General features: G+C 43.6%; 4 protein-coding genes and 4 non-coding genes across 9 annotated transcripts; 1 reads left to right on the top strand and 7 right to left on the bottom strand.

Moving 5' to 3' along the window:
* Positions 1-27,108: 27,108 nt before the first annotated feature.
* LOC105889787 (doublecortin domain-containing protein 2) lies at positions 27,109-34,971 on the bottom strand. Of its 2 annotated transcripts, XM_031582040.2 has the most exons (11): positions 33,884-34,971; positions 33,735-33,783; positions 33,463-33,539; positions 32,993-33,124; positions 32,612-32,761; positions 32,315-32,363; positions 30,266-30,386; positions 29,543-29,643; positions 29,063-29,149; positions 28,343-28,511; positions 27,109-27,300 (listed from the first exon to the last, which is right to left on the bottom strand). In XM_031582040.2, exons 1-10 carry the CDS (start codon positions 34,222-34,224, stop codon positions 28,371-28,373), a joined length of 1,248 nt encoding a protein of 415 aa, XP_031437900.1. In that variant the 5' UTR covers positions 34,225-34,971; the 3' UTR covers positions 27,109-27,300; positions 28,343-28,370. The 2 variants fall into 2 exon arrangements, 1 of the variants encoding a protein (XP_031437900.1); XR_006152845.1 differs by lacking the exon at positions 27,109-27,300 and having other exon boundaries at positions 28,374-28,511; positions 29,533-29,643.
* A 142-nt stretch (positions 34,972-35,113) lies between these two features.
* Positions 35,114-38,944, bottom strand: allc (allantoicase). The gene is made up of 11 exons (XM_012815735.3): positions 38,723-38,944; positions 38,531-38,581; positions 38,325-38,412; positions 38,077-38,196; positions 37,721-37,800; positions 37,084-37,216; positions 36,745-36,900; positions 36,386-36,459; positions 35,898-36,006; positions 35,546-35,673; positions 35,114-35,384 (listed from the first exon to the last, which is right to left on the bottom strand). The coding sequence occupies exons 1-11, from the start codon at positions 38,810-38,812 to the stop codon at positions 35,202-35,204; spliced, it is 1,212 nt and encodes a 403-aa protein (XP_012671189.1). The 5' UTR covers positions 38,813-38,944; the 3' UTR covers positions 35,114-35,201.
* Positions 38,945-40,311: 1,367 nt separating this feature from the next.
* Positions 40,312-44,467, bottom strand: rps7 (ribosomal protein S7). The gene is made up of 7 exons (XM_012815751.3): positions 44,368-44,467; positions 43,544-43,627; positions 43,368-43,439; positions 42,691-42,834; positions 41,960-42,024; positions 41,388-41,538; positions 40,312-40,423 (listed from the first exon to the last, which is right to left on the bottom strand). The coding sequence occupies exons 2-7, from the start codon at positions 43,616-43,618 to the stop codon at positions 40,346-40,348; spliced, it is 585 nt and encodes a 194-aa protein (XP_012671205.1). The 5' UTR covers positions 43,619-43,627; positions 44,368-44,467; the 3' UTR covers positions 40,312-40,345.
* LOC116223920 lies at positions 41,124-41,344 on the bottom strand. Its single transcript, XR_004165328.1, has one exon. It is a non-coding gene; the product is annotated as a small nucleolar RNA SNORA73 family (small nucleolar RNA).
* On the bottom strand, positions 41,636-41,856 carry LOC116223921. The gene has a single exon (XR_004165329.1). It is a non-coding gene; the product is annotated as a small nucleolar RNA SNORA73 family (small nucleolar RNA).
* On the bottom strand, positions 42,099-42,320 carry LOC116223923. The gene has a single exon (XR_004165331.1). It is a non-coding gene; the product is annotated as a small nucleolar RNA SNORA73 family (small nucleolar RNA).
* LOC116223922 lies at positions 42,955-43,177 on the bottom strand. The gene has a single exon (XR_004165330.1). It is a non-coding gene; the product is annotated as a small nucleolar RNA SNORA73 family (small nucleolar RNA).
* An 84-nt stretch (positions 44,468-44,551) lies between the features above and the next one.
* Positions 44,552-48,146, top strand: rnaseh1 (ribonuclease H1). Its single transcript, XM_012815768.3, has 8 exons — positions 44,552-45,040; positions 45,154-45,275; positions 45,501-45,737; positions 45,896-45,995; positions 46,210-46,264; positions 46,632-46,716; positions 46,838-46,962; positions 47,369-48,146. The coding sequence occupies exons 1-8, from the start codon at positions 44,907-44,909 to the stop codon at positions 47,453-47,455; spliced, it is 945 nt and encodes a 314-aa protein (XP_012671222.1). The 5' UTR covers positions 44,552-44,906; the 3' UTR covers positions 47,456-48,146.
* Positions 48,147-64,442: the final 16,296 nt, after the last annotated feature.

The following is a 64,442-nucleotide window of genomic DNA, read 5'->3' on the forward strand; positions in this document are numbered from 1 at the left end:
GAGGTACGACCAAAACGATTTATCTTCCTTGGCTGAAGTAGCTAGCATAGCATTGGCCATTGAAATGAATAGCGTAGCTAGCATAGCATTGGCCATTGAAATGAATAGCGTAGCTAGCATAGCATTGTTCATTGAAATGAATAGCGTAGCTAGCATAGCATTGGCCATTGAAATGAATGGGAGATTGGCTTATGCTATGCAGGCTTTGGCCAATGACAGGCTGTCATTGTTCTGACAGATCAAATGCAGGTCAGTGAGTGAGAGTTTTGCGTAGCATTGCGTAGCAATTTAATGGAGAGACAAACGCTTGTGAACCGGTTCATAACTTTTAAATCGGGCAAAGACCGGTTTATGTCATTTTAATACTGATACGGGACTTCACGCATCGATGTAGTCGTATCTTACACGCTAAAAACGGATATCGATACGTATCAGTTATTTTTTACACCCCTAATATACATACATGCATACATACATGTTTTCACTTTTGTCACTCATGTAATCTTTATATTTAGGAAGATAGACCTCACAAAACTACTCATACTCTCCCGCAAAACAACCAAAAACTCCTGAGCCCCTGACTCAGACGTGGCTCTTGACTCTTAAGAAACACCCCTGATGCAGGCTAGAAACGCCCCTGATGCCGGCTAGAAACGCCCCTGATGCAGGCTAGAAACGCCCCTGATGCAGGCTAGAAACACCCCTGATGCAGGCTAGGAACACCCCTGATGCAGGCTAGAAACACCCCTGATGCAGGCTAGAAACGCCCCTGATGCAGGCTAGAAACACCCCTGATGCAGGCTATAGACATGTAATATTTCTCTTATAAAGAGGTGTGAAGTGGTGGTAGGAGTGCTGCAGAGATATGCTGTATTTCAAGGTTCAAAAACAAACTTAAGAAATGGATAAAAAATAACCAAACCTGCAACCATAATTAGGCCACTGCATTACTCACACCGTAACTTCTTTTTATGTCTGTCTGTCTGGTTTTTACAATTTGTTATCTTAACTGCATTGTTTTGTCACACTGTTGTTTACCTTGTATGTCTGTCTGGTTTTTACAATTTGTTATCTTAACTGCACTGTTTTGTCAAACTGTTGCTTATCTTTTTTTTTATTATTATTATTATTATTTCTTTTAATTATATAATTTTTTATTATTATTTTTTACTTTTATTTCTGTCTCTCTCTGTCATGTCCTGCCAAGGGACAACGGATGAAAGCTAGCTAACCTAGCTAATTCCGGGCCATTTACATTTTTTGGGGGAAATGTTTATCAATGTACACTGTCCCTTTTCAAATAAATGCATAAACAAACATAAACATTATCATGCTAAATATTACTCCATTGAAGTGTTAGAATGTGAATGCATCAGAGCTTGTGACTGTTTCTTCTCAGATTGGATACTTTGATCAAGACTGAGCTCCTTCAGGCTTCAGGCACACACACACATACACACACACACACACACACACACACACACACAGACACACACAAGGTGAGAGCAGCTTCTGTCTGTTGCCTGTAATCCGGAATATTCCGGCTGCCATCTCAGGCCTGGCAGCGCTGAGCGGGTGCCTGAGCCAGGAACATGGGAGCCTGATGAGCACACAAAGAGGAGTGAAAAAATGAAACATAACTTTGGTGTCTATGTGATTACTTGATTGGGTGTCTGAGTAAATAATGACTGAGGGTGGGAGTTGCTTTTTCCAGGAAAAAAAGAATATTTTTTCAAAAGGCTTTTTTCTGAGGATTGACGTTTAGTCCTTGGTGATATAGGAAACTTGATACAGATCTTACCATCTGAAAAACATTTCACTCTCAATTCAACAAAGTGGTTTGTTTGTTTGTTTCCCTCACTGTGGTGAACCACCTTCAACAAGTCCTGAGTAAATCTCTGTGCTGGTTTATTGTTTTCTAATTCAGAAAAAGAATGAGTTCATTATCCAGAGAACCACCGAATGGCATAACAGGACATAGATACACACACACACGCACACACACACACGGGCACACACACATGCACACACACATGCACGCACGCACACGCACACACACAGACACACACACACCCCAATCCCATCTGACAAACACATTACAGACCCAAACTGGGTGAGTTGTGTGTAATTCCTGGTGCCTTGAATATGAAAGAAGGACCATTCAAGATCACAATCACCTTGTTACCACAAGGTCATAATAATGTCATAAGATTACCACAAGGTCATAATAATGTTTTTATGAGTGCGCAACTAATATCTGACATTTTTGTGGCATGTGGGCCAACATATCCTGCCAAAATAATTCATTATGTTGTAAAGGGCTGTTGAGTAGATAATTGATTTTGTACTTAAGGGGTACATAAGGCAGAAGTAATTTACATGTGCTTTAAGCTTGACTGAACTGGTGGATATTTGTGGAGGGTGTCTGTGGTCGTAACTCAACACCATTGCTTCTGGAAAAATCCAGAGTTGTGGGTGCTGATGGAGGGCTCTCTGTGTTCATAAAGACCGGAACAGAGTTCCTCACTGCCTCAAAGCTCACAGGAAACGTTGCATTGAGGAGCGCTGAGTCCACACATGGTGCTCCAGGACTCCCCTCCAGGCAGAGCTGCGACGCGCTGAAGGTCATGGAGGTCGCAGCTCGCAGCTCGCAGCGCGCAGCTTGATGCAACAGCAGCAGCCAACGCGCAGCAACAAGCCCTGCTGATGATGTCATGAACATGCAACCTGACTCGCAGCACTGGATGTGGCGTGATGTAGATTATATTGTTCAACCTTGCTGGTCTTGTTACAGCATCACCCTGCTTAAAAGACTGGTGTGTAATTCTGGCATGCTGTTTGCAACAATTCAGAAACGTGTGAGACATTGAAATGAACATTTTATCGCTTCTGTACATGAGTCAATCTGTTGGATGACAGGACCAAGACACTTCTGATAATTTGTGTGATGTTAGTCCAGTGGTAGCAATCTCTCAATCGATCTTTTCTTTCACATGTCAGTGTGGGGCGGGTACGAAGCCTTTTGAGTTCAAACATCACATTTCCTTCTCTTCTGTCATGCTACGCTCCACACGTTCACACTTCATGAATATCAGATATCAGAGCGTGTCCTTGTGGTGAGAGCTTTTGAAGTCAACATCGCACTTCACCTCCCTCTCTCCCTCTTTCTCTCACTCTTCATTCCCCTTTCATTTTCACCTCCCTCCCTCCCTCCCTCCCTCAGACCTCCATCAGTAGATGCTCTTCTGGTGAGTGTTCTCTGGGTCTCGCCATCACACCTCCCCTCGTGCCTCCCTCGCGCCTCCCTCAGGGCTTTGCTCCAGTGCTCCTCCATGATTCCAGCCGGTCACATATCATTGAGTGGCGCTGAGAATCCTGAAGTATAAATACTTCATTTTTTAAGTATTCATCCTTTATTTTGAGTATTTGTATTTGTATTTGTATTTGTATTTCCCCCCCCCGGGAACCCATTTGACAATGTAAAATATCGTGTGCTCTTCCCTCCAGTTAAAGTTTACTAGGCAAACCACTCCTCTACCGCCTCAGTGTCCTTCTCCGTTGGTGCTCCAGTATCCCAGCATCCTCCCGCTCCTTTCACACATCTCATATGCTGGATGGAGTGGGAGCTGCGGTAATGGTGATATCATCCTCTAGCATGAGCCAATGAATCACCCAGCAGGGGACCCAGCGAGGAGAGGGGGGGGGGGGGGTAAATGTAGCAGGACTTATGTGTCAGAGTGGAAGCACTGGCTGATGTACGCTTGCATTCAGTGCAATGATGTAGTGTATGCAGGTCAGGGAACTGGAGAAATTAGAGAAAGAGAGGGATGAAAATGAGAAAATGAGAGAGAGGAAGATATTCATGAATAGGGAGACAGTGAGAGAGAGAGAGAGAGAGAGAGGGAGGGAGATATAGAAATAAGAAAATGAGATAGAGATGAAAGATGAATATGAAAGAAAAAGATAGGCAATTTACACATGGCCGTCCTGACACCTCCTCTGCCTGGGTGCCGCACCCTGCTCCTCTCTTGCTAATTGCTGTGGTGTTCTCCGGCCGGCTGGTTAATTGTTCCACGAGTGCGGGGGTGACGCCTGACCAGCCGTAAATTTGGACATGATTTATGGGGATGATCTCCGCACTGTGCTCCGCTCCTTCTGGGGGGGGGGGGGATTCACATCCATGATAGCACACCCTCACTACAGCCAGACACACACATACACCCACATAATCACACATACACACACACACACACAGACACACAGACACACACACACACACACACAAGCACACACATAATCACACATACCCACTCACACACACAGCGAGAGAGAGACACACACACACACACACAGGCATGAATATTTTAAAGGTCCAATTAGAGTGCAGCTGACCCAGTATACAGCTGGGATCCCGCAGCATAGAGACAGTGTGACAAGAAAGAGACACACACACACACACACACACACATACACACACACACACACACACACACACAGACAGTGTGACAAGAAAGAGAGACGTGAGAATGAGGAGGGGAGAGGGAGAAGAAGCGAGACAGATGAAGATAGAGAGTGATAGAGAGAAAGGAAAGAGAGAAGAGAAGGAAAGATGAGATTGATAACAGGTGACAGGAGGAGAAATAGGGTATAAGTGGACCCCATATATTTGATTCTTTCACTCTCTGCTTCATGTGTGGTTTCTGAGTGTAATACATATTTCAAGCATATGCCGCAATGGCTTATATTAAATTGAATCCTTTCGGACTTTAAGGATTATTAGTATAGTGCTAAATCATAACCCAGATTGCAGGTCAATCTGGAGTGATCTGACAAAGACCCATTGCAGAGTCAGCTCAGCTGTGAGCGGCAGACACACATAATGGTAAGCTCTGAACACAGCCTCGAGCTGTTCACTATTAAAAAAGACTAAACCAGAATGCATGGGGTTCTTAATGGGTTTTGTAATGAAGGTCATGCACTTCAGAACCGAAAAAACTTCTTGGTAGAGGTGGGACATTCAGTACAATTCATATTCAAATGGTTCTGCAAAGAACCTCAACTGAGGTTTCAGTATATCTCTATCTTAAAAACAGGTTTATTTCTCCACTTGACTGTGAAAGCGCACCAGTTAGCTCCCTCTGTGAATGTAATCTTGTAGTGCTTCTGCTGGTGTCCTTGCTTGAATTCTTATCATTCTTACCTCACTGGGTTATAAATCATCTTAATCCAATTTTTTCTCCCTCTCTCTCTCTGTGAGATCAGTCTGGAGTCTCTCTCTCTCTCTCTCTCTCTCTCTCTCTGTGAGATCAGTCTGGAGTCTCTCTCTCTCTCTCTCCCTCTCTCTCTCTCTCTCTCTCTCTCTCTGTGAGATCAGTCTGGAGTCTCTCTCTCTCTCTCTCTCTCTCTCTGTGAGATCAGTCTGGAGTCTCTCTCTCTCTCTCTCTCCCTCTCTCTCTCTCTCTCTGTCAGATCAGTCTGGAGTCTCTCTCTCTCTCTCTCTCTCTCTCTCAGTCTGGAGTCGGAGCCGGCTGGGATACGGTTTGATCCTCGTGCCTCGGCACTCCAGAGCAGGCGGTGTCCTTGGTCGCCTTTGTGCTTCCCGACAGGCCGCGCGTCGCCACGGAGACGGCTTCGGTTTGCGCACCGGTCCAGCATCGTGGCGACCGCCACAGCAGGGTGCATGGACACATACATCCAGTCAGGAGCCCCGTCTGAGTCACGTCCGATAAAAAAAGACGGACACGTGCCTCTCATGCTAACTCCTGCCTCTCATGTTATCTCCAGCCTCTCATGCTAACTCCTGCTAACTCCTGCCTCTCATGTTAACTCCAGCTCAGTTTCACTCCTTCAGACTCCGGCCTCTCATGCTAACTCCAGCTCAGTTTCACTCCTTCAGACTCCGGCCTCTGATTCTAACTCTTGCCTCTCATGTTAACTCCAGCCTCTCATGCTAACTCCTGCCTCTCATGCTAACTCCAGCCTCTCATGCTAACTCCTGCCTCTCATGTTAACTCCAGCCTCTCATGCTAACTCCTGCCTCTCATGCTAAGTGCTGCCTCTTATTTTAACTCCAGCCCAGTTTCACTCTGGCCTCTCATGTTAACTCCAGCCTCTCATGCTAACTCCAGCCTCTCATGCTAACTCCTGCCTCTCATGTTAACTCCAGCCTCTCATGCTAACTCCTGCCTCTCATGTTATCTCCAGCCTCTCATGCTAACTCCTGCATCTCATGTTAACTCCAGCCTCTCATGCTAACTGCTGCCTCTCCTGCTAACTCCTGCCTCTCATGCTAACTCCTGCCTCTCATGTTAACTCCAGCCTCTCATGCTAACTCCTGCCTCTAATACTAACTCCAGCTCAGTTTCACTCCCTCTGACTACTTTCTCGCTCTCCTTCTGGGGCGTTTGTGACCTGCAATTATGATCACGGTGCAAAGATCAATTTCATTTGTCAGTGGAAACAAAAACACTTTAAGTTCAGCATACCAATACAATAACAAATAAATCTGAGTCATTTTCTGCCAGAAGAACTGCAATGGTGTGGACAAGTTTGTAAATGAAGACTTCTGAGATGTAATCCGCATGGGAGAATCTTTTTCCCTTAAATCTATCCACAGCTGGTTCAAACCTGCTTGCCTTACACCGAAAGCCATCAAGAACAGAAGCATGTGATGAAATGCAGGTCGAGGTGAAGCTGTGAGACAGCCAAGTGAATGACTTGAGTCGCACACAATATCACACATCTCTGATGGGTGTCTGGCTCGTGTCTTGAACCGGATTCCCGCTGAGCTGTAAGGGATGTGTATTAGTGTCTGTAGGTGCTGCCTCCATGCTCATGGCCCGAGTCATGCAGGTCATTAGTGGGGCCACAGGCAGCGTGTGGGGGTGTCAGGCCTGCGGAGCAAAGCGTATTATCTGAGGCCCCCAGGCTGCAGGGGGGTCAGATCATCAAGATCATTGACATTCGCATCTAGATGAGGCCCAGTCCCCCACAGACACACACACACACACAGACACACACACACACACACACACACCTTCGCATCTAGATGAGGCCCAGTCCCCCACAGACACACACAGACACACACACACACACACCTTCGCATCTAGATGAGGCCCAGTCCCCCGAGAGACTGTGGACAGGAGAGAGGCTCCCATGCAGCTACTGCAGATGCAGTTCACACACACTCACACACACACACACACACAACACACACACACTCACACAGACACACTCACACACAACACACATCCACACACACTCACACACACACGCACTCACACAGACACACACACAACACACATACACACACGCACACACACACACACACACACCTTCGCATCTAGATGAGGCCCAGTCCCCCGAGAGACTGTGGACAGGAGAGAGGCTCCCATGCAGCTACTGCAGATGCAGTTCACACACACTCACACACACACACACACACAACACACATACACTCACACAGACACACTCACACACAACACACATCCACACACACTCACACACACGCACTCACACAGACACACACACAACACACATACACACACGCACACACACACACACACACACAGAAACATGCAAACATCCACACATCCATTAATACACACACATGCACATACACAGTTACAATACATGCATGTGGGGAAATATATTTTGCATCTTTATTTCATTTATTTGGTAGAGATTTTCAGCGTTTGTTGAGATAATTAGATGCATTTACTGAATTCTTGAAGGCATGCATGCTCACATACACACACATACACATCTCGTGTTCACATGTATGCACACACAATAACCTACACACGACACACACAAAAGTATGCACATACATGCACATCCTTACCATCATACCACACACACACAAACACGCACGCGAACACACACACACACACACACACACACACACAACTAACACAATCACACATATTTTATTTGCATGGGGCTATGCTGATGAAGAAAGCCCCTGGGAGTCTCCACCCCCTCATCGCTTTCGTCAAATTTCTCTGATGGGTCATTGGAAATTTGATTCAGGAGTCCCAGGGGAAATAAGAAGGGGTAGAGAAAGAGAGAGAGAGAGGGCGAGATAGAGAGAGAGGGAGAGTTCTATCACGTCAGGCCAAAGCAATATCCTCAACCAGTTAGGTGAGGCAATAACTCCGCCGGCACCGCCTAAAATAAACCCTTTGAACAAGAAACACTCATCACTCACCGGGGTAACCACACCACATCCCTGTATGCGCTGATGCGGGGAAGAAAGGGAAAAAAGAGAATCCTTTCTTCAGCCGGCCTCCGGTGAAGACCCCTGATGTAAAATGCAGGATGGGTCGAGCCTCCACACACACACACACACACACACACCTCTCAAACCCCCTGATATCAAATGCAGGATGGGGCGGCCAGACAAATAGCCCCGGGCTCCCAGCTGAGAGGATAAATAAATTCAGCAATTCATGCAGGAGACCTGAGAGGACTCAAAACAAACACAACACACAAACACACATCCAGATGCACACACACACACACACACACACACAACACACACACACACACACACACACACAAGCACACACACACACAAACACACACACAAACACACCAACACAAGCACACACACACACACACACACACACACACACACACACACACACACACATACACACAAGCATAGCCAGGCAGCTGACTCAGTCACAGCGGGCAGTTGAATCTAACAAGTGGAGCCCTGTCAGTCATCTCTGACTCAGTTCTGAGATCTGTAGCTCACGTGAGCCTGTAAGATTAGCTCCCAGGTCCACACGTCTAGCTCATGGTGATATCACAGGTCCGTAACTAGGGTGACCAGACGTCCTCTTTTACCCGGTCCTGAGGATCGCTGAACAGTAGAAAAGGCTCTCTCCCTCTCATGCTCTTACTTTGATTACTTTAATGGTGACAGGGGAAAAAATGGCGGAGAAGAGAGAGAGAGAGACATGCATGGGCTAAGGCAGCTCTGACCTAAAATCATCCTCAACTCAGTAACTTCAGAACTATTATGCTCCAAATGATGAGAAGTTGTGGTAAGATCTAACCAATTTGTTTGTTCCGCAAAAAATTCCGAAATCCCGAGTGAATGGACTACAAACGAAATATAGCCTAGGTTACTCTCCTGAGTGCTTTGGTCGGGCCTTGTTTGCGGCGGTAGACTACTATTGTTGGCACTTGCTTTAATCTTAAAATTTCTCGCATACAAACATTTAAACCGAATAACCGCATGTCCAGTAAACCTACACCGGAGTCCAAACGGTCCAGAGACGACATGGGCTCGACTGGTTCAGAGGACGACAATGGTATGCCTACAGCATTCACTCCCGCAGACCGGGAGATGTTGCAAACAATCTTCACTCAACTACAGAAATTAGACATTCTAGAAGAATTAAAAACTGATGTCGTGGGTTTAAAACAATCTGTTGAGCACAACAACGCTCTTATTGAAGATTTAAAGATAGAAAATAAATCGCTAAAGAAAGAGGTTAAAGTCTTAACATCTGTTACAAGTACCTTGACCAATGACAACGTCAAACTTAAAGCGAACCTACTCGACCTGCAATGTAGGGGAATGCGAAACAATCTCCTGTTTATGGGAATCGAGGAAAAAGAGAAGGAAACTTATGAAACATCGGAGGCGATCGTGAAGAACTTTATGCATCAGCATCTCAAAATCCCCGTGGAAGAGGTTAGGAAAATCCAACTAGAACGAGTGCACAGACTTGGTCCCCGAAAAGAAAACAGTAAATTCCCAAGGCCGTTGGTTGCTATATTCGCGAACTGCAAATGTAAGGACCAAGTCCTTGGCCTCAGTAAGAATTTGAAGGGCACACGGTTCTACCTGAGCAATCAATATCCAGCGGAAATAGTGGAAAGACGACGAAACCTCATTCCAATCATGAACTCGTTCAGACAAAAGGGAAAGAAGGCACGCTTAGTTGTTGACAAGCTGTATGTAGACGGAGAATTGTACAGGGGGGACTATCAACAAAGTGGGAAATGATATGGAGAAGAAGACATGCCGTTAAGGCATTTTTCTCCGGTTTTCCTAATAACACAATGACGTCGGAGAGGAGTGATGAGGGTTCATTCATTCAAGAATACTTGGATTGGATATATTAAGGTTCTCAAATGGAGCTACTTTCTACTTAGTAGGTGGGACTGAGGTTGGATGATTTTTGTGTTTTTCTCTCTTTGTTTTTTTTGGTACACCAGACGGCCATGGTTTGTGGGAGGGAAGGGTGGGTTTTTGTTTTATGTTATGTGTTCTGTGATTTATGTTATGTGTCATGTGTTGATGTTAAGAAGGCAATTCAGATCCTATCTGGTTACATTCAGCGTAAAGATGCCATTTATGTGCCTAACTGGAGGAAGGTTTTATCAGCTGCAGATATGAATAAAGAGATAGCTTTCTGGTTACTTATGTTACTTATGTGTGGGCATACATGTATGGACATACATGTTTTATTTGTATTTATTGTTTTGTGTTTACACACTTTTGTTTTTTTTCTGACGTTTGTATTAGGATCAAATGTATTAACCTTTGTTCACGACCCTTCTACTTTAATCATTGTCCTTTTCAGAAATATTAAAGCTACTTTGATATTAACCAGTAGATCCAATAAGGTTCATGGGGCCCTGCTGTTAATTTGCCTAGTCTTGATGGGAAATGAATACGTGACAATGGTGGCTAGTAACCAGGATTTAGAACATAGGACTGTTATCGCTTTAACTTGTAATGCATAACAACCTGATATCAATTGCTAGTTACAACTGCAACGGACTAGCTGACTCCTGTAAGAGGAAAGAGGTTTGGACTTGGCTTCATGACAAAAAATCCTACGGTATCATATGTTTACAAGAGACTCATTCTGTGTTGGAAAATGAAAAAATATGGGAAAAGGAATGGGGTGGCCCCATGTTCTTTAGTCATGGTTCAAAAAGCAAAAAAGGGGTTATTATCTTAATTGAAAGCCATATTCAATATATGCTCCATTCAGTCAGAAAGGACACGGAAGGAAGATGGATTCTGATTGATATATCTATTGATGAATTAAGATGTAGTATTTTAAACATATATGCTCCAAATAACGATGATGCTTTTTTTTTTGAAGAGATTACCTCCACTTTGAATGATTGTCCGGAAAATGTACTGATTGTTGGCGATTTCAATCTGGTACTAAATGCTGATATGGATAGACAAGGAGCTAGTCAATACAATTACCACCCCAAAGCATTTAAAGTCTTATCCGAATGCATAGCCTCATTGGATCTGGTAGATATTTGGAGACTAAGAAACCCAGGACTGAGGAGATACACATGGCGCAGGAATAAACAGGCAAGTAGGATTGATTTCTTCCTTATCTCTTTTGCTTTAGTTGGCACTGTATCACAAACTAAGATTTTGGATCGCTTTAGATCTGATCATGCTCTTATTACATTACAACTGACCACTAGTGAGTCTCCAAGAGGTAGAGGATATTGGAAACTCAATCAACAACTGTTAAATGATTGTAAATTTATCGAAAATACTAAGAGTTTTATTTCCATGTTCTTTGAAAATAATGTAGGCACTGCTGATCCACATATGGTCTGGGACGCCTTTAAATGTGTTATTAGGGGGCATATTATAAAATGGTCGTCATGGACAAAAAAGAAGCGTCTTGAGAAGGAAAATAGACTTGGTGATGAGATAGATAAACTGAATCAAGAATTAGACAAGGCATTAGATCCTCCCATAGATATGCTCATTTTATTAAAAGATAAACAATATGAACTAGAAAGGCTATATTCTGAGAAGGTTAATGGTGTTATACAGAGATCTAAGGCTATTTGGATGGAAAAAGGGGAAAAATGCACCGCCTTTTTTCTTAGATTAAATAATAGAAATAATCATAGAAAAAATATAACTAAATTATTATCAGAGATGACCTGTATAACATCCCCTGAACAGATCTTAGCAGAACAAGTTAACTATTTTAGAGAAATGTATTCCTTTAATCAACAACCAGTATCCCTTACAGAATTAAATTGCAGCAACTTCTTTCCAGAGAATGCTGTGAAATTGAATGTAACTCAGAGAGCTAGCTGTGAGGGGCTAATAACTGAAGAAGAACTGCTTTTAGCCATAAATTCATTTCAGACGGGGAAATCGCCTGGATTGGATGGCATTTGCATGGAGTTTTATAAGGTCTTTTATGAAGAAATTAGAGGTCCTCTTCTTACGTGCTTTAATTATTCTTATGAGACAGGTGAACTGTCTCCTACACAACGAGAAGGCCTGATCTCATTGCTTCTTAAACAAGACGGTAACGGAAAAGATAAGGATCCTCTATATTTAAAAAATTGGAGGCCATTAACATTGTTGTGCTGTGATGCACGTATTTTATCAAAATGTCTCGCTCTCAGAATAAAAAAGGTGATCAGTTACATTATAAAAACGGAGCAATCCGGCTTCATTGCTGGTAGATATATTGGTGATAATATTAGACACGTTTTAGAAATTATTGAATACTATGAAAAGGAATGTCGGGAAGGCCTATTGTTTGTTGCCGACTTTGAGAAGGCTTTTGATAAAATAAGGTGGGATTACATCCGCGAATGTCTTCAAAAAGTCAATTTTGGTCATTCCTTTCTTAAATGGTTTAACGTCCTATATAATAATCCTCGAAGCAAAGTCACCAACTATGGATACCTATCGGATAGTTTTGAATTATTGCGTGGCGTTCGCCAAGGCTGTCCTCTTTCACCATATCTGTTCATCATTGTAATAGAAACACTAGCTAATCGAATTAGGAATAATAACAACATACTAGGATTAACCATCAATGGATTTGATACAAAAATCTCATTGTATGCTGACGACGCTACCTTCTTTATACAACCAAAACAGACAGTACTGGCAGCCCTTATGGAAGACCTTAACTCTTTTTCTCTAATCTCCGGTTTAAAACCAAACTATGAAAAATGTACAATCTTAAAAATTGGTGCCATCAAATATTCAAATATGAAGCTACACTGCTCCGATCAAGTCAAATGGAGCAATGGTCCTGTCAATATGCTTGGGATTACTATACCAGAAAATATGGCTGAACTGACCAAAGTCAACTTCAATAAAAAAATTATAAAGATGGACAAGATACTCATGCCTTGGTATGGGAAATCATTGTCCCTTTATGGAAAAGTGACTTTAATAAACACACTCGTAGTTTCTCAATTTGTTTATTTATTTCAATCACTACCTTCACCAGATCAAGGATTCTATAAGATATATGAAACAAAAATCTTTAAATTTTTATGGAATGGCAAACCAGAACGAATAAAGCGGAAATACATTTATAATTCTCATGATAGAGGCGGATTTGGTCTAACTAATATATATACCCTGAATCAATCACTAAAAGCTTCTTGGATCCAGAAGGCATATCAAAATAGGGGCTGGGCATACTGTAAGATATTAGAAAACCGTCACCCCCTCTTCAAAACAAATCTGTTTCCATTTATTCAGCTGGAAGCTGCTTTTTTCTCTTGGTTTTTAAAAGAGTATTTAAAAAATGTTTCGATTTTTACTAATGAAGCAATAATGGCTTGGTTACACTTTCAATACCATCCTCCTGAGGGACCAAACGATATCTTAAGCCAGATACTATGGTTGAATTCAAACATACTGATAGAGGGTAAACCTCTATTTTTCCCAACTCTCATCAAAAACGGGATTATATTTGTTAATGACCTGATTGATCCAAAAGGAAGTTTATATGATTTCAATACTTTCTGTAAGATCTTTGGGAAATTATGTACGCTGTTTGAATACAATCAGCTGTGTGCAGCAGTTCCAGTGAAGTGGAAAAAAGGAATTCATAATACAGACCGACTTTTGGTTTGCAGACCTTGCATTAGAGAATATAAATGGCTTAACAAATGTAAAATAAACAAAGCAGTATATACACATGTTTTACATAGTAGAAAGTTGACAGCCTTTCCACACAAGTTTTGCAATTTTTGGGAAAATCAATTTGATACTCCTATTGACTGGAATAAAGTATTTAATCTGATTTATATTACAACTGTTGATTCCAAACTACGTATGCTGCAGATAAAAATTATTTATAAATATCTCCCGACTAAGAAAATGTTAAACATCTGGGGTATTGAGGAGTCGGGTTCCTGTCGCTTTTGTAGTGCAGAAAAAGAAGATCTGTTACACCTATTCTGGTATTGTCCTGTAGTAGCACATTTTTGGGAGACTGTACATAGATGGATAGGTCCCAGCACTAAGAACTTTAGAACATCTCCTGATATAGTTCTGTTGGGTGATTTGAAGATGGGTGGCAATGGGTTGAATAACATAGTAATACTTCTAGCCAAGGCATTCATTTTTAGATCTCAAAATATGAATGAGCTTAATCCAACTTTATTTAAGAAATATGTCAAACAATATTATATGTTGGAAGCCATAATTGCTGGGGATGAGAGTGATAGGGTTACACAAAAATGGGAAAATCTTATTCTCCGGGAAAACTGGAATTGACTAAGGAGTAAAAAAAATATATATATATATAATTATAAAAGATGGGCGTGATAATTCTTGTTTTTCTTTTGGGTTCATACACACACATTTTCTTTAGTATTGTTACTACTTTTGTTTGTTGTGTTTTTGTCACTATTTATATATGTATGTTTGTCTAGTTTGGTTTAGTTTTCTTGTTTTCTCCTTGTTGATATGTTTTTTGTTTGGGTTTTGCCACCCTCAGTCGCATCCTCGTATGCTTACACCTGTGCGAGTACGGTGACTCTGCTGATAATGCATCCATCCCACTCTTTATTTTTGTCATTGTTAATGTTGTTATTATTATTATTGATATTGTTATTCGGCCTTATTTTTATATAGTTTTTGTATATGGGAATGTATGGCTTTGTCTGTACATGTGTATGTGTAAAGACTGTTGCCCAACTGTAGATAGGGTCTATATATGTATGTGTGTATATGTATGTGTATATATACGTACATATGTATATTGTGTTATTATATATACAGTATGTGTAGAAAGAAATAGGAATAAAATATAAATGATAATAGTGATAAAAAAAAAAAATGTAAAAAAATAATAATAATAATAGCAGAGTCCCCCAATTGAGGGGGGGTGGTGGCGGGATTAATAATTATAAAAAAAAATGGTGACAGTAAGTAGCGCAAAAGAAAGAAAGACAGATAGTGTGCGTGTGTGTGTATGTGTGTGTGTGTGAGAGAGAGAGAGAGCTATCCCAAAAAGGCTGTGTGTTCTTGTGAACTACCACTCTGCTATCACAGCTTGACAATGGAGATCCCGTCTGAAGTTAGATGCTACTCGGGAGGAGATGGAAGTGCAGAGGGAAAACAGTGTGGTTGGAGAGCATTACGAGATCATGGATGCATCTGGAGCTGCCTTCAATCGGCTCACTGTCAGCAGCCTTTGTGAGACAGAGATGAGCTAATTTTTATCTCTCCCAAGCCTCTCAAAAGAGGGGGGGGGGGGGGGGGGGGGGGGGGGGGGGGGGGGTAGACATATACAGAAGGAGAAAGTGAGACACGATGAAGCCAATTTCAGCCAGGGTTCTGAGAGAGTAATGGCTTCTTTTCATCTAGCACCTAGTTCCTGATAAAAGACCCTCCATCCAACCCCCCCCCCCCCCCCCCCCACCTCTAATGCCTCGGACGGCACATCTACTTTTTTTCCTGTGCTGTATGGAGCAGGAGGATATATAGAAGTTCAGCAGCAGGCTGAGCTCAAAGGTCGAATACACAGCACCAGGCTATCTATAATATAGCTGTTGCTTTCCCCCTCTTTCTCTCTCTCTCTCTCTCTTTCACCCTCTTTCTCTCTCTCTCTCGGTTCTAGCAATGGAAATAACCCTTCAGATGCCGGACCCTTGGCTGGTTGGTGCTACTGGTGGACTGTAGAGACACTGCCCCCTACTGGTGAACTGTAGAGACACTGCCCCCTAGTGATGGCGTCACTGAGTGGACCTAAGTAAGTTTGAGTCTCAGGAGCTATCAGGCAAAAATGGAGACCTATGCAATCAGATACAGACATACACACACATACAGATATGCATGCATGCACAACCGTGTCCTTACATACCTGGCACACACACACACACACAATCACACAGTACATTAACAACACACATGTACGGACAGAAATTCAGGTCAATGGCATTCCTTCGTGAGAGATCTAGACAGAGGGCAGAGAACCGGTCACTCTAGGGATGTATGAGTCCCTAAGACACCAGGAGGAAAACATATTTATAAATAATGCAGCTGTGATCAGAAACCATATCCTGAAGTCTTCAAGGAAATGTATGGATGAAATGTGTGTTTGTGTGTGTGTGTTTGTGGGGGGCGGGGGCTACTTGGGATTGGTTGTGGCTCCAGGATATATCAAACTACTAAACGGTTATTTTTCTCAAGATAAACACATTTCAACTGAATTAAAGCCTGTCAACAGCCCAGACGCTGAGTCTATATGCTATTGTGAGTGAGACAAGACAGAGATAAAGAAAGATGGCCCCCACCACAGGGACTGATTTGACTACGTATGTCTGATCTTGCCAGAGGTTAAAAGGACTGATGGTGATGGATACCAGCTCATTATCCTTAGAAAGTTAGGCTCTAATTTCCTGCAGGCTCTCTATCTTTATTAATGTCACCCACAGCTGGGAGTCCATCGCACTCCGGGCGTCTGTCTGTCCTGCTACAGCTGCTGGAGCTGGTGACAGCAAACACAAAAGCTCCACCGGCCCTTTCAGAAAAGAAGACGATGGTGATCTCTCAGAGGAAAAGGCACATGCACAGGCACCACATGGACAGGAAGTGAGGCAATAATAGGAAGCTGACAGGGTACACAAGAATAAAGGGTCAAAGGACAGATTCTAGAATGTCCAGGTGTACGCCTTTCCTTATTACGAGGTTCTTCAGTGTTTTGTTAATGTGTCTGAGGCATTAATGTGTAAAGGGCTCTATGAGTGCTCTATGAGTAGAAAAACACTGTATAAATGCAGTCCGTTTGCTCTGTAAATCTAATGACCCACAAAGGTGCACCATAATAAGGGAATTAAGAAGAATCAATTGTGGTTTTCTGATGGGGAAAAATGAAAATCCCATTCCCAAATGTATGTCATGAAGGATTTACCCCTGTAGGGTCCGAAACGGGGCAGGGCATGGCAGATGTCTCCCCGTGTCCGCCAGAAATCTAATAAACAGAGCAACATTTGTGAGAATTCGATTCCCATGTCGTATTATTTGTATCTCAATTATAGCCAATGGGCCTCTGAATTAAGACAAATCAATGATAAAACCTGTGTTTCTATTCTTAACCTATTTCTGTCTGATGATGTGCTGTGACCCCAAGGACCCTGAGGTCTGTTGTCTGTGGTGCCCTCGACGGCTTGTGTTTGTGCCTGAAGCTAAATCGCCAACGGAGAATCCCGAGGAAAAATCCATAACGGGTTATCCACATGGGTCATCTTCTGAGAGAAGAGACAGCAATTAATGTATGTGTGTGTGTGTGTGTGTGTGTGTGTGTGTTTGTCTGAATCTTAAGGACATGTGCTGATAACACAGGAGAAGATAAAATTGTCTCCCAAACTCCCAAAGAGCTCCAATAAAGGTCACACTTTCTTTATGAAAGCCATTGCTTTTAAAGCTGAATATTTAACTGCAATATTTAAAGTAGAGCATTATAGTAGAGAAAGTAGGTTTATGGAAGAGAATTCCACATATGTGTATAAAAAAAAAAGAATTTGACTGCATCAGAGGCAATCTCACTGTGAAATATGGAATGCTACCAAATTATAGATCACCTTGGAGTCGAGAAGACTCTATGACAACGCATGACTTATGTGTTTGTGAGTGCGTGTGAGAGGGGCTCACTGAAATAACAGCTTGACTGCATCTCTCCGCCACAGGGGGAAACCAGAACCAATCCCCTCTGCTTACTGTTGCCTTGCATAATCCATCACGGACCTGAACCGCACATCTTTTATTGCACGCACCCTCCGTCACCTTGATGTCACCACTCGTTACCATAACACGTGGGTATGAGGGTATGAGCATGGCTATGTGGGCACGTGGGTATGAGGGTATGAGCATGGCTCTGTGGGCACGTGGGTATGAGGGTATGAGGGTATGAGCATGGCTCTGTGGGCACGTGGGTATGAGTGTATGAGCATGGCTCTGTGGGAGCCTTTTTGTCCTTGCACAGTGTGGGTCGTGTTGTGTAGCATAGCTGGCTCTTAACACTGGATACTGTGATGTTTTACCCAGTATTTGCCAAATGATGAAATGTGTGTGTGTGTGTGTGAGAGAGAGAGTGAGTGTATTTGTTTGTATTTGGCAAATGATGAAATGTGTGTGTGTGTGTGTGTGTGTGTGAGAGAGAGAGAGAGAGTGTGTGTGTCTGTGTGTGTATGTGTGAGCGTGCTAGAGCACATTGGCTTTATTTTGTTGTGTTGTCCCCGTCGCTGTTAAATCTGTGTGCTTTATGGCAGCTGTCAGTTTCATTGATGGCTTGAGGTGGTGCGTGTGCGTGAGGTTATGGGAGTCGGACATCAACAGGATGAATATGACGCCCCTCACTCATCACACAGGCGGATCCCCACCACCGTGCTGCTTACCAGTAGAACATAGAGAGTGCTATACAGCTACTGGAAACACACAGAAAGAGACACACTCACACACCTGCAAACACACACATACACACACACACACACACACACACACCTTCTCTCTCTCTCTCTCACTCAGACACACACACAGTTGCCCACACCTGCTCTCTCTCTCTCTTACTCAGACACACACACACGCACACACACACCTACTCTCTCAGACACACACTCAAACGCACACACACACACTCTCTCAGACACACGCACGCACACACACACACTCTCTCAGACACACGCACGCACACACACACAGACCTACACTCTCAGACACGCACGCACGCACGCACGCACTCTCAGACACACACACACACACACACAGAACTACACTCTCAGACACGCACGCACGCACACACACACTCTCTTACACACACACACACACACACACACACACACACACACACACTGAGACCACCCTCCTCAGGGGTGTGAATCATTCACAGGCTCATTCATCAGACACACATGACAGACACCGATGCCCTTTTCATCTGTTAGGTGCACAACCCCATGAAGCATGAAATAAATAACGTTGCCGTCCCACACTCCTGCTGGTGGCGGTGCGGTGCGGTGCGGTGCGGTGGGGGAGGCGTAGTGTACATCTCCGGGAGCTGCTTGAGACCAGATCAATCCATAAGGAAGTTACTAGTGCGACACTGAACTAGACTACACTGCACTGTACTGCACAGCACTGCAAATTACATGACTTCGTTTCTCAAGAAGACTAACGCTTCTGTCACAGACCTACATCAGAGTCACAGCCCAGATCGATAGCTCCCTGAGATCAATATGTGATCAGTCACAGCGCACTGCTAGAATTCAGTTCAATTCAACGTGAATTCAGTTCAATTCAACGTGATTTATATAGCGCCAGATAACAACTGAGACCCTCTCTCTTTCACTCTATTTCTCTCTCACTCCCTCTCTCTCTCTCACCCTCTCCCTCTCTTTCTCTCTCACTCCCTCTCTCTCTGCCTCTCTTTCTCTCTCACTCCCTCTCTTTCTTTTCCTTCCTCCCTCTCTCTCTCTCTCTCTCCCTCCCTCTCTCTCTCTCTCCCCCTCTCTCTATCTCTCCTTCCCTCCCTCTCTCTCTCTCTCTCTCTGGTGCTTTACCCCAGAGCCTGAACTCCCTACAGCAAGCACTAAAGCCACTGGAACAAGGGAAACAGGAAGAAACAGGAAGAAACCTTGAGCAGAACCCCAACTCAAATGGGGAGACCCATCTGCTTGGAGCCGGCCAGGTAGAGAGATAGAAAAGGAAACGGGGTGGGCGGGAAGGAAGGAGAGAATGCACTGCCAACTATTTAAACATCCAAGTCATTATACTACGCCTACGGCATGCCCCAGGCTGCCCAGAGTAAGGGGTGGTTTGGGTTAAGATTGGAGACTGCGTTCCAATCACTCCTGAACTTGACTGCTGAATTTGTGAAGACGGTGAGAGGGTGTAAGATCATTTGTAAATCATGACTAGATCCATGCACACAGAAGGGCTCAACAGTGGTGTCTATAGGATGCACTAAAGAGGGATGCTTTTAGTTTAGACTTAAAGATGGAAAGGGTGTTCACTTCTCTTCTTATTTTTACATTTCTAAATATCTAATTTTCCTAATATCCATGCTCAGTTAAAGCAAATTTATGTAACAATTTTACCTTAAAATAACAGCTTCAAAATCCTTTTGGTGGTGCACTGACTTAATACGGAGAATGGCGTCTGTGTCACAGCCACAGCACGTCTGGTACACCTGGTATTGCACTCTGTAACTTTGGAGGACAGGGCGCGACACCTCCCGCGAGAACTACGTAATGCTTTATGGCGCCACCTCACACAACAACAACTAGACCCTTCTGCTAGCTATAAGAAGCAGATAGCGCAGTATTGTCTGTGTGGACGGTCACGGCACGGGAGGAAGTGAGGAAGATAAAAAAGAGTGAGAACATCGTTAGGCCAGGGTGTCGGTTGTTTATGATTGAAATTTATTTGACAAAAAAAATAAAAAAATTTAAACTCCCAGATCTTTTCAACTGTCATTCTGATCATGTATTAAAGCCGTCAAGAAATATGATACGATATAGATGATTCAAACACACATTTTTAAGCAGTAGATCTACTTTACACTACTTGCCACGCGTGCATTTTCTGTGAGTACGAGAGCGAGAGAGAGAGAGAGAGAGAGAGAGAGAAAGAAAGAGAGAGAGAGAGAGAGAGAGCACCAGTTACAGGGCCTGCCATTGTTGTCATCTGGGGGTATATCTAGCTAGCTAAGACACTGAGTCCCCCCCTGACTGACTGTTGCCATATACTGTGACTAGCCAAGTAAAAAGTGGAAGAAACACAAGAGGTTTCACTGGAGAGTTGGATCACTTGGCAATGGCACAGGCATGCATGTCACTTCCTTCCTTTAAAGCAATGAGGTCAAAACGACCTTGATATACACATAGTGTTCAAGGTAGATCACGTGATCAGGCAGGGACCCTTTACTGGAGAGCTTCTGTGACAGGCTGGTAAGGTGTGTGTGTGTGAGTCTGTATATATGTCTATGTGTCGCAGGAACTGTGTGTGTGTGTGTGTGTGTGTGTGTGTGTGTGTGTGTGTGTGTGTGTGTGTGAGTACGAGCGAGAGTGAGTTGGGGGGGGGGGGGGGGTTGACACCTCCTCCCATGGGAGTTCCTGTCCAGTCTTCTTCCTCTGCCTCGCTGGCCCCACTCAGCCCAACTCAGACTGCATCTCATATGGACTTATGGGTTCCAGTGGATTCCTTCCTTAATGTCTTTTTCATGAGGGACTCTTTCACTCCGACCAAAGTATATTTCTGAGACTTCAGAGTAGAAAGACTCAGCTCAGAAAGACACACACACACACACACACACACACACACACACACACACACACACACACAGTTCCTGAGACACAGACATATATACAGACTCTCACACACACACACACACATATTCAATCCTTACCAGCCTGTCACAGAAGCTGTCCAGTAAAGGGTCCCTGCCTGATGATCATGTGATCTACCTTGAACCTTATGCGCAGAGTAGAAAGAATAGTGAGTTTCTGTGCACGATACTACTGAGCAAGGCACGGCCATCTTTTTTTTCTCCCAGCCATAAAGGGGGAGAAGGAAGAGAGTGGGGTGTTTAGTTGTCTTACCCTTACACAGTGCTTGGGGCCAAGATGGTTTTTGCTTCCTGTCCATTTCCACCCTGAGTCATCCTTTAGAGTGTTGCCAACACCCCTGAAATGGATCCTCACCAGCTGTGCGAGCCCACATGCATCGCGCCTACTTCCTCTCTCGAATGCTGATCCTGCCTGCTAAAAATAAGAAAGGAGTGGAGTAGAGCAGCTCTGTAGGTGACTGGCGGAGGTGATGGATGAGGGTAATGCAGTATCCTAAGCCCCTTGACCACCCATTCAAAAATCCTCTGCAGAAAGAGAGAGGAGAGAGAGAGGAGATATAACACAGCCAGTAATAACACAAGCAGGGTCTTTGCTTTATGACACTACCGCTGTTTTGACAGCAAGCTGTCATCAGTAAAGCCTATGTACACGTCAGCTGTGGCTCAGTTTAAATTGGCTAATTCTGTTCACCATTGCAGGTACTTTGTTGATGGCATTGTGTGAATGCAAGCACATTCAGTGGAAGGCTGTTTTAACCTGGGAGGGGGTGGAATTTGTGCGGAGATCAGTGTGTGTGTGTGTGTGTGTGTGTGTGTGTGTGTGTGTGTGTGTGTGTGTGTGTGTGTGTGTGTGTGTGTGTGTGTGTGTGTGGCATGGGGGCCGTGAAGGTACTTAATTGCTGTAATTTAGTGCTTGAATGGCTTGGGACAGACCACCTGACAAACGTGTTCTCTCAACCACCATCACCACCACCATCCCCCTGCCTGACCCCGACACTGTGCAGATGCCTCGCCTTGAGGGTCAGAGGTCATGTCCAAGAGCGAGGTCTCTGATTGGAAGGGCTGACCGGGGCACAGGGGTGCACCGGTTTGGGTTTGAGCTTGTCCAGCTGGTCGCAGCCCCCCCCTAGACTCTGGTCTATTATCAGCTGTTTTCTTTTGCCTCTTGTTCTTGTTTCTGAAAGAGGTCACTGTGGCCATACCACCCATCACGAGAACCCCACTGCCTCTGCTTGCACTAGTTTAGTCTACAGGGGAGAGGAAGCAGGAAGCTCTCAGGGTCTGACTGGGTTACTTTTCCCTGAAGATTTCTGATGTTGTTCCCAGGTGGAATCATATTGCTAGTCCAAGTATGTCCTTGGTTCTTGAAGAACTTGGACTAAGAACATAGCTAAGAACCTATTACAATTCACGACATTACCTCATCGTTTTTTGGCCACCTGCATTACACATACATTTTGGAATTTGTTGCATTACATAAATAATTGCCTAATTTAATTTGTACCACAATTTAAACAATACAAGGTTCACGAAAGGGGCTGATTGAACTAATACATTAAGAAAATACCTGAATGTTTCTGTAATTTCTTGAAGATGTACTTAGATTACCTTCAACATTTATTTTCCCCATTAAACCCCCCTGAGGACTGGCTGGACTGTGCATTAAGGGTGCACGTGTTTCTGTTCAAGTCCTGGAGGCTTGTGGAGCATACCTGACGCCTGATTACTAGCCAATCAAAGGAGTCATCCATACTTCAGCCACCGTAAGAGGCCATGCTTCAGCTTCCTGCTCTGGGGAGTCCCCAGAGAGAGTCATTGACATCAGAACAATACCTCATGGCGGCAGTGCCTTCTCCTCACACAATTAAATGGAGCTGTGCTTAAGAGGCTTGTGTGTGTGAGTATGTGTGTGTGTGAGATCAGTGTGTGTGTGTGTGTGTGTGTGTGTGTGTGTGTGTGTGTGTGTGTGTGTGTGTGTGTGTGTGTGTGTGTGTGTGTGTGTGTGTGTGTGTGTGTGTGTGTGTGTGTGTGTGTGTGTGTGTGTGTGTAGTATGTCAGAGGCTACGGCCACTCCGAGGCCCTGTATGTTTGGACACCTGTTGGCCTTTGCCTCCTCCAACAGAGAGGGCTTTATGAAGCATTGTGAGAGACTGGCCACCCACAGGGCAGAGAGGGGTGGCAGCTTAAGGAAGCCAAGCCTCTCAAGGACGTCTGGAACACGGAAGAACAAGCCCCCCCCCCCCCCAGAACCCCCGGTGTTCATCCAGAAAACCTTCTAGTGTGCTTCTCCTCCAACTAATTCTAATCTTATCCCCCAAAAAGAAGAGTTTGCAGGGGATCTGTTTGAATTGGCATGCAACAGAGTCCTGTCAATCAGAATTAAAATCCTGATGGAAAGGCAAATTCGGATGGAGAGAAGGAGAGTGAGAGAAAGAAGGAGAGACTGATAGAGAGAGAGAGAGAGAGAGAGAGAGAGAGAGAAAACAGAGGAGATTTGAGAGTCTTTGTGTGTATGTGTGTTTCTAGAGAGGGGGTTGCCTTAATACTAAATTAAGTTAACCAAATGAAGCCTGTCTGGGTGCAGAGGAATAACAAATAAGTTGTGAGGCTCATTTTGATGTGCAAGTGTGTGTCTGAGTGTGTGTGTATGGGTGAGAAATATGTGAGTGTGTTCGTGTGTGTGTGTGTGTGAATGAGCATTTTTTCAAGCTAAGTAACACCAAAAAAAGCACACACGATTTTCATAAACATTTACTCACACACACATACACCAACACTATCCAACACACACACGCAAAGACACACACACACACATACACCAGTCTAAGCACCTCCCCCAGTCCTGTCCTCTCCGTTCCACAAACAAGGTGAACTTTAACGAGAGGAGTGAGGAGGGGAGTGAGTGTGTGTGTGAGTGTGAGTCAGAGATTTGAGAAAGTGTGAGAAAGTACTTGAGTAGGTGTGTGAGAGATTTGGCAACGTTTGAGTTGGAATGGGACTGGATTGCTTGAGCAATTCTAACACTTTTTTATTTAGCATCAAATCTCATGACACAAAGCAACACTAATGAGTGTCCTCACTGAAGATTAGGTTTACATTTATACTTTTATTTATTTATTTTACATTTATATTTTAAAGAGAAAAGGCCATTACGCCGCGTTAAAAGTAAAATGTGAATGAAGTGAATGTCATATTTAACATCACAAATAACCGTATCTCACTTTCTCTTCCTCTTATACACACAAACACACACACACACACAAACACACCAAATGGGTAAACAGTGCTGTGTAGGAAGAGAGAGAGAGAGAGAGAGAGAGAGAGAGAGAGAGAGAGTGAGTCAGAAAGTTAATGACAGCAGAACAGAAAGAGTTCAAAGGAAAGGGAGTTATGACATGGCTGCACATATCTCCTCTCCTGTGTCATGAGACGGTTTTATGAGAGATAAGTGATGAGATGTCAGCAGAGTGCCACACACACACACACACACACACACACACACACACACACACACACACACACACAGAGAGAAACTATGCTGGTGGGTCAGTGTGGTCATTTTTGGCCCCTCTGGCTACCTTGGTGGCCAAGTAGGATCAGATAACTCTTACACACACAAACACACACACAGGCAGTGGGAAAGGGTCATGCTTTTACACACACACACACACACACACTATAGAACTGCAATGACGTTATACAACACATATCCACAAAAACATGTACTGCGAGGATCATATAACGCACATCCAAGCACACAGAGGAGACACACACACACACACACACACTAGTTCCCCAGACTGGGGCAGGGATCTTATAAATCAGATCATAAAAATATATCTTCTCATAAACCAGCAGAATGAGAGGGCCTGAGATGGAATGATGTAATTCACTCAAGGCTTTTCCTGACCACCACCATGAGCAGCCATCATAAATTTAGGTTTTCTTATGGAATTATCTGTGTGTGTGTGTGTGTGTGTGCGTGTTCCTGACAGTTTCATTGGCATATGCTTTATACCGGCTGTCTGCTGTTGTTATATCTCTTCTGTTGTTTGTGAGATGGGGGACAGCGTGTGATGGCTGGACGGGTTTCCACTCACACTACAAAGACATAGGACAGTGTACACGGCCAGCATAAGAATCAAAATAATAATAATTTAAAATAAAAAAAACACATGCTTTTATACTAACCAGAAAGCCTACTTCATTCTCATGCAAGTTAGTGTCGGCCTGCTTGACCAAGCTTAACCTCAGTCTACTCACTCTCGTGTCACATGTTGTGGATGTGTGTGGGGGTGTGTATGAGACTAAATATGTTGGTGCGATGGGGTGGGAGATGGAGAGTGAGCGATCATGAGTGTATGTATGTGGGAGAGAGGGGTGAGCGATCGTGAGTGTGTGTATGTGGGAGAGAGGGGTGAGCGATCATGAGTGTGTGTATGTGGGAGAGAGGGGTGAGCGATCGTGAGTGTGTGTATGTGGGAGAGAGGGGTGAGCGATCGTGAGTGTGTGTATGTGGGAGAGAGGGGTGAGCGATCGTGAGTGTGTGTATGTGGGAGAGAGGGGTGAGCGATCATGAGTGTGTGTATGTGGGAGAGAGGGGTGAGCGATCGTGAGTGTGTGTATGTGGGAGAGAGGGGTGAGCGATCGTGAGTGTGTGTATGTGGGAGAGAGGGGTGAGCGATCATGAGTGTGTGTATGTGGGAGAGAGGGGGTGTGATCAGATTATGTGGTTGTTTACAGAGCCCTGCAAAGGTGATGCCCTTGACTCTATTTCATTAGGTGACGCCTCACCCAGGAACCACCCTGTTTATGGAGATTAGGCTATTGATCTCCATACTATTTCCATTTGAGTTTATTATCATAGTATTACAGGGTAGTTTATGGTGCGTCGTCATTGGAGTGTACAGTAATTTATAGCATAATGTCATGGTTTATATACTCTAGATTAACAAAGAGCAACTTCTGTCATTCACAGTATAACTGGCATGTTGATGACATCGCTTCCTCCATATAACACACCAAGGACAAATGAATAAACAAACAAACAAAAAATGCTGCATAGAATTTACTTACTTCTTCCATTTCAGGTGGAGCTCAGTTTTCTCCCCAGTAGTTAAACTGCAAGTGTGGAAATGCTAACCAGTGCAGTTCATGAGTGTCAAGGCAGGACTAGGAATAGAACTAAACGCAGCAAGTTCACTAAGGGCCGCTGCCTCTGCCACACGGTCATGTCTTACTAACGCCATCTCTTCCAAACAAACAAACAAACAAAACAAACAAACGTGTATCCAAGTCAATTTATCACCAGTGCTGAGATGTGGACTATTGCCTGGACTGTTCCGTCCGTCTCATCTCGGGCATTAGTGTATATCAGCATTTCCATGTCTTTTTAGAACAATAAAAAAAACACTGGAGAGCTCTATAAAGAAATGATCAACAAAGCATTCTAAATGTAGTTCCTCCACGGAAATAACAAAACACACCCTGACGGAATGCCCTTTTATTGATGACACGAGTTCCTGTTTTCTTCTGCAAGTTGCTCTGGAAGTGGGTGGACGTGACACACACTTTGGAGAACAAATGGTGAAAGAGCTGATGTTTTTATTTACAGTCCATGCTAAAATACACACATGGTCTGACACTGCATGCTCAGACACCGAGTCTGGAAACCCAGTCCCTGTGAAAGATGAAGCACGATTAGCATTAAATATCTGCGCTGTTTGAAGCAAGCACTCAGTTCCAAACTGTAGTATCCTGGCACAATGTAGAGGCAAGCTCCAGCAGGCAAGCCTACTTTAAGTAGTTAGCATGTGTCTACAAACAGGCAAGCCTACTTTAAGTAGTTAGCATGTGTCTACAAACAGGTAAGCCTACTTTAAGTAGTTAGCATGTGTCTACAAACAGGTAAGCCTACTTTAAGTAGTTAGCATGTGTCTACAAACAGGTAAGCCTACTTTAAGCAGTTAGCATGTGTCTACAAACAGGCAAGCCTACTTTAAGTAGTTAGCATGTGTCTACAAACAGGCAAGCCTACTTTAAGTAGTTAGCATGTATCTACAAACCAACCTACTGTTTGCACTAGGAGTAATACCTTATCAGAAAATTGCATTACCTGTAACTCCCTCACTGGGTTGTATGTAGGTTAGTATAGGTCAATAGGTTAGCATAGTTTATTATATGTGTATTATATGTTATATGTATATATGTTAGTATTATATGTATAGGCTGCTATATGTATATTTAGTATTATATGTATAGGTTGTTATATGTTTAACACACAGTATTGTATATTTATCTTGTATATTTAGTAAGGTTATTTAGGTTATTATATGTTTATATGTTTATTATGTGTAAATTATGTTCATAGTACTTGTGCAGAGTGTACGTCATGGTTTGTTATGTTATATTATGTGATGTTATGTTATGGTAGGTTTGGGCGGCGCCTTGTCGTAAGAATTTCAGTGCCCAGTCTGACCCTGTGTCATTCTGTGCACCTGACAAATAAAAGACTTGTAACTTGTAACTTGTAACAAACAGGTAAGCCTACTTTAAGTAGTTAGCATGTGTCTACAAACAGGCAAGCCTACTTTAAGTAGTTAGCATGTGTCTACAAACAGGTTGTTCAGTGCATTGAAGCCCCTGTAATCTCTGTCATTTTGCAATTTATTTCCCCAATGGGTGGAACTGACAAACTCCTAACATGGGTAAAGACATGTCACCTGTGAGATGGGCTGCACTGTTCTCAGGTCAGTCTGACGGTGCTGAAGGAGAGGAATCTATCCTGGGAACTGAGGTCAGGTAGGTGGAGTCTATGCTTGGGAGTGACAGGTGTTCATTGGGCGCTCGGATACGCGTGAGGCGTCCGCTTGAGGCCGTCTCCCCAGACACCTGTGTGCAGGGTGACAAGAGAGCGTGGAGAATGTCAGAGAGCATCCTGGGAAATATGTGTTCAGTGGTGCTCAGGTGAGACTGTGTGCTGGATGAAGAGACAGTTCTGTCAGGCAGACATCGCAGTGCATCATTACATTTACATTTACATTTAGTCATTTAGCAGACGCTTTTATCCAAAGCGACTTACATAGTATACACATTTTACATTTACACTGATGGCACACTGCACATCAGGAGCAATTAGGGGTTCAGTGTCTTGCTCAAGGACACTTCGACAGGGAATCGTACTAGCAACCTTCTGATTACTAACCGACTTCTCTACCTCCTGTACTACTGCCGCCCCCTAATCACACTAATAAACAAATGAAGAATGTGATAGATGTTTGCACACAGAAACACAGGCACTTTCAACATGACAGACACACAAATCCCTAATGTGTAAACACAATTATACACATCTCGTCACTCCTGATCTATTGACAACATCTGAAAATTGGGCCCAGATACAGGTGTGTAAGGATGTGTGTGTTTTGTAGGGATGGGCTGACCTTTGACCTGGGTAGGTAGGATCTTCTGTGACGCTGTGTTTGCTCAGTCATCTCACATTGCTCCTCCTCAACCACTCTGGCTTCCATCTGAGAAAACATCACACACACACGCACAAACACATACACTTATCACCCACACATAACACACATAAACACTTCACAAAAGTAAACTTACAAAGATAGCCTTACACACACACACACACACACACACACAAACACTTCACAAAAGTAAACTTACAAAGGTAGCCTTACACACACCCACACACACACACACAGAAACCAATACTCACTTCACACTCATCTAAAAACCACATCTCTCATCATCACATTAAGTCATGAACATACACAGCTTTCACATATCCATTCACACATATGAAATAACAAACGTTAGAGACAAAATTGAATAAAACACACACACACACACACACACACACACACACACACACACACACACACACAGCTGGCCTCACCTGGCCTCACCTGATCAATGGGCAGCTCCATCTGTACGTGTCTGTCGTCCTGCACCTCCGCGGCTCCTGACGTCTCTCTGCGCGAGTCTTTCGCTCTGAACACACTGCTGCCTGTGGAAGATTCCAGACACTGAGACCCTCCGCCACTAACGGACCACCCAGACAACCAACAAGCCCAGCCCGGTCCTGGAACCAGATGCGGCCCAGCGTCCGCTCCCACCTCAGCTTCTCCTGCAGCTACGTGCCCAACCCCCAGCCTGACCGCCACCTCTGCTCTTACACTAATCAATCAGCCCAATCACATCAGTCACTAATCAATCAGCCCGCTCACATCAGTCAGATTCTAACCCCAGAACCACTCACGGCCCACAGAGGTCCCCCAGGTGCAGAGTGAACAAGGCCCAGGGAGGCCTCCACATTACTGATGGCCGGAGTCGGAGGAGCCTCATTCTCTGGTGCATAAAGTCAATAAGGTGTCAATGAACGTTTAGGCAGCAATTACATGTGCAGAGACAGCAGCTGTCTGCAGTGGTTTAGGCTGTGAGGGGTCCTGTTGCCATGTGTGCACCTAGGCTTGACTCTGTTGATCGTATAGTTATGGATGATGCTGAACTCAGTAGACGTAAATAGCCTGGGGCTAATCTGGAATGAATGAATGTAGGCATGCATTCACTAGACGCAAGTGTGTGTACTTGTTGGTTTGTGTGTGTGCGCGTGTGTGGGTGTGTGTCACCTCTTGTGGAAAGCTGGGGCTGTGTTTTAGAGCATCCTGTCTTCAGCTTAGAGACTTCTTGAGTCCTCTTGTCTGGCTTGGCATAGAACAGAGAGTTTCCATAGAGTTTGGGGTCTGCAAACTACACACACACACACACACAGACACAACACACACAGACACAACACACACACGCACACACACACAGGCACACACAAAGGACCGATCACACAGGCAGTCTCACTAGAATACCTATGTTGAATGTTATTGACTATATGGAACATTTCTAAAACCAATCATTCAATCTCATTGCTCTTCACTCTTCTCATGAATTGAATTACAAAACATATTTGTACTGATGTACAAGTGTTTGGTATCAGTTCATCAGATTCATCATTATCACATTTATTAGACAACGCATCCACTAGATTACTAAGCTGATGTGTATGATTATAAACATAATTCAACATACATCCACGTATAACCTAAATGACAGCAAACACTAAGGAAGTGTTTGTGAAAGTCTATGTGTGTGCTTGTCATAGTGTGTGTGTGTGTGTGTGTGTGTGTGCGTGTGTGTGTGTGTGTGTGTGTGTGTGTGCTTGTAATAGTGTGTGTGTGTGTGTATTTTTGTGAACTTTTGTGAACTCAGTTGTTCGCCATGTTCCTCTGAGACTCCACCATTGAGCGAGACAAGACCTGGCCATCAGAGAATCAATCTGTAGGCCAGCAAACTAATCACATAATGCTGCTGCAGGGAAGCCATGAGCCTCCAGCAGCCGCACAATCACACATGAACAAGCACCCACTGTCAAGGGAGAGGACAGGCAACCAGCTATCTGCCAAGGATCTGAATAAATGTGTATTGATGTAGAAGGAAAAAGTGTTGTGTTGTGTGTATTCAAACCAGTGGTCAAAGCAGCTCTCCTTTAAACTGACGTACAATAGTGACTTTAGTCTGTGCCAAAGAGCAGAACAGTGCTCTACAAGAGCTAGAAAAGTATTTCGGAACATAAATGTAACAATCTGAAATTCCGAGGGGTATTCAGGGAGCACAGGCGCTAGATGGCAAGCGGCAGCTATCAGGAGGCAACAGCACACTCTGGCCCAATGGGTTTACCTGGTGTAGGGCAAATGGAGAGATTGTACAATCCATGTCGCCCCCCTCTGGTGAAGACTGGGAAAGCAACTTCAAAAGTCAGTGTACAGTAATCAAACAGCAGCGGGACACTCAACACAGCGGGCAGGGCTCTCCACGTGGTGCACACTATTACTAACCAGTGCTTAGCAACCCCAGTACCACAGGAGCAAGTTACCTGTACCTGCACGCGTGTCAATGGGCCTATAATGAATACTGACAATGTTATTAACTACAATCACCAGGAAAATGCAACACTAGAACAGCCTCTATGTTGTATAGGAGACATAATAATGGGTATCTAGATAAAACTATGCCAATCAGATGTCAATCCAATGGTGACACAATCCTAATCTGTGCCAGGCATTAAGTGTGTGGGGACAACTCCATGGGTCAGAAGTTGTTGCTGGAGAGAAATGATTTGTATGATGTTCTCTTTTACAGCCATACCCAGCGATCACACCCGGCACGACTAGCTCTACACCGCACACACATATTTAATCATTTCACAATTTAACACTTTAGATATTTTCACAACATGCACTTATGTCTGTTGGACTTGAACCAAACAAATGATAAGTGGCTTGTCATCACAGCATATGTCAAAATTCCTGTTAATACGATTGGCTCAAAAGACACAAATTCAATGGCACACCCACAAATGAATATGCGGTTTCACCCCTGTCCCACAAAGGCTTCCCAACTCTAGCGGCCTTTGAGTGCGTACATGCCAACAACAATTCCTCTCGACTCCTCCCTTTGATGTTGTGCCATTTGCAGAATATCATTACATCATACACGTAACACACAGCCCTTTAAAATTAGGGCCCAAAGTGTCCCTCTGATATATTTGCATGAGAAATCTGACTCATGACCGATATATCTGCTAAGAAATATGACTTATCTCTTACATGCTGTTTGAGAGAACTTACCAAATCTCGATTGGTCTTGCCCTTCCTAGGCGCAGGAGGAAGCAAATCACTGTGGTCCCAGACAAACAGACAGAAAAAGAGGGAGGGAGACAGAGAGGGGATAAGGAAGAGACTTTGGCAACCGGAATGAGGAGGAAACTTGAAAAACAACAATAACAATCACAACAAAAAACACTGGTGTGAAGTAATGTTCAAGGGTCTATGCATTACCTCCTTCTGTAATGACCATGCTACCTGGCTATGCTGTCTGACCACTCTAGCTGGTCTGAGAGGAAAAGGCCTGCTGAGGAAACTCACCCCAAACTGCCCCCTTGCACGGTGTTCTTCCAGGGCACCCAGTGGAAGTAGGGTAGCAGACGGAACCGTTCCGTGCCCACAGCCACATAGTACTGGTTATTCACTAGCTGCCTAGAACTGGTTATGGGAGTGCCGTCCAGCCTGCACAGTCTTAGGAATAGTACACAATCCAGCATGTCCTCATAATAACCTAATATCATTCTGAACTAGCTAATCCATGAGTTGTCACTTTAGATTAACTTCATTAACCTAGACCAACCCAAAGGTGCCATTTATTAATGAATTGTATTTATAGATCCACCTCAATCCAGTTTTAATGAAAAATAGCTCTGTTATTCATCACTTGTTGTCAAGACTTGACCATCTGTGCAACATCCTTACTTGTGCACAGCTCCTGTGTGAAAATGCACTTTCTCTGTTACCATGGCGAGCACCTGCTCCCAGCTCATGATGGTGTACTTTGGGAAGAGAATGCGAGCAGCAGGAACCAAGATGTCTCCGTTGGTAAACACACTATAGAGCACAACACACAAACAACCAGGGCCAGCATGAGAGCACTGCTATCAGTCAAACTACACTCACTAAACACTAGCACATGTAGGCCTAACTGATTAAAAACAAGGAAATGTATAAGGGTTGAACCTTATCTATTACAAAATTTACAATGGGTCAACTAATCTGTTCCTAACCTACTTTGAGGAATTTCTTAGGTAAGTATATAATATTATAATACATAACATATATGAATATCGTAATTATATTATACAAGCCCTTCAGATAAACCGTATAGCTATACGTTGTGGTCTATACAGTGTGACTGAGTGTTTATGAGAGAGATTATTTGTGCTCACTTGATGGTGCAAGACTCATACACGATTCTCTTCCAGCGAGCAGGGACATTGATTCTGCTATGGACCACTGGTTGAATCTGATCCAAACAATGAGGAACTCAGAGACATTCAGCAATGTAGCAACTCAACTGAACAAGACAATTATATTAAAGGCTCTTTTGGTGATCTTGTAATAACAAAAACATGGGACATCCGATATCAAGAACTGCAATGCCAACGTTTTCATACTAACACATCTGTCTCACATTTGAAGTAAAATTGACTGAACTCACCATTGCCCTCGTTTTGCGCTGCGGTTTCTTCGTGGCTATGTTATAGTAACTTAATACATAGAAGAGTACAAAAAAAGGCTAATTAGTAAGGTCATCAGAAGTGATTGGTCACAGTTCATGACAGATCCCAAAAACTGTAAGGGACTTACTCAAGTCTTTTAAAGCGCTCAGTTCCACCCGCAACGTATTTCTCTCCATGCTGTAGAGTACTCAAATTCAACACACGGTGACCCTCACACGGGGTGTACAGGTTCCTAACAGCACCAAAAGAGGCAGCGACCCCGCAGGTCGCCGCGTTGAGGAAGCTATCAAATGTTGCCAGCTGACGGGGATTGATCACAAACCTCTTTCCAGGGAAATAAGCGTCGCCGTTTCTATACACCAACACTGTCTTAATTGACAGTCGAGGATGGGAGGGCTTTCTTGCGAGTCCTGCCATTTTTGAAGAAGCTAATAACTCTGCTTGACGAGCAAACTGATCACCCGTCATGGATTATGAAATTGGTTAATTGACAGTTGATACCCGAAGGTGTGTAGGGTAAACAAGTGGTGTTCTTGTGCAGCATGATATCCGATGTCGGTACACGCGCATCACCCAGGGCTCACCTGTTATAGGGAACGTTTGATGCATCACCATGGAATCTAGTTAGAGCATGGGGTGGGTGAGGTCACAATCATCTTCACGGATAGATCGGAAATCCATGATGACTGTCTTGATAAGACTAGCCTACAATATTTGAAAATATTCATTGAGTCAAATTTAGCATGAACTGTATGTTAATCCTGTGTATTACACACGTTGTCGACCTATGTTCTGTACACCACAAATCTGATACCTCTTCCCGAATTTAACCATTAGAATTAAAAAGTGTGTTTTTTGATGATTTGCACGTCTTTAGTCATAACTGGTTACACAAGACTATGGTAGTTAATAAAAATACTATTAAAAAGAAACTATACTGTACTATAAAAATACTACAGGAAATACTATTTGAGTAAATAGAGTATATATACTAAATATTAAATAGATTGCTAATATTAGATCAGTAGCCTATATTATGCCTATATTATTATACCAACTCTTACAACAGCAGTTTCTTTCTGTTTCTTTCACTGGATTAATTTCAGTCATTTCAATGGACAATATGTGACTCTTTCATCAACAGTTACTCACACACACTTCACCATGTCTCTCATGTACTTACATGAGAGCACTCTTTCTCCAAATATCTCTCTCACCTCTCATCTCCACAACTCTTTCATTTCTTTAATGGGCCATCTGTGTACCGCAAAAGTGGTTGAACTAGTAGAAAATGTTCCATCTTACAGGATGCAAAGTTCAGTTAAGATACAACTAGTAGATCAGACACAACAGTGGGTACTTCAAAGGCCTGTATTTGTGAATATGAGGCGTTATTAGCTATTACAAACATCTGTAGCACACAGACAAATATGCACACTCTGGAATCACAGTTTGGAGATGGGTTTTGGGGGCGTCACAGAGTGGGAAGAGAGGTCAGAGGTGATTCGTCCCCACAGCCTAAGCCTGCTGACCCCGCCGTCTGGGGCCATGACCAGGCGCACATGACTGACTGTCCCACAGCGCGCCATGTTTTCCCCAGAGTACACGTGTCTGTGATGGGCCTGGAGCTACAGGAGAGAAGACAGTGGTTACCGTGGAGACAGAGTGTCTGCGTCTGAAGTGGAACTGAACACAAAGACCGAATGCATTGTAAAGTGCTACTTAGCAATTTGGTGGCAAGACACTGAGCATTTAGTGGGTTATGGTCTCTGCTGGTTGCCTTCCTCACCTTCTGTGGAGGCAGGAGCACTCTCCATCCACTAGGGGGCTCCCTCCTCCACCTGCTGCTGACACACCGCTCCTCCTCATCTTGTGTCAAACTGCACACCTCCAACCTGCAGGAGTCTGGGAAATTACCTGTGGCCAATCACAATGCAGGCATAGGATGATTTAATTAGTTAGTTAAGCTTTAGGATGAAACTGGATCTGATACAGTGGTAGGGCCTTATGTGTTTGTGTGTGTGGATGTGTCAACACTGGCCATCAATCAATGTCAAATGGAAGGTCAGGGTGATCTGTCAGTGCATGGCAGGCGGTGATGTCTCTTCTTACCACTGAGACTGTAACTGAATGCTCATTACCTTTGAAGTGGTTGGTGTCGATCTCCATGCTGTGGATGGCTCCAGGATGGCCCAGCCTAAAGATGGCCCACTCAGAGCCAGGCACCTGTAGGATGCCCTGCCCATCCATCTGTGGACATGCCACCTCAACGTTAACAGATCACTTTCCTCAATCAACAGACCATGCACGTTAGTCAACAGACTTTAGAGTTTCAGAGACACAATGATCCAAACTTTATTGATTTGTAGGTACCGCTATCATTTAGTGTACATCAAAAGACAGACCAGATGCTAATCAACAGAATAGTTAGTCACCCCTGATTTGTAGGTATATGTGTGTGAGTGAGAGAGAGAAAGAGAGACAGCGGGAGAGTGAATAAGTGCAGGGTAGAGAGAGAGAGATAAAGGGTGAATTAGTGCAGGACAGAGAGAGAGAGAGGGAATGAGTGCAGGAGAGAGAGAGATAGTGTGTTCCACAGTAATATTAAGAAGATGAAGAGCCTGCTCACCTTCAGCACGGCGGGTCGGTCCAGCCTCCTGGCCGTCTCCCATCCATCCCCCATGTTGGGTGCTCGGCCCAAACCTGTAAGGCACCAACATTCCCCTTTGCTCTCAATCCTGCCAGTTGTTTTTTCATAAGGGCAGAGTTCATTTTTACCCCCCTGCTAGTGAAGTTACAAAGGTTGAGATTTTTTCATAAACACTGTGATCCCATCCCAGATCCCACCTGTAACACCTTCATGGGATCTGGAACTAGGTAAAGCAGATCAAGGCTGGTTGAGCAGAGAGCTACTGATAGATGGTTAGGGGGGGATAGCGGGGTTAACAGTTAGCCCTTTGCTTGAAACACTTCCAGAGCATAATATACCAATCATGTTGCGTGGGTGGCCAAAGTGGGCATCACTGTAGCCAAGACACACCCCTCCGTTGACCAGTGCCACCAGGTCCACCTCGTCTTGAGACGACACAGACGACCAGTTCCTCTGTCCCACGCCATACACTCTCAATCTGGCGATGCCCCCATCTTCAGACACAAACACAAACGCAAACATGAAGTGGGTGAATAAAAGTAAGAATTGTTCTGGAGACCACCATGGTCTTGAACTCTTTTGCACTTTCAGTATCACCAAACTACGTAATGATGGTAAATAACTGCTGAGTTAGAGTATTATAATATTAATTGAAATCACACGAGACAACCTGGTACCTGGGTACATGTTGAGTCTGACGTGCGTGACCCTTCGTGAAGAATTTAGAGGGAAGTAGTTGTGACAGGAGTCGGCATATCCTGGTTTCAGCTTTGTCACTGGAACAAGCTCCTCCCAATTCTCAGAGTGCAGCTGTCAATCACAAATGGGTGATCACTGTCTGTGCTGTCAAACAACACCAGGGCTTGGCCAGTGCACCACAGTATTTGCCTATTTTATTCCATGTTGGAAACCAAACCCTTGATTTAAAGGTCAGATCCTATGAATTACTCTTAATTCTTTTCAGGTGAAGATCAGTGTTTGAAGAGCTGTACTTGCAAGACAGCATCACAGGAACAGTATTAGGTCAGGGTGCTAGAGGGTAAATTGACTGCATTTATATAGCGCTTTTCTACTCATAGAGCTCTCAAATTGCTTTACAGATGAATGCCTCAGACATCTACCCATTCACACACTGATGGCAGCGGCTACTATCCAAGTCGCCAAGGTTGGGCGTTCAGTGTCTTGCTCAAGGACATCTTGACACTTGGTGAGGATGAGTCGGGATCGAACTAGCAACCCTCCGATTGCTCAATGACTCCTCTACCTCCTGAACCACTGTCGCCCACAAGGGCCACTGCTCTTCCTCACACTAACCTCAGCAGCAAGTCTCAACTGCTCCTCAGAAGCAGCCATGCCAGTGCGGTCTCCATCCAGACTCAGAGCAGGCGGCTTCTCTGCATAGACAGGGAAACAGGAAAATGAGACTACCACGCTATAATGACCACCATCAGTCACGCATATTAGAGTGGTAGTGTGATTGATGTAAAAACGTATTAAACTATTAACTATAAATGTGGATAAAGCAGATGTGAATATATTGAATATTTTTGAATATGAATTTCGACAGAGGACTACCAGAACACAAACATGTGCAAACAGTGAGGCAAGAGTCATGAGAGCAGGCAGAGAGGCAGAGTCATGAGAGCAGGCACTGGGGCCTCAGCGCTTACCCAAACAAGCAGCCTGCAGGGAGGCGGAGGGGGCGTAGTTCCCTGTGAAGAACGACGTGTCCATGTCAAGGCCATGCACTACCCCCGGCACCCCGAGCTCTATGATGCACCAATCATGCCCTGTCAGAGGTGGACAACAAATAAATGAGATCTCGGGAGAGTCTGTAAAAACTCAAAACATTTCAACATTCAACATGAGATACACTGAATATTTATGGCCATTTTGTCAGGGTAATGAATAACTCTACCTGGAATTCTCTTTCTCCGCGATTCCCAACCATCCATCCATTTTCCAAACTCAGTAAATGCAGATAGTACAAACTCAGGGGTCTCTCTCTGCCAAATACAGCCATGTCATGGTGAAATTTTAAATCAGTAAAGTAAATCAGACAAGTAGTGCCAGCTACCTGGACCTGATTTAGTGAAAAACGAATTGATAAACTTCATACTCCACCTTCAAGAGGTTTCGAGCTGGGGCAAACCATTCATCTGTGGCAAATATCACCTAAGATAACAGACTGCACTTGAGCCAGACATTTATTACAACCACCCATAAACAGTGCAGTATACTAATGAAACTAACATTTCAATACTGTACTGTTCATCCATCCTGTTCGATTTAAAATGAGCACTGTTCATTTCTCACCTTTCCACCAGCAGCTTCGCTGGCCAGGTCGTTGAACTGCAAAAAGTCTGGGAGACCTGAGGATGTCTGTTGTGCTATCCTGGTTGCCATGACAAGCCGTATATCACATGAATATGAAATAGCCCAGTGCAAAAATCTAAGGATCAGTACTCCACGACCCCCGAAACATAAAATCCAGCCTCAGAGAAATCGGTTACTTACTCTGTCCGTACTGAACAACAGTGCAGGTCTAGATAGTCTTGTTTACAAACTCAAAGTTCTGAAAGGGGACCCAGACCAAAGTTCACTTCAGAGACATTAGCACGTTAAAGTGACAAGGTGCAATACGAAGCCTCACTATTTATTGTGTGAATTGAGTCGTGGAGCTACTCCAATCCAAAACATACCAACACAAATCAACGAAAGCAGTTTAAGTATGTACATAACTTCTGCCTAAGAATGTGCAGGCCATAAACAATATGTAAGGAAATCAGTGTTTGCTAGTCTGTGTTGACTTGGTTATTGCAAACACATCTCAGTCTATACACATTGTGCATTGCAAAAAAAAGCTAACGTACAAGACCAGGTGTGCAAAATGGTGTCAGTCCCCACCATGAGCTCATCCTTAGGCTGCCTAGGTTTCTACACTTACATTAGCATGTTTTTTGGACCCCATTTGAAGGTGTGGTGGTCCCTGAGCTCACCAGCCAATCAAATACAGCCCTCAATTTGGTGTTCGAGCGCTGAAGCAACATTAGAGCTTGAGCGCCCCTTGTTTATTGGCTAGAACAGTCCACCGCTGTGCCTCTTCATCATTTCCCATTGATAGAGCCAGGCCTTAGCCCTTACTCTGGATGTTTAAAGACTCAGCCCTAACTCTGGATGTTTAAAGAGGACCTTACACTCATTTTCAATATTCATCATTTTATTTTGGGGGTCTGCTTGAATAGATTTGCATGCTTCATTGAGCCAGACACGCATTTTTCTGACAACGGACATGGCGAATTCCCTCTCGATCGACAGCTCGTCTTATAAGCCCCAAATTGTATTGTGTTAATATCAGCATCAACAGCAGTTACATTTGATCTGTGAGCTTTCAGTGGCTGGCTCATGAGGCACGAGCTGGAACGATGTGTCTCATTAACACCTTCTTCCCTTCTGCTATCAGACTCCTGATCTCCCAAAGCTGACCTGGGGGGTATTCCACATACGTACGACAAACCTGGATAAGTTAACTTAGAGTAAGTGGTTAACCTCCTAATAGAAGAGCCCTCTGAAGTTGTTTTGCTAGGCGAATTAACCAATGGGGGTATTTTTATTAGGAGGTTTACCACTTACTCCGAGTTAACTTATCCAGGTTTGTCATCAAACCACGTATGTGGAATACCCCCCTAGACTTTTATTTACTATGATTTATTTTTTTCTACCCGCCACCTCGCCCCTCCTTACTGGACTGAGCTACCCATGACAAAAGAATACCACCAACATTGTGGTGTGGCAATTAGGTTCTCATCTTATTTTACCTCTTATTTCCACCCACCAAGATGAGCAGTGGAAGGTAGAACTCCCACCCGGGGGGAGACGACAAAAAAAACAACCAGAATGCCATGTGACAGTAAACAAATTTATTTTGTCATCTGTGCATTACAGCTGGAACTCAGGGAATTCAAATACAACGTCTTTGCCTGTGAGCTTCTTGTAGACACCAGAGAAAGTCTCCACCTGGTACAGGAGAGAGAAGGGAAGCAGTGTTAATACAGACATTACTAAGGCCTCAGTCTTTGGAAGCAATCATTTCAAGCTCATACTCTCTTACTACATCCTGTCAACAGTTGTATGCCACCATTTCAGTCTCCTCTGACCTTGAGGCGGACCCCCTTTAGTACATTAAACTGCCATCTTCAGAACACTTGGCAGCAGCTAAATAAACGGTTTGCTGGCGGTGACATGTATCCACTGAATTAACCCAAATATTAACTAATACACTTTGTAAAAATGTAAATTTAAAACCTGCTTACACATACATTACTGTCTAGTAATAGCAGAAAAAGATAATTTCAGGTCAATTATACAAAATATTTATATATATTTTGTAACCCACACTGACAAGCCGTGACATTATGGACTGAACTCAACTACTTGTATGTGAAGGTGAGTCCTTTGAGCATATTAAACGCTGAAGTTTGAGTGTGTGCAAAAAAATTATTTTCCATGATTAATCCCTGTACTGCATTTTAACATTATCCTATGAATGTCAATGACCTAGATCCTTCTAGAACCAAGTGCGGAGACCATGAAACTTTAAAATGGCCCCAAAAAAAAAAAAAAAAACACAAAAAAAAACCCTAGAATTGCAAATTTGAGGAATACATTTTCCTATAACAAAAATGATTTACAAGGTTTTTCTACACGTATGAAATTAGGTTGTGCCCTGCATGGTTTAGCTCCCCAGTAACTGCCCAAAGGGCTCTGAGAAGATGTAGGAATATACAGGACGCCATCCTCACCAGCCCAAAGGCCGGGGACAGACTTGCTCTCCAACGTCGTGGAACGGGAATATACGTCACAGCACCAGAGTGCTACGCTCCCATACGCCACACGGACAGAGCCATATGAGTGCAACTCACAGGGTATCCACGTTGGTGCTTCACTACATGGTCAAGCTTCAGATAACAGGACTACTCACTTTGTGTTCAACATTGTTCTGCTGTGCCTTGTCGAGGTGGACCTTGATGAGCCGACTGGCGTCCAGTTTCACGCGGATCCTCTTGCCAACAATCTCGCTGGGAAAGACCAGGTCTTCAAGGATGGCATCGTGCACCGCTGTCAGAGTACGGCTATGAGAGACAAATCCCATGTTACATCCAACTGAGTCAAAACATTCACTATATTATGGCTCAACTTGCAATCACAGGCATTACAATAAAAGACAAATATTGTACACTGCATGGTTTAGCTCCCCAGTAACTGCCCAAAGGGCTCTGAGAAGATGTAGGAATATACAGGACGCCATCCTCACCAGCCCAAAGGCCGGGGAAAGACTTGCTCTCCAACGTCATGGAACGGGAATATACGTCACAGCACCAGAGTGCTACGCTCCCATACGCCACACGGACAGAGCCATATGAGTGCAACTCACAGGGTATCCACGTTGGTTGAAACAAAACCAGCAGCAAAGATTTTAATTAATTCAGACCTGGCACAACAAGGATGCTCTCCCAAGCCTATACAGAAAATATGCAGATAATAATTCCTCACCTCCTTGGGCGCTTCTGCTTATTCTTCGTGCGGCTTTTCCTTGTGGGTTTGGGCAGAATTCTCCTCTGAAATAAAATGAAAGCATACGCTTTAGCATCACATTCAAGGACAAAATCAAACAGGAAAACATCTGATGAAGGATTGTGCACTGCATGGTTTAGCTCCCCAGTAACTGCCCAAAGGGCTCTGGAAAGATGTAGGAATATACAGGACGCCATCCTCACCAGCCCGATGGGCTGGGGTCTGACTTGCTGTTCAACGTCGTGGAACGGGAATATACGTCACAGCACTAGTGTGCTACGCTCCCATACGCCACACGGACAGAGCCATATGAGTGCAACTCACAGGGTATCCACGTTGGTACATCAACTAGCACAGATTGTTTACTTGGTTGGGGAAAATACTAAAGCAATCCTAATCTCAAATCATACAAAATCACCAGAGAATTACCCGATTTCAGGGTAGACAATCATATGCAAATCCTTTACAACACACCCAGGGTTACATATAAACATTACACTGCTCTAACAGTGCCAGGCAAACCTTCATTAAGATGAACACATAATTGCAATGTAGAATGACCTTGCCAGGTAAGATGAAAAGGTTCTAAAGCTCGCAAGTATTGGTGCCAAGTTCAGCCGTGGGGCAGAGATCCACTGGAAGCATGCAGGGCAGAGGTCCGCACGCAGAGCACCGCTAAGGATCTCTAGGGACCAGGGGCACAGTCTTACCTGAGCGATGAAGACCACGTGCTTGCCACTGAACTTCTTCTCCAGCTCACGCACAAGTCGCACCTGGATCTTCTGGAAGGACTTCAGCTGGGGCACAGGCACGAAGATAATGATGGCTTTCCTGCTGCCACCCACTTCAATTTCCTGTAAGAGAACCATTCCAGGTCTAAATAGTCGTGCAAGAGCATCTATCAGATACACTCTGGTTAAAATACTTCTGCTCTCCACATGCACTGACAACTACTTAGCAAAAGAGCAAACAAGGATTGTGCACTGCATGGTTTAGCTCCCCAGTAACTGCCCAAAGGGCTCTGAGAAGATGTAGGAATATACAGAACGCCATCCTCACCAGCCCAAATGGGCCGGGGACAGACTTGCTCTCCAACGTCGTGGAACGGGAATATACGTCACAGCACTAGTGTGCTACGCTCCCATATGCCACATGGACAGAGCCATATGAGTGCAACTCACAGGGTATCCACGTTGGTACATTAACAGCATCACTACGTGTCAAGCCTTAAGAAACAATGTATAACACTGCCTCAGAACAGAAGCTTATATGCAGAAGCCAATATGTTCAACAAACCTTACAGGTGGAGGAATAGCTAACGATAATGCTGCACATGTCTACAGTTTGGATTTGCCATTGTGTTGAGCTGGGTTGGTGAGTAACTCACTTTAGCAGCGGTGATGTTCAGCTCCCGCAGCTGTGCCTTCAGGTCCGAATTCATCTCCAGCTCCAGCAGTGCCTGTTCACACGTAGTCAACGTTAAGTTTGACACTCAACTCCTGGACACAAGAGGTATGACTGACAGAATTTCAAAGCTGGATAAAATGAAGTCAGTGGTCTCACCTGGGAGATGCCGGACTCAAACTCGTCCGGCTTTTCGCCATTAGGCTTCACGATTTTCGCGCTAGAACTGAACATGGCCTATGTCTGTAAGAGAAGAAAAAAATCCGTCAGAGCCGATACATGCAAAGATATCCATTCAATGGTTCGCTTTTGGTGAGACCCCTAGGTTCGCTAGCTAGCGGATATCCAACAACATGCTGGTTGAGTTAGCTCTCGTACTAGCTAACAAGCTATTGTTACTTCCTAAATGCATCTCTTACAGCATGGAAAGCTCCATGGCTGTGATACCTCAACATGTTTACGTTCCTATAATGCCTATATATGCAGTTTACCTTCTCACGTGTGTTACAGATTCGCTCAACTTTATCGCTTACCAATACCGGTTAAGATAACATAGCGAACTAGCGAGGAGGCTACTTAAGCTAGCCTGCTCAAGAGGTAATGGAGGTTCTGAGACACCGTTTCTGACATTTGCTAATGCTACCAGGTTAGGCTTTCCCGAAACAAAAAGGCTTAATCACGACTTTACAATCGACCCACAAAGTATATCGGTTAAGCGGCTAAAACTGAGGCATTTAGTCTTGCAAACGCACATGGGCCTACGAAACGACTTTCCCCAAGTCCTTCTCTTCGGATCTCACGTAGGCAGCCCCACTACTTCTCGTCGTTCAAAGTACTACAAATGCCATCCAATATCAGGAATAAAATAATCTAACGTATCTCTGTTCCATCAAGGTATCTTAATCTAAAAGCACACTGTAAAATGCAATTTAAAGCCATTTTGAAGAAAATTCAACCCCACTCATCACATTCTCCTCACCTACCTCATTCAACGACGGCCTGGGAAGAGACCGTGTTCTCGCGAGAACCTCGTAAAAGTGCACAATACAGAAGGATTGTGGGAAATTCAAGAAAGAAAAAAATCGTTGTTGAATTAATTCCTCCAGTCAGTAGAGGGCTCGCTACTTTTGGCTACATCATCATCTAGTGTAAATAAGGAAGGGAACAGGAATCAATTTAACCTGAATCACATGGATACACATTTCTGAGCAAACGAAAGGGCATTTGTTTAAACTATGCTGCTGCAATAAACGTTCATTACCTATTTCTGTGTCTGATCAAGACCAGAAAACTAGCTAGCATACACAGACTTACATTTAATGAGACAAAATTATAGACATTGAACAATATAGTCTGAAAGAATCTTGATGTTCTCCTGCTAGCCCTGTAGCTATGTAGTGTAGAGCGTCCACCTAGTGACCGTTAACTGAGCCAACAATTGTGACTTTGGAGAGATTAAAGCATGCGACTTAACGCGTTTGCAAAAATGCAAGTGTAAATTACTTGTTCTCCGAGCAACTTGATGTGGAGAGTGCCTAGACTGGGTTTTAGCATATTGCGTAGAGCTTTTTACAGTGGCGGAGACGAGATGGGTAAGAAAGGGACATTTTTCTACGCGGTGAGGAAAGGATTTCAACCTGGTGTATATAACTCTTGGTGGGCTACAATTATTTTGTTATCCGTAGTTTACATTCTCATGATGACGTAACGTAAAAATAAATTGTTTTAAAAAGTAAATTGACGTAACAAACTTGGATCTAACCCTACAGGGACGAATGCAAGAGTCAAGTCGACAAGTTTCCATGCGCAAGTTATAAGAAGTTTGGCGCAGAAAAAGAAGCATGGGAATTTGTGAGGAGCCAACCAACAAAATGCTCATCCGTTACAGAAGGTAGAATCCTTATAGAAATTCTTACATTGCCTCTTAAACTTCCCTGCCCTTTGAACTTGAACACTTTTATTTTAGGCCTCTCCAAGCTCTAGTATATATTGTATTTTATGAATCATGTTAATTGACTGCCATTATGTGTTATTCTAGCTTTATGTATGCTGGTTGTCTATTGTTACTGTTCAACTATTACAATCATCCTCTGTTTCCCCTTCTGACCGTGTGCAGAGCCTAGCAGCTGTGAAGCTGAGGTCCCTAAAAGAGCCCCGAGCTATGAGGCCACAATGGCGGCCGTACTGAAAGGCCTCAAGAGGCCTTATGCGAAAGAGAGGGAAGTGAAGGAAGAGGAGAGAGGAGAGCCGGATGAAGTAGACGGATGTGCTGTTAAGCGAGTGAAGCCGTCAGAAGACAAGCCACAGAGCAGTAGCACAACACCTGCTGAACAGCGTGACTTCACCTACATGGGTATGGATGTTGCTTTTGCGAGCGATCTGATTATTTTCAACAGCTCTTTGGTACGAACAAAGACAACGAGTTGTAGAGATCCATTCCTTGAGACCAATCTCGAACGCCTCTTTAGCTGAGTGGTTTGATTCATTTGATCTTTTATCTTGATTTTGTAGGTGATGCTGTGGTGGTCTACACAGATGGCTGTTGCTCGTGCAATGGAAGAGCTGGGGCTCGTGCAGGGATTGGAGTGTACTGGGGTCCCGACCATCCCTTGTGAGTCTTTCCTCCATCACCCACAATCCCATCATTTCTGACCTTCAGAGATTGCAGTGGGTTTCCTATGATTGCTTGCCATGGTGATTTAATACCAGTCTCAGGGTACAAAGCAGTGTGTTATGCAATGCTTAGGCTTTTGCCCCTTTTTATGGCCAGAGTCATTCTGCATATTGTGTGAAGTGTGTTAAATTTGAAATCTCTTGTGTTGCAGAAATGTTGCTGACAGACTGTCGGGAAGACAGACTAACCAGAGAGCTGAAATCCAGGTTTGCTGTTATTTTCCAGATAGGCCTTGTACATTGCACCCACAGCATAGACCCACATGAGTCTGGTACTCATGACTGCAAAGAAAGCAGTGTTTTTTTTATAAAACTTGTGAAATTAGACAGACAATCACCTAACAAAAAAGCATACTATTTTACTATTACTGTGTTTCCAGTTATATTTTTGAATTACTCTATCTATTTCAATTTTTCTGATGTCATAACTGTATTTAATTAATTTTTTATTAAAAGATTATCCTTGAATTGAATTGGTTGAGTTGGTGACCATTTGGTTGCCATTTCATATTATCTGATGAACAGTTTAAATATATGTGTCACTCTTTCTCTTCCCTGACATTCTCCACTGCAGGCTGCCTGTAAAGCTCTGGAACAAGCCAGGGACCACAAGATTAAGAAGCTGGTGCTCTACACTGACAGCAAGTTCACCATCAACGGTACTTCTGCCATCTAGAAAATCAACAGTGACGCAGTGGACAAACCTCAGGCATAAAAAAAGAAGCCTGCTGACTAAAAGGAGCTAATAGAATGGCGTTAACCCTTTGCGTTTTGTCCTAGGGGTCACCAGTTGGGTGAAGAATTGGAAGCGGAATGGCTGGAGGTTAAAGGGTGGTGGCAAAGTCATCAACCAGGAGGAGTTCCAGCAACTGGATGCACTCAACCAAGAGGTGCAGGTGGTGTGGGTATGTGTCCTGTGTGACGTTCAGTGTGCCTGTGTGACGTTCAGTGTGTCTGTGTGAGCTGCAAATTGGACATCTTCAGTGATGAGAGTAGTAGTCTTGTAGTTCATCATAATCAGGCAGATCAAAGAAAGAAGACAGTTACACAGACAAGTAGCCAAAGTTTGGTCTGATATGTAGTTGTGGTCATACTCTTAGCAACATTAAATCAGGTTGTTATACATTGTGTATCACCATAACTTATCTTATCCATCTACATTAATTGATTATGTTCAAGGGTAAGTTAGTGACTGTTATAATTCCCAGACAAATAGAAAGAGATGTTTCGTATGTTATGTCTATGTGCGTGAGATGTCTATAATAGTTTTAGTTAATGTGATCCACATATCCCCCTCTCTCACTCTCACAGCTACACATCCCAGGCCATGCAGGCTTTGCAGGGAACGAGGAAGCTGACAGACTCTCCAGAGAGGGGGCCGCCAAACTTCTAGAATAGTCCTGGACGTCGGCCCTCCCTCCCCTTGCACTCACTCCTGCCATGAGACCAGCGCCTCTTTCCCATATGATTTCGGCCGTAGACAAAGAGGATCTTCCCCTGCTCCAAAGACCCATCTGTCCAGCCCCCTTCTCTGTCTGGTGTGTACCAGCTGGTTATGCAGAGGTATGCGTGCCTTGTCTATGTCCACCTTCGGATGTGCACTTGTCCTTCAAAAAAGGGAGTTGTAAAAACACATGCTATGCTTTGGTATGCTTGTTTTGCACCCTTCCCAACACTGAAATTTGAGAATGCCTATGTTGATCTGAGAAGATCTGTTCTGTGGAAGCAGACTGTTTGCTTGTTTTAAAGCGTTTGAAATTGATCATTCTCCATTATGAGGTGTCTTGCCTTGTGTTGGGCTAGCAGAGTTGCATGCCAATATGCCCCATAACAGCGGTTAAGAGCTCTACTTTGGCTAAGTTCAGAACTCCGCACCCATCATTGACCACCTGGGATCCCAATGCAGCTTCAGTTATATTCGTATCTGACTAATTTAGGGGTGGCTTTGTGCTGTTGTCCCTAGAGGCAATGTAATGATAACTTGCTGATCTTTTTGTCTTTGTTTTTTAACAAAAAGCTGCTTTCAGTAGTAGTTGTTGTTGTGTGTGTGTGTGTTTTGACTGTGCAATAAACTTCTTATTTGTGGTCAGCTTTAGGAGTGTTCATGTTTTTACTCTAATTATATTGCCAGGCCCGGGGTGGGTAATCGGGAGAGTTCCCGGTGGGCCGCTTCACTTCTGGGCCGGTCGAGAATTTTTTTTTTTTTTCTAACACCGCAGCCTCTGCATGGGTTGTGCCATGCGAGGGAGTTCTGCCCTCCCAAATAGACTTGTTTGGGTCCATAGCCCGTCTTTTCAAAAAAGTGTTCTCAGACTACCGATAGCTGGGCCGGCCCTACCCCAACGATACGCGTCAGAGAGGACGGATGGGAGGAAGAGGGGCTGAAAAAGCCAGGTTGAAAAAAAGAAAGGCATTGGAGGAGGATGCTGCCAAATGTGCCAAGCTTACCGATTTATTTTCAAGAGGACAAACACAAGTGGCAACTGGTAAAGAGAGACATAGGCCTAATGATTAGCAACGTGACTATTAGGCTAACGTTGTAGCGTTGGTTAATATCGTTGTAGCGTTGGTTAATATCGTTGTAGCGTTGTCAACCTATTCGCAAGCAAAATATTACCAGAGATGGAGCTTGAAAGCAGGACCTGTTCCTCCTGCAAAAACTGTGCCATTTGTGTCAATTTAATACTCTCACAGTACAACCCCCTCACAGATGGTTATCATGTCATTGGGTTAGCATATAAGTTTCTGTTGACTTTGTCCAGCACACAGGTTGCATGTGAGAGAAGCTTCTCAACCTTAAAATTTCTGCTACGAAGCTCATTGAGTCAGGACAACTTGGAGGCTTTCATGTTAATGTGCACAGAGAAGGAAATCGTCATGTCTATAAGCAACGACACAGTTATAGATAAAGTGGCTGAAACCAGTGCACTGCTTAGGCGGTTACTGATGCTGTAGATGCTGTTGGTGCTATTCGCAATGTAACTGTATACTGTACTGTGAGTTGAACTGTAAATATTAGTTCAATATGCCTCTTTGTTGAAGAGTGGGATACGTTTCAAATGCTTTATTTATTTATGTATTTATTTATTTCTGCTTTTGTTAATTTATCAACCTATCCTTGTGGAAGAGTGGAATATTTTTTGTTAACTTCTCAGCTTAAGTGGATTATTATTTAACCTTTACATTATTTGTTGAACCATGGTATTAATAAAGAGAAAACTACAGGATAGTAAGAGCTGAACTGTTGCTTCATTTATCCAATTTCCACTACCATGGAAAAAGTGGGCCGGTCTTGGGCCTGAAATTCCCGGGCTGAAAAGTGGCCCCACTCCGGCCCTGTATATTGCTGATGTGTGGGTGTTAACACTAAATTAGACTCCAGTCAGAGTCATCATACGATCTCAGAGACCACATGTCTCTTCAGGGACAACAGTAATTTCCGGGAATCAGCAGAAGTGTAACCGAATTCAGCTGGTAAGGCACGATACAGACCAGACATCTACATGCTGCCCTGCAATGCATGCTCTGCGTTATCAGCTAATTTGAAGTTCATCGTTGGTAAATAGTTTTAGGACACTTGGTTTCACTTTCCGATTAACCAACTTCGCTCACATTATTTGCCCCAACACATATGTTCTTCACTTCGCATGACGAGCACTAGCTGGCGCCAAAGCACATGTTTCCAGCTCCAAGCTCAGGCGTTCAATGTTCACGAGGGCCTCACTCTGGTTACCGGTACGTTAAAATAGTCTGACCAAGTAATCCCCTCAAAAATGGCAAATTCCTACCAGACTATTACTCAGACTTAATTGAGATGAGGACAGGTATGTGGTTTTGTACTGTATTTAGTTTTAAAGTCGTATTAACCTTGTAAATGATGCCGGGTCTTATTTTAAATAAGCAAGTTGAGTGTCAAACAAGCCTATCTTTCATGCGCGTTGTGCAGTTATTTGTGTTATTCCGTTTGCATCTTGGCTTGTTGGTTCAGTTCACGAGAACATTTAAACCCAAAGCTCCTATTGACCCACTGCATGTGGGTACTGTATTGGCACTTGAAGTCTTGAATGACCCTGGCAATAAATAGGTCTACTGGTATGTGGGTGTGTTAGACCTCGAATGACAGTCAATACGAGCACACATTAAAATGATGGTGCTAGCCCCCATGTTCTACCCTGAGACCTACCAGAAGTCTCCTCTCAACCTCACATTCCTAAAGGACCACATGGACTACGTTAACGGTATTATATAATACTATATAATGCATTATATAATATATATTATATACTTCAATAACATTGAAGTTAGGCTACTCTGCCTTAAACTGCAGAGGCAGCATGGGTGTGCTGTAGAGAATGGTGCAAGGACTAGCTCCCAATAGGCCATATCTTGGGAGCAGCAGATAGCGGAGCTCACGCTAATCACATCCTCCAGATGAAACGAGGGAAATTCTGGAAAGCGACAGCATCGTTACCGCAACAGCTGCTCCAGCCGCCCGCTCAGACGTGTCAGCAGCTGACGCGAGTGTGTCGGATCGCGAGGGAGGCGCGAAGGGAGTTCTGCACTAATGAGTCCAATAGTCACAGACGCAACGAGAGAGAGAGACAAAGCCCTTTGTGTTGTGTAAGATCAATAGCAAAACCGAGGCTAGAGGAGTCACCTAATCAGCCAATCAGACACACTGAAGGAGCAAAAGCATTGTCGTCTTGGCATCTGTTTTCGTGACAGCTGTCTCTGATGCAGGGCAGCTTTAACTGCCTCTTGCCATCAGAACTCGGCGGTCTTTGATGTGTGAAGCGCGTCTAGCTGATTGTGTTTGTCTGCATCGCCGCAAAAGAGTTAAAAGCTGTTTGTTTGTTGGCTGTGCTTTTTGTCTGTTTACCTTCTGACAAGCGAGCAGATGTGTTTGAACACATGGTGATCAAAAGAGTATATGAGAAAGGGGCAGAGGAGAAGAAGGAGAAGCAGGGGAGAAGGGTTAAAACCGTGAGACAGTGGAAGGTAACAGAGACAGGTAGGGTATAGTGACACTTCATGAGTGAGGCTATTGGAGGTGAACTGATAGTGGAAGTGAAGTGCTTTTCATTGTCATTTGTGTGAGCATTAAAAATGCACCCTTCTGAGGCAAACTATGTAATTCTCTGAATATATTGTGCTGGAGAATAAATGTCAAATTCATGAAAAGGTAAAATATCTAAAACACGATTAGAGAGTTGAAGATGATAAACGAGAACCAGTACCATGAGTGTCAGGAGGGAAACTGGAATAAGTGAGCAGCAAAGGTAAGTAGGACTGCGAGTGTGAGCCAAGAAAGATAATAAGTAAAATAGGGAGGGCAGACTGGGAGACTGTTCCTGGACAGTTCATTTCTTTGTATATGCCTAATATCTGTCTCCAAGATAAGAATATAAACACAGTCAAAATATATCTGTGTGGAGAGCACCAACCAACAGGTTAGAGAGAGAAAGAGAATCAGAGTTTGAGAGTGAGGGGTTTACACTTCTACGGAAGAGGGAACATGGCACTCTATAAGGAGCTAAGAAGATTTGATCTGAGGGAGTGGCTTAAGGCATTTAGGCCTGTAGCACATGCCCTCCCTGATAACTGAATTGGACTTGGTGCAATTGGCAATAGGTGGATCTGGTTGGATTAACAATATCCATAATGTCTCGTACGGGCTGAGCTATTATTCTTGAGCCCTCTGTGTGGTGCCATTGCTAAGTATGAGCCATGGCTATGTGTGTAGCAGATGGGTTTCTTCACATCAGACCTGCTGCATGCTTGGGTGTGGGCAGAACTGGGTTTGTGCGGCCCAAGATTCTAGTTGTGTGATCTGACGGGGTGTCTTTGCATCCTCCTTCCACCTTGACAAGGACAGGGTTTCTTTTCCTCTCCTTTCTGGCCACTGGTTGATGCTGTCACAGCCTTAGGACGAACAAGCTTGGCCTCCTGAGTCAATGTTGTCACCTTATGGTTTAGTCCTCTGTCCCCAGTCTTATTTGGTTTTTGTATTTCCTTTTTGTTCCCAGTCCTGTGGTGGACATGCACGGATCTCATCATGAGCATGTCAAGGCTTCCTCTGGCCTGAGTGAGGCCGAAGTTGGCCCTTTTCCACTGTGGCCTTTTAGGAACTGAATGTTTATGTGCAGCCCTGGTGTTTTCTCCCAGGTCCTTGGAGCCATGTACTCTGTTGCTGGGGTTATGCTTGCCCCTACTAACCTCCAAAGGTTCTGCCATGTTTTCAGCAAAGATCTTTATTTTCTTGAGAGGATTCTCTTTTTAATTTTTATCATATGCTCCCTTCCTTTTTCTCCCCATCACATTGTTGCGGCTCTCACCAAAACCTTTCTTGTTTTGGCTCTTGGCACTCTTAGATCAGGCATCAGTGCCTGTTCCTTCTCTGTGGCGTGTCTAGCTCCACATGTTGTTTTTAGTATTTACTTTCAGCACACTATACAGCTGTGGTTTCTCATCCTGGGCTACAACCCCCATCTCCTTATCCACCAACATGTCAAGAGAGCTGCTTGGATGCTGCAAGTGGCTGCTAGCTTCTGGTTGGCTAAAGTGAGTTCCTTTGGTTTCCATGGGTGTAGTTAACTGTGACTCAAGATGCCACATAATGAGAATCTAGGCAGTGAGTAAGCACACTGACTCTTTCTGGTCATCTTTGCAGCCCCCTCTCCCTGCTGCTGGACCTCTCTTTCCAGGGCCTTCCTTTCTTCCCAAGGTGTAGAGACGTCCAGGCAGTGGGAAAACCATGGTGCCTCAGTAGGATTTTGCAGACGTTTTTTTTCCCCATGAGGATGGCTTTAGAGCTGATTGGACCTGGATGCTGTGAGTACTCGCAAGTATTCCGGCAGTCATAAGGAACTCCTGGGATCTCCTCTTCCTCCTTTGATGTAGTAAAATGTGGCTCAATATGCCACATAATGGGAAGATGTAGGATTTTTGGAGAGCTGATTGGATGCCGGATGCTGATAGCTCTGGGTCGTCTAAAGTGAGTTCCTCTGGCCTCGTTGCAGTGAACAAACTGTGGTACCATTGCAGTAGCTTGCAGATGGTCCTCATCCACCAAGATGTTCTATATCTCTCTTTTCATAGTTTTCAGTCACGTGACTACAATAGGTAGCTGTCGGGCAAAAAGAACAGCGAAAATGGCGACAAACAGTGGACAACTTCGAGCAGTGCTCAACTACGATCGCCATCAACCACAGACCATACCACTATAGCCAGACAGCGATATTTAGAAAAAACATTTTTTTTAGGAACTTGTGATCCATTTACTGCACCCGCTGACATTTGTATTTCTTTAACCTCGACGAAGTCCCTGTCTGAGCTCCAGTGTGGAGATCTTTACATCTATCTAATAGAAAATCCGTCCCCCTACACACCTCAAAAACTGAAAGCCTACAAAAGCACAGATAGTTATTTCATTTTCAGAAGTGGATGGGTTCACAACGCTGTCATCTGGAAGGTGAAAAAAAAAACATCTTCATAATCAGAGCAAAGATGAGTGCCATTTAATGTAGCAGGTAGCTAGCGAGCTTTAGCCTACCCAACGCTGTTCTTTATCATTTGACACAATTTCCAGGTTTAAACAAGTACGAACACCTGGTCTGGCGAATGACAACTTAAATTATCTTCCCATATATTTTCTACTGGCATTGTAGTATTACCAGTTGGATGACAAAATACACTAGCCTAGCCTACTTGCTTGGGTACCTGTCGCAATATCAGAGCAGAAACCGGGTAATCCAATTTGAATCGTGTTGATGTTTTGTTTCTTGACTTTATTACTTGATCTATTCCCATTTTAGGTAGTTACTCTGATAAATGAGGCGACCAGAACAGGGTGACTGCTTTTATTGCCAGCTCCAAAAGTAAGGCTACTTTACTGTGTGTCCGAGAAAAGTTGACCCAGAAGACGTCTTCAATCAGCTGGCAGCAACGTGGGCGGGTTTTAAATGCGTTAAAAACTAAATCCGGGCTTGTCTCCTCGCCGATTTGAACAGCCAACCGAGCAACAACTGTCTAGCATTTTAGTCAGACAATGTTAAAGTGGAGATATTAAATGATTTTGAATTAAAGGTGGTCGGTTCCTGTATAAACTCCAGTGTTAGACAGCGGTGGAATGTTTTTTTTTGCCCGCCAGCTGGTCTTTCTGACGTCACGTGAAAACTATCAATTGGTATTGAACAACATTCTACCTTGAACATTTTACCTTGAACATTCTACCTTGAACATTCTACTTAGAACATTCTACTTAGAACATTCTACTTTGAACATTCTACTTTCAGTAGTCTAATCTTACAGGCTACATCACTGATGATGTCACAGCATTCAGAACTGTCAAGATGTATTGATGTATTGTATTTCAGATTTGTAAGGTATTCGGTTTTCTCCCAAATAAATGGACGTCTAATGGTATATACATTTGACTTGATGATTTACATGCTGTCTTGAATGCATTCTGTTAATAGTGAACAGTACTGTATATACACTGTACTGATGTTTAAAATAAATCTATTGGTTTATGTATATTTTCATTCGTTCTTTAGGAAATCCTTTAAGTTTAATTAATGAAGGGAAAAATAAATATTATTTTAAGCATTATTTATTGTCTCAAATGGGTCTTATGTGGTCTGGCGAAAAGGCAAGAGCTTGATGAGAAATTACCAAAGCATTACATTTTATATCTTCGTGTGTATGGCTTTTTTCTTTGCGCAGTGTGGGCCGTCTTGTATAGCATAGCTGTACCAGCTTAACACTGGATACTGTGATATTTTACTCTAAGTATTTGCCAATCCTGAGAAAATGTGCACGTTTTTGTGTGTGACAGAGAGAGAGTGTGTGTGTGTGTGAGTGTGTGTTTCTCTTATTTGTCTGTCTGGCCTGCCAGCCACTGCAGTCCCAGAAACCGGAGGTGAAGCAGGTACTCATAATCCTCGGGAGGATTAACAGCAGTCATTGTGCCTTCCTCAGAGACAACCTCCTCAAGGTTAACCAGTGTGTGTGTGTGTGTGTCACTGCCACTCTCCAGCCACGACACACAGAAGCTCTTTCTAGAAGTATGTGTCTTCTTTATTTTCTGTAAAGTTTGAAAATAAAAATCTTTAACCCATTTTTAAAACTAGCCAAGAAATTGAGAATTTCATGAAAAGGACTATTTTTACTTACTTTGAGTCGATTTCCATGACGTTACATTTTTTGGGTCAATTTTAGAAATGATGTCATCTAGTCATTCCATGCACATGAATAAATGAACACCTGTAAATTATTACTGTCTCTGAACATCTAAGCTTCTCCCATATCATCTTAGATGTTAAGGAGTTGATCTTTATTTGTCAGTTACACAGGAGTCAGAGTTGGGTGTTGTGTTGTCAGAAATTGTTTGCAGTTCATTCAGGAGTTGCCTCTTTGGTATATTTATCAAAAATAGTTTATGTTCCAGAGATATTTGTGTATTGCACAGGAGTTGTGTCACTCTCAAGCCATTCAAACATGGTTCAGGTGTTTATAGGTGTTTATAGGAGTTGTTCGCATCTGTACTCAAGCAGATGGGTCCCCCCTTATGTACCGCGGTTCTGCTTAAGGTTTCTTCCTGATTTAACAAGGAGATTTTTCTTGCCTCTGTTGCCATTGTGCTATAAGGGGAATTCAGGCACTGAGCTCAGTAAAAGTGCCTTGAAGCAATCTTATTGTTTTGGCGCTATATAAATCAAATTGAATTTAAATGAATTATACTGCACTTCCTGATGCAGGAGCAAGTAAAGGAAGCTGTTTCCTGAGTGGGAATCCAGGCTGACTGCACAGACTGAGGTTTAGTGGGTATTTTATTTTAAATTAAGTTGGTTCTTCTATAGAATTAATCAAACACATCGACAGCATGTTCCTATAGTAGAAGATCATGGATAGCATTCTCCGCTCTCTCTTTCTCTCTCTTGCTTTCTTTCTTTCCTCCTTTCTTCCACAAAAGTAGTCTTTCGTTTTATTATTTTATATCAGGTACACACAAGCACACCTACAGTATATAGAGCATATATAGATATCTTTATACACACGCACACACGCACACAGACACATACTGATCGCCCAACCCAGCAGATGCCACTGTCAGGATAAAATGGAAGTGATGATCATGTCAGATCTATGTCTCTATCTAACCCTCTCTTTCCTCTCACTGTTTCTCTCTCTGTTTCTCTTCCGCCCTACTACTTCTTATGCTTCTCTCGCATTTACATCTTTGTGTCTCCCCGTTCCTCTCTCTGTTTTCCCATTCCTCTCTCTGTCCCCCCATTCCTCTCTCTCTCTCCCCGTTCCTCTCTCTCTCCCTGTTCCTCTCTCTCTCTCCCCGTTCCTCTCTATGTCTCCCCATTCCTCTCTCTCTCTCCCCGTTCCTCTCTCTGTCTCCCCGTTCCTCTCTCTCTCTCTCTGTCTCTCCCCATTCCTCCCCTGTCTCCCCATTCCTCTCTCTGTCCCCCCGTTCCTCTCTCTCTCTCCCCGTTCCTCTCTCTGTCCCCCCGTTCCTCTCGGTCTCCCCGTTCCTCTCTCTCTCTCCCCATTTCTCCTCCTGTCCCAATTTTTCACTCTTTCCTGCGTGTTTGCACTATATTTAAAGATATGCATTTGTATGTGTGTGTGTGTGTGTGTGTGTGTGTGTGTGTGTGTGTATGTGTGTGAGTGTGTGTGTATGTGTGTGAGTGTGTGTATTTGTATTTGGGTGCATGTGTGTGTGCACACAGGTGGAGCAGTCAGGGGGTCGTTTGTCCTCAGACAATTCATCACACAGCCCATAGTGCTCACAGCTCCTCTGTCACCTTGACAACGCAGCCCAGAGCAGCATGCCCAGGTTAGAAACTGCCTATTGATTTGGAGCCAACACTCTCTCTCTCTCTCTCTCTCTCTCTCTCTCTCTTTCAGTAGACGTATATGAGTGGGTGGAGAGGATGAGGGCATAACATACGTGCACACACACACACACACACACACACACACACACACACACACACACACACACACATACACATACATACTGTATGATCACAAATAGTATATACCTTACTGCAATTATACTTGTATGATTTCTGTAGTGTCAAGGTGTGTGTGTGGGAAACAGGTGATGCATGCTTACACCAGCAGGCCTTAAGGGCACAGCGTAGTCAAGCAGCTATCACACACACACACACACACACACACACACACACACACACACACACACACACACACACACACACACAGACACAGACACAGACACACATCAAGTAGTCCCATACTCACATCCCCACTCGTACATACACATGAATTCTGACCAGCATACTTATGCACTACCAGCACCCGCAAACACATGCTCACACATGCGCGCACACACACACACACACACACACACACATGCGCGCACACACACACACACACACACACACACACACACACACACACACACACAATCAGCCGTCTGGGCTTCGCGTCTCCCCTGTGATTGAGGTCATGGATCTTTATTAAATGTTAATCAGCCTGCTACAGGCTGAGCCCACGTGTTTCTTCCACTCCTGCTTCTCTCTTTAAACACACACACACATTGTAGGAGCCATTTCTGTATTTATTTTATACGTTATTTTAATGCTTGCATTTATTTCTATTTTCTGAGAATTTGTGCCCTCTACAGGTCAAAAGGCCAATAAATAGGAGAGTGACCTGTTGGAGGTGCGGCTGACTAGGAGCACACAGCTTTTGACCTTGCTGTCTGATTATTTTGCTGGAGGATAGGCCTCGCTGCTCTTTGTGCTCTGAAACCTTGATTTATTTATTGATTTATTTACTAACCACAAGTTGTACCATCCATTTTGTTAATAAACCAACCACTTGGAACTGTACTTGGACCGCTTTGGATTTCATTTATTTTCACACCACAAGCGTCAAAGAACCCCCAGTCAACGCCACCAACGTGACTTAACAAAGGGACACTCAGGATAAATGGTCACTATACACATGTACCCACACGCACACACATATACATACACACACACATGTACATACACACACACACACACCACACACACACACACATGTACACACACACATGTACACACACGCACACACACATATATACACACACACATACATACACACACACACACACACACACACACACACACATACACGGGTACACTTAAAAACATGTGTACAATAATATGAAAGCAAGCAAAGTCATGTATGTTGAAACAATGAGGTCGAATGGGTCAAGTAATAGAATGTCCTCTTGTCTTTTAAGATTCCAGGATAGAGAGACTGTTTCCAATATGATTGGATTACCCCCCTAGGGCAGTTCATTGACACACCAAACAGGGAAAGTCTGCCACTCCCAATATCTGTTTAGACTTCTTTCTCACACATGCACACACACTAACAGGAATATACTCACGTTTCCTCTCTCCTTCGCTCTCTCTATCTGAAATGTGTGTGTTGCCTGTGCGTATGTGCTTGTGTATGTGTCTGTCAGTGAAGGTGGAGTGTCCTGAGGAACATGCGTTATGCGCTAGAAACTAACGTTGGATGATAAGTATGTTTCTAGTATGTGACCTTGTCCGTGTCCTGCCGGTGCATCTGTGTGCGTTCTTCAAGGATGGCACTGCCTACCCTATATGGGATGGGGACAGTAACATGCACTCGGCCAGGAAACAGCACCTGGCGAGTCATCTGTGGTCGACGTACAAAGAAAACTCTCATTCTCGTTTCCTGGAATGTCCGTGCTCTCGTGGACACAACTGGAACTGGCAGACCCCCTCAAAAAACAGCTCTTGTTGCCTCGTGAACTCCAACGCTATAAGGTCGTCATCTGTGCCCGTCTTGCCGGCAAATGATCCATCACCAAAGCCACAGGACAGCGAAGAGAGACTGGAAATGAGCTGGAGAGAGATTGGGAGTGGGATCAGGAAATGACCACTGAGTCGGATTCGAACCCGGGTCCCCGTCTGATGTACAGCCCAAGCAGGAAAAGATATGTGTCTGTGTGTGTGTGTGTGTGTGTGTGAGAGAGAGAGAGACTAATATGTGTGTGAGTGAGCGAGTGAGCGAGCGAGCGAGCGAGTGTGTGTGTGTGTGTGTGTGTGTGTGTGTGTGTGTGTGTGTGTGTGTGTGTGTGTGTGTGTGTGTGTGTGTGTGTTTGTGTGTGAGAGAGAGACTAATATGTGTGTGAGTGTGAGTGAGTGAGTGAGTGAGTGAGTGTGTGACTGATGGGTCGTGGAGCAGAGATGATGTCTCTGCACGGCTCCACTCTATGATTGATGGCAGCTGCACTTATCCCATCAGAAGCCCAGCAAGGAGCCAAAATGGCTTCCTCCCCCCACTGAGGTCACAGACGCCCCCCTCTGAAACACTTGAGACAAAAACCAGTTGGTGTGTTAATGTTTTGTTTGCTCACGTGCGCCCATGTGTGAAGATGTGTGTTGCGTGAGTCTGACTGTGTGTTCGTGGGTGGCTGTGCCTGAGATTGTGCTGCTGTACAGAAATACGAGCAAGTGGCTATGTTTGCATGTAGTTTGGGTGCGTTTAAGACTAACAGTGCAAGTGGCTATGTTCTCATGTAGTTTGGCTGAGTTTAGGACTAACAGTACAAGTGGCTATGTTTGCATGTAGTTTGGGTGCGTTTAAGACTAACAGTGCAAGTGGCTATGTTTGCATGTAGTTTGGGTGCGTTTAAGACTAACAGTGCAAGTGGCTATGTTTGCATGTAGTTTGGGTGCGTTTAGGACTAACAGTAGCCTGGGTACCAGACGAACTTAGTCCCGCCCACAACATTTGAGGTCTGGAAGTTCGGTCTGGCATTGCTCCGTTGGGGAGAAAATATGCCTGACCAAAAACTTGACCAGACCAATCAAATTGTCAGGGCGGGCTTTATACGATGATGAACAGATGATCAACCGTAACGTAATCAACCACGTCACTTGGGTTGAATTCGTTTTCAACAAACATGGCTGCCGCTGGAGAGCTGAGATGTAGATGTGTAGATAGAGATGTTTTAGAAGACATCGACAGCGCATTCATTTTGAAAGAGGAACAGAGAAACGCGATCAAGGCATTTGTCGATCGAAAATATGTTCTTGTCGTCCTTCCTACGCGATTCGGTAAAAATGTTATTTATTAGCTGGCCCCGATGACGACTACATTGCTCTGATTGGTTGTAGCTCTATCCAATTGAGCGAAGAGGCATTTCGGTTGAAACACGCCCCATAATCACAGCCCAATGGAGCAGTATCAGACTCATATTCTGACTAGAATTATGAGTATGACATCGTCAGGCTAGACTAACAGTGCAAGTGGCTATGTTTGCATGTAGTTTGGGTGCGTTTAGGACTAACAGTGCAAGTGGCTATGTTTGCATGTAGTTTGTGTGAGTGAATAAAGAGGAGATTTTTTGTCCATCGACTGTCAGCTACCACATTGTTATTTAGCTGTAGGACTGTGTGCATGTGTGTGTGTGTGTGTGTGTGTGTGTGTGTGTGTGTGTGTGTGTGTGTGTTAGCGACAAGTTTGGTTTGACACACAGACACACACACACACACACACACAGACACAAACACTCACACATAGACACACCGACACACACACACACTCACACACACACACACACACACACACACACACACACACACACACACACACACACACACACACACACCTAAGCGGCTAAGCCCCATCCCACCTCCAGCCTTTTCATTTGAGCTCCATTCAGGATTTACTCAATGTCAAAAGGAGTTAGTCCTTGATACTGTTTGCTTTAGGCTGTCAATCCAGGGTTTCAGGCCTGGTTTTTTGTAGGGTGAGAAGAAAAGCTTTAGCTATGAGCAGGCTGATAAATATTATTTATTTTTTTGACTATTCTTAAAAGCACTCGCAAAGGTTTTGGTCGTGCATGCTTTGTCATAGCAGTGTTAAGCTACTGACAATAAGGAGTACTAACTTGATATAGAATGGTGTTAGCAAATGTGGCTAAAAGTTAGCTGAAATTTCCAAATAGCCAGGGAAAGCCAGGCTTCCTCAGAATTAAATCTCTTGAGATGTGAAAATCTCCGTAATACTCTCCAAATCTCTGCACATTATATTTGTACTGTGACTCTGTTGGCAGAAAAGCTTTCCAATGTCAAATCGTAAGCTTTTCGCTTTAGAGTAAGTTTGCACATACACACACACACACACACACACACACACACACACACACACACACACACACACACACACACACACACAGACAGACAGACACAGACAGACACACAGACACACACATACATTAATGCTGCCAAGGGGAAGCCAAACTAGGTGCACGCCCACGTGGCATCCTCTCACAATTCATTTTAGAAAAATTAGCCAATCATGGTTGAGTGTTCGTACTGCTCCGACTGGACTGTGTGAGAATGCTTCCATGAAAACATACAGCCAATTGCAAGTGGGCGGGGGCGAGAGAATCCAACCTGGTATCATCTTCACACCAGTCAGATCAGAAATACCGTCACACCAAGATATGACGATCTGTTAAACTGAATGCCGTCCATTGAGTTTAGTCAGTGAACTGCGATTGTAAATGTGCGTCAATACTTATATGTTGATACATTTCTTGTTGTGTACGGTTATGATGCCTTATGAATAGTTGGAATAAATAATAGTTAATATAGTAATAATAGCGTTTTTTTGCCACTCAAGACGCTACTTAAGCTAACTTACTGTTGAACAGGACGACATGAGGAGATCATGTGCAAGCGAATAAAAACAAAGTCCATTGGTTGATAATTTAATGGATCTGTCTTCTAATTGTGATGCTTAGTTGCAAATGTTCTTCTAGGGTTGGCTACGACTAAACTGATTTTGTTGCTCTGCTAGGCTTTTTACGGACAAATATTGCTGGGTTGCAACACACCTAGCTTAGCAAGAAACCTGGAATAGTATTTTGAAATGTTTTTTCATTGTGAGTAAAGGTATCTGTGATATACTAACATGTAACATGAAATTGACTCGATGAATGCAGGCATGACAGCACCACTGCAAATTCATAGTCAATCCTCTGTATCATATATCCTCATCAGCAGAACATCAGCTTTTAGAAAATGTATAATTTATAAGGCCTTAATTACTTTTGTGGCAAAAAGGGGCCGTCATGGACCACCAAACACCTAACAAAACAAAGTCATTCTCATAACATCAGTTTTACACCCATATTGAGAGGGCACAAGACTTCAGATATCACGAGTGTGCATCATAAACTATAAACAACCTCATTGTGACATTGTGAGTGTTTTCAGGACTAGATTTGAATGGGAAGAAGCTACATTCATTGAACTGTAATGCAACTGAGCAGTATTAATAATAACACAAGCACATGTCACTGCACATTTAGCGCCGGACCTGGGGTGACAGGGCCTTCTCAGTGGCTGCACCCTCCCTCTGGAACACCCTCCCCATCCACATCCGTCAGGCTCCCACCCTATCATCATTTAAACAAGCCCTCAAAACTCACCTCTTCAAACTCGCCTTCACCTGCTAACCCCTGCTCCCTACCAGTGGTGGAATGTAACGAAGTATTTTTACTTCGTTACTTTACTTAAGTACATTTTTACGTATCTGTACTTTACTTAAGTAAAAATAATAGTGCATATTTTTTACTTTTACTCCATTACATTTTTTAGCTATTATCTATACTTTTACTCCGCTACATTTCTACAATATGTGCTGTTACTCGTTACATTTTATGAACATAGTTTCGCCAAAATGTTGCCTACACAAAACTATGGATTGCGTTGCTGTTTTGGAAGTTTAAACCAATCAGGTGGCTCTATCAACTCCAATGATATCAGTGTGCGCGTTTGGCAGCAGCACTAGCGGTAGCTTTGCCTGTTATAGTTGAACATTCAGCCTGACTACTGCCTATTCAACATGGATCTAGAGTCGGCCTGAACTGAGCCCTCTGATATGAGCCACCCTTGGCCCTATTTAAAAGATATGTTCGAGTTCAAAGGCCCCAAGAATGACTCCTGGAGGTTTCAATGCGTTTCCTGTCTCCCTCAAAAAAAGGAGTTGCTAGCCTTCAATAATTCGCCCTCAAATTTAAAGTAGCATATCGAGGTAAGCAGAGTGATTGCTATGCTAAGTTAATGTCCCTGACTTGAATATTGATATATGTATTTAATTCGTTTACTGACATGATATTGTAATGTTATCTAGCGAAATGCATGTTGACATACAGCAATATCATCAAAAAAACATGATTGGACCTTCATTATATATTAAACGTAGTGGTAAGATAAAGCTGGTAGGTTAGCTATGTCAAGCTAGCGTGCCTTGTTCTGTCCAGTTTTACAATCACATTTGTTTTTCATGTTCCATGTTTCCCTTTTTTACACGTTTACAATTAAATAAAAGATTTAAAGATATCACATGGTGTCTTTATTGGTTTGGCTTAATGGTATTAACTTTGCAAATAATCCCTGGTAGATAACAGTTCATCCGCAGAATTGTAAGATATAGTGTGAACAGTATTACAGATGGTAGGCACAATAAGTACACCAACCTTTCCAATTAACAAATGTTGTTGCTTATAATTATCACTAGTAGTGACATCTGTAGAGGCGTTTATTACCAGTAGCTATTTCTTTATCAAAATGGCACAGCCTAGACATTGAGAGACAACCCATTGCGTGAGTACTTTTACTTTTAATACTTAAAGTAAATTTAAAAGTAAGTACTTTTTACTTTTACTTAAGTAGGATTGTTGATGTAGTACTTTTACTTTTACTTTTACTTTTATCTTCCTGGGTACTTGTACTTTTACTTAAGTACTAAACTTCAGTACTTCTTCCACCACTGCTCCCTACCCTCCACTACCTGATTCATTTCGCACAACTTTTTTACTAAAATTTTCTGTTTGTTTGTTTTGTTTGATCCTCTGTCTTCCTATTTCTTTTTTGTTGTTGTATTGTTTTGTTTGTCTTTGCCCTATGTAAAGCGTCTTTGAGTATCTAGAAAAGCGCTATATAAAAATAAAGTATGGTGGGAATGTTTAAGCCTCAATAAGACATCATCAAGTTGGAAAACTCTATCCATCTATCTATCAAATCGTCGAAATTGACATAGCTAGTATCCCAGGCACAGCCAGCAGTGCGTGACTGTTTTTAAGGTTTCTCGATAAATCAGAGTTTCAGTTGTACTTTGCCCTCTACTTTTATTCTGACAAAATTTTCGCTAGTTTCGTGTTGGCTGGAAGTCTTATTGCTGCTAGAATAAATCTTAACTGAACACTGTGTTAATAAAGGTCACGGAGGTATTGACGTTTCTACATCTCTACCCCTATGCTCTCTTTCACGACCTCTCTCTTTCCATCTCTTTCCCTCTCCCTTTGCCTCGT

This window comes from Clupea harengus, chromosome 15 (genome assembly GCF_900700415.2).
Source record: "Clupea harengus chromosome 15, Ch_v2.0.2, whole genome shotgun sequence".
In the NCBI taxonomy this organism is placed as follows: Eukaryota; Metazoa; Chordata; class Actinopteri; order Clupeiformes; family Clupeidae; genus Clupea; species Clupea harengus.

Excerpts from the sequence above, each read along its gene's own strand:
- LOC105889787 (XM_031582040.2), bottom strand. The coding sequence starts at position 34,224 with ATGACGGGTGATCAGTTTGCTCGTCAAGCAGAGTTATTAGCTTCTTCA. Across the intron at positions 29,644-30,265 it reads GCCCCAGCTTTCCACAAGAG|GCAGCAGTGTGTTCAGAGCG; the intron begins GTGACACACACC and ends AATCTTCCACAG. Across the intron at positions 28,512-29,062 it reads CCTACCTACCCAGGTCAAAG|GTGTCTGGGGAGACGGCCTC; the intron begins GTCAGCCCATCC and ends CCCTGCACACAG.
- allc (XM_012815735.3), bottom strand. The coding sequence starts at position 38,812 with ATGGCAACCAGGATAGCACAACAGACATCCTCAGGTCTCCCAGACTTT. Across the intron at positions 37,801-38,076 it reads CCTGCAGGCTGCTTGTTTGG|AGAAGCCGCCTGCTCTGAGT; the intron begins GTAAGCGCTGAG and ends CTGTCTATGCAG. Across the intron at positions 37,217-37,720 it reads AGTTGAGACTTGCTGCTGAG|CTGCACTCTGAGAATTGGGA; the intron begins GTTAGTGTGAGG and ends TGTGATTGACAG.
- rps7 (XM_012815751.3), bottom strand. The coding sequence starts at position 43,618 with ATGTTCAGTTCTAGCGCGAAAATCGTGAAGCCTAATGGCGAAAAGCCG. Across the intron at positions 42,835-43,367 it reads TGAACATCACCGCTGCTAAA|GAAATTGAAGTGGGTGGCAG; the intron begins GTGAGTTACTCA and ends GTTCTCTTACAG. Across the intron at positions 40,424-41,387 it reads AGAACAATGTTGAACACAAA|GTGGAGACTTTCTCTGGTGT; the intron begins GTGAGTAGTCCT and ends CTCCTGTACCAG.
- rnaseh1 (XM_012815768.3), top strand. The coding sequence starts at position 44,907 with ATGTGGAGAGTGCCTAGACTGGGTTTTAGCATATTGCGTAGAGCTTTT. Across the intron at positions 45,041-45,153 it reads CCTGGTGTATATAACTCTTG|GGACGAATGCAAGAGTCAAG; the intron begins GTGGGCTACAAT and ends CTAACCCTACAG. Across the intron at positions 45,996-46,209 it reads TGGGGTCCCGACCATCCCTT|AAATGTTGCTGACAGACTGT; the intron begins GTGAGTCTTTCC and ends CTTGTGTTGCAG.